The 72,089-nt window shown below is 33.2% G+C and overlaps 2 protein-coding genes across 5 annotated transcripts; one reads left to right on the top strand and one right to left on the bottom strand.

The window, feature by feature from the left end:
• Positions 1-22,646: 22,646 nt before the first annotated feature.
• LOC148299803 (ammonium transporter Rh type A-like) lies at positions 22,647-53,633 on the top strand. Of its 4 annotated transcripts, XM_088275655.1 has the most exons (10): positions 22,647-22,668; positions 24,028-24,138; positions 31,546-31,798; positions 35,915-36,106; positions 36,886-37,028; positions 38,298-38,448; positions 46,862-47,163; positions 47,603-47,776; positions 48,588-48,714; positions 53,352-53,633. In XM_088275655.1, exons 3-10 carry the CDS (start codon positions 31,630-31,632, stop codon positions 53,543-53,545), a joined length of 1,452 nt encoding a protein of 483 aa, XP_088131781.1. In that variant the 5' UTR covers positions 22,647-22,668; positions 24,028-24,138; positions 31,546-31,629; the 3' UTR covers positions 53,546-53,633. The 4 variants fall into 4 exon arrangements, with proteins under 4 accessions (XP_088131781.1, XP_088131780.1, XP_088131783.1 ...); XM_088275654.1 differs by lacking the exon at positions 22,647-22,668 and having other exon boundaries at positions 24,011-24,138; XM_088275657.1 differs by lacking the exons at positions 22,647-22,668; positions 24,028-24,138 and adding an exon at positions 28,225-28,386.
• A 3,059-nt stretch (positions 53,634-56,692) lies between these two features.
• On the bottom strand, positions 56,693-62,609 carry LOC148299802 (insulin-like growth factor 1 receptor; the record flags this gene model as incomplete). Its single annotated transcript, XM_088275659.1, has 5 exons — positions 56,693-59,165; positions 59,611-59,782; positions 60,697-60,834; positions 61,780-61,979; positions 62,536-62,609. Coding segments are annotated over 5 exons (2,678 nt in total), but the record flags the coding sequence as incomplete, so codon positions are not given.
• Positions 62,610-72,089: the final 9,480 nt, after the last annotated feature.

Here is a 72,089-nt window from a genome sequence, read left to right as displayed (position 1 = left end):
AGCAATCAAATGCATTAATCCATAGGTTTTCAAACGAGGTGATACCACCCTCCTGCGAATACTGGAGAGATATTCTACGCAACACTAGACATCCTAGGACACAAATGGAGGGCTGGGAAGTGGGCAATATGCTTGTATTCCTCCCTTCTCTATTTAAGGGAACATTCTGACAATTTTGTTTCCTGAATAGACAAAATTTTTAAGCTGGGGGTGCTTGACTTAAAAAGCTTGACACCTGCAGATTAAAAGAGTGAATAGAATCTCATTTCTGGAAGCCCTAAAGATCAAATAAAGTTCTAAGTATATATTTGAAACAAGACTGCTTACTTGATAGAAGACTCACCATTCACCGTAGAGTCACTGATTATAGATATATAATAGGAGAAATAAGGATTTCATTGATCTAAAACAGTTGTTTTAAATCTTATTAAGGCATTACAATACTATTTAAAGGCAATTCTTTATACAACTACGCTTATGTATGTAATATTTTATTTTACTGATTTTGTAACTGGGATAAACATGAGAAAGAATGCTTTGTTTGTGAACAAATAAATTTTCATAATACACTGTGCCTTCTAGACTTCTATAAGATTTCAAACATTCTATATCTATAGCATAAGCAAAAAATTTCACATAAAATGATGATTAAGTCACATGCTTCCATTAACACATTTCGGACAGGTGTTTTTTACGCCTGTAGACCGCTGGCGACGGGATTTTATAATTGTGTACATATAGTGTAGACTTTTACAAAGAGATTGGTACATAATATTCATATACAAATATTAAATAATTCATTTATTTCTGACTTTAAAATGAAGCCGGCGCAGAAGGTAAAAATACCATTCCCGTTAAGCATCAACTGACCGAACAGGTAGAAATACCTTTCCCGTCCTAGCGTGTTAATATTTCTGAAGCAAATATTTCCACAAGGGAAAATGTAGAAATTCTATAAACAAATTTGTAGACTCGCATTCTTGTTCTTTGAACAGTGTGAGAATACGCTAAATGAATTAAAATAATCATAACATCACAGGTCACACATACCCTGAATAATTATAAGTATGTATATCTCTCAACACCTTGTAAATATTCAATAATCTTGACTAGAATCAAAGAACCATAATAAATAGAATAAAAATGTTATTTTCATAATATATGTATATTTAACTAAAAACTAATCAAGATTCAAAAGCAAAAGCGCTTTAATGCAATAATAATTATTTTCATGTTCATAAATAATAAACATTTATGACAATATTGAAAGAGATTATAAATAAACCAATTTAATTTTGATTTCTGCAAAAAAAAATTAATTATTGCACTAAGGCGTTTTTACTTTGTTACCTCAAAAATTTCATTCATAAAATAACTTTACACCATATTTGGGAATAATCACAGTTAATATATACATACACTTAACAACAGGAAGTATTTCAAATTGAATAATAAATATAGTATAATATGTGGAAAATATTTATAAAAACGTTTTGAAAATTATCAAAATAATATATTATGTATAATTCTATTCCGTCATATAGTACGAAGAGAGATACAATATCTAGAATTTGCAGAGCGATAATTATCCTAAATAATTTGGCACATAAATCTGCTTTCTACATTTTATGAGTATCAGTTCTACAGAGATTAATGATAATAACTACTTATAATCTCATGAACATTTGACTATCACTACCAAACTGTCAGCCTTCGGACAGGTTGACAACGAACGTGATTAATATTTTGTATGACTAGAGTAATGATTGTGGTTGATAGCTCTTGTACAAAGCACCAGGGGTCCTCCACTCAGGACGTCCACTGCTGACTTCGAACTTCGGGACGCAGATGAGAGCATGCAAGGGAGCTAGCAGGTGAAATAAAAGCCTTGAGGCTTGAGGCAGATACGAATAAAAATGAATGAGTGAAGTGATTGTCCTAAAAAGGAGACAGATATGTCTCGAAACAGGTAGATAAAATCCCAGAGAGTGGTAACATACATATATATAAAGGTGGAGACTGACCGGAGCATTTTGTCGTAACATAATGTCGTAACATCGCTCGCGGCGAGCATCACTAAGCATCCGAAACTATGGATGGACTCGGCTCGGTGTACTGACTGCCTGAATGCTGACATCGTAACGTGTTACGTTACAACAAAATGCTCCGGTCAGTCTCCGCCATAATACTTACATAACTAACATTTTGTTATTTATATTTGGTACAACATGAATAAGAAAAATATAAATAAAAATTTCAAATACAGAAGAAAAAAATACTGAAAAAATAACGATGATCACAATGAAAATGAATTAATTTGAAGCACAGAAATAAACATCTTGCCTTCAGTGTCCTATGCACCATTGGGTGCGTATAAGGGTTAGAAGAAGAATAACAATAATAATGATAAAAATTAACATAACAAGCAGATTTAGTGTTCAAGGGTTTACAAAATAAAAGTTATATGTATGTAACAATCCAAATTGTGAAAAAAATCATATCAAATAATGATTTTAAAATGATAGCATCTGTAACTTCATTTACCAACAAATGCCTCAGTTTACCAAATATGGTAACCTTAGCAGTACAAAATATCATAAAAACATAGTATTGTCTAAATTTTTTGATTGTAAATCGTTCCGGAATGACCTAATAACAGCATAAACATTGAATAAATAAAATAACATTAAAAAATATAATATTACATTATACTATACAAATCTTAATCTCAATATCATGTTTGATTAACCTGTCCGGGAGTATGGCCGTACATGTACGGCCATACAAAACTTTTCTCAAAGGAGTTTGGACGTACATGTACGGCCGATATAAAATATGATTTATGACACGATTTATATAAAAACATGTTAAAAACATGATTTATCGATATTTCGATAATTTTGATATAAATCATGTTTACTGGGGTAAATATCTTTGTTTATTCAAGAAAACATGTTGCTTATAGCATCGACTATAATATAAAAATTTAAAAGTAAAAAAAAAAACAAAAACAAATTCACTCCTCAGATACAGTTTTGTCCGGAGAAACTCACACCCAGACAGGTTAATATTGTTTTTAATATAAAAATGGAAGTACATTTTCTTACTACTACACTTTTTTATACTTTATAAGAAAGATATAATCTACTTATAGCAGATACACTATGTGGTAATTATTACAGAAAAGGTAAGAAAAAGGTAAATATTAAGTATTTTTGGAAACAGATATCTTTCAATTTCATTGATACAATTCCTTAACTTTTTGGGGCATACTGCCCCAACCATAATACTGTTGTCTAACCATATGACCCTAGAGGCTAAAATCTACCATATTTATTTATTGTTTGTATAACATTTTATATTGCTCAAAATACATTTATTGTAGTAATTAATAAATCCGTGTTTTCATTTTTTTTTTAAATTCATTCTGCAGAGCACAAAGCACTACGGTTAAAGTTAAATAGACATTTTTATATAAATAATTAAGCAATGCAAAAATAGTATGAAATTAAAGACATCACTGTCTAATAAAGTACATATTTTCATAATACTATAAAACTGACAATAAAATGATGATTTTCACATTTATTATTGTTATTTTATTTATTGTTTCAGCATTAACTTTGTGGTAAGACATGTTACAATGATTAAAGAAAACACTTGTTTTATGTTATTATCCGCCTCCGTAGTGTAATGGTCAGCACGCTCGGCTACCGTTCTGGAGGTCCCGGGTTCGATTCCCAAGGGGTGTAAAATAAATAAAAGTGATTTTTTCACTGTCATATTTATTCAATATTACCCTGGACTGGTACCTGAAGCGGAGGGCTGATCACCTTTCCTTCATGTGTAAACGATCAAGATAACACTGCGTTTATATGACGCAGTGCCCTATGCACCATTGGGGTGCGGATAAGGGTTTTATTTATTTATTTATTTTATGTTATTATACAGACCTGAATGATGGAAGTTTAACTTCCGAAACATGTAGTCTATAATAAAACTCAAGTGGTAAAAAACAAGTGTTTTCTTTAATCATTGTTTATTATTGTTTTTTAGTATACTTGTGATGTTCTCACTGAAAAAGACTCTAATAGAAATTATACAAAATGTTTAACCGCCCTACCTATATGAATGTACGTGATACATCCTCCATATTAAAGCCCAAACGCAACAAGCCGTATCCCATACTTTCGGGTACAAAATAATATACCCGCAACCACAGAAACGTTTGTGATCAAATTGTCCCTACTTGCCCTACGCATACCAATATGTAATATTTCGTTTAGTATTTCGAGGTCAATATTGCTGGGTACCTCATTTATAGAATATGTCAAGATTATGTGATTGATACAAAATATATTTGCTAAAATATTCAATGGAAAATTATTACAAAAAATTATCCGGTGACATCATATGTTAAGAACCAAAGGATATAAAAAGTGTCATTACTGGATTATTTTTTTAATTGCCTGGTACATAGTAAATAAGTTTCGTAATTGAGATGTCTTATGAAAAGAAATACATAATTTTTTACCTACTTTTTCAATTATAACCCAAAGGGCGGTTAATACTTTTAGTAAATAAAACTCCACTGACATTCACAGCAATGTCTGCAATTCTAGTACTGTGTAAGGGAGTAAACTTTATTCTCAATATAAAAAATATGATAAGAATATATTTTCTTATGAATACATTATTATGTTACAATAATTGCTAAACATAATGTAAGGGCGCTTGTCCACTACCTGGAATTTTACCTTCCGGCAGTCCGGTTTTGAAAAATGAAAGCGACTACAACAGTTTAGCGTGATCGAATTTATGCGCAACGTGTTCACGCACCGATCAAGAGCACCGATCCGAAAAAAGATGGACAAAAGCACAAGCCAATCCAAGCCAAACATCGTTTTAAAACGCTAACTGACGTGCCGGATGGTAAAATTCCGTGTAGTGGACAAACGCCCTTACTCTGTAACAAATACTATGTAGCTCAGTAAATTTACTAGAAAAATTAAATGTATATTTAATAATTTTTAACAATACAAGTGACACAAAAATTAGTAAACAACAATATTCATATTTCTGAAATCATTAAAAAACAGAGCTAAGTGAAATATCATCTTCAATATCCATTAATTCATCGAGTCCTAAACAGTTAATCAACTCATTTTCGGTATTCCTGGAATCACATTTCAAACACTCCTCATCGTACATTTCATCCAACTGATCCAATATATTCTCGGGCAAATCTGACTGCGGGTTCATGTTGAGTACTTGGTCGATATCGCTATCAACCGGTAGTTTTAAGTCGTCCAAGATAGTCAGTTCATCCAGATCTTCTAAACTTACCTCATTTTCACTCTTAGGTCCGTCTTCCAATAAATTCTGCTTACAGATAGCGATTTTCTTTTGTTTGTCAGTTTTAAAAGATATATTTACCTTGCAGTTAGAGCTTGCAAAATGAGAAAAGAAATGTTTCTTGAGGGCATTGATGCTGCTGAATTTTCCGCCGCATTTTTGGCAGCTGTAGTTTTTCCTTCTCGCGAGAAACGAAAGGACCGCATGCTTCTTACTGAGATTAGCTCCGGTGTGGAAAAGCATATGCAAGTTCAACTGGCGTTTGTGTTTAGACTGATAAGGACAATACTCGCATTTTAACTTCTCGCCGGCATGTATCTTCTTATGAATTTTCAAGCTGTAGGCATCTGGGAGACACCTACCGCACTTATTGCATTCTATCGGCTTCACAGACGTGTGCAAATTCTCGATATGATTTATCAGATGCGACTTGATACTGAATGTACACTGACAAAGAGCGCAAGAATACATCGGCTTTCCCTTGTGTGTTAATTTATGAACTTGCAGCAAATTCGGCTTTGTAAAATTCACACCACACGTATCGCAGTTAAGAGGTTTATCGATATTATGTTCATTCAAATGCAGCTTGAATTGATGTGTGTCAGGGGATGAAAATGAACACTGTTCGCAATGAAAAGACTGCTCTCCGTTATGGGTGAATATGTGTCGTTTCAACTTGGGAAGTTCCAAACAAGAGTAAGTACACAGATGGCACTTGAATAAAGTATTATGCGCATGCCGATAGCGTATATGTCGCCCTAATTCACTGGACGTAGAAAACGACTTGTCACATTCGGCGCATCTATGCAGTTTGGTTATTTTGTGTATATTTTCGTGCGCACGTAAACGTGACTTGGATTTGAAAGATTTTCCACACGTTGAGCACTCGTTTAGTTTTTTATTGTGGATTTTCATATGCCGGCTCAAGGCAGCTGGCTTCGGGTTAGTATAGTCACAATATTCACACATTTCAGATGAAAGAAGAGATGGATTCAAGTCTAATTCATTGTTTATCATTTCAGAACTATCCTTACCTTCAATATGCTTCAATATTTCTAACGCGTGTGATACATTTTCACACTCGGAGTAAACATCCACTGAACAGTTAGAACTTCCAGTGTCTGGAGCTGGTGGTAATAAGTCAATTGTCTTATCCGTAGAATCTGACAAATCGTCTTCTATTATTGACTCCACTATGATTTCGTAAGATGGTTTAATAACATCCAAATCATTAAAAACTTTAACATCATCAGATTTCAAATCATTAAGATTATTATTTACAAGCTCACAATTTACATTGCGGTCGGAAATCTTCCATGGTTTGAGTATTTCTTTTTGTGGTAACGCAGAAGGAAGACTATATAAGTCGTTGCTATATTTATCAGATGATTCGATATCTTCTTCTGTAAATATTCTCTGTATGCTATTCGTTAATATTGTGTAAACATTCCCTTCTGTGTTCCCGAAGACTTGAGAATCAATCTGTAATACTCGCTCAATAGTTGCAGGGTTGGAAAATGTATCTTTGGATTGTAAGAACGAATTACTGAAGTCATCGTCGTAAAAATAATTTCGTTTTATTGATCTATCATCACATCCATCACGCGAGATTGAAGACATATTAAAGGACGGCCGCTCTACTTTATAGAATATTTTGGCGCCATCATTTAGCGATTTCAGATAATCTATATTATGTTTGTTTACTATTTTATGGTTGTCCAACGTCATTTCAAACTGCACTCATTTTTATAACAACAACTTTAATTCATAAAATTGATTTAAATTCCATTGAAATGGACACAAACTAAAGAACATATTTTATAGTTACATTGTCAAAACAAACCCAGCTGTCAAAATTAACCATAGACAATAAATGACAGATAATCAAATGAGAATGAACAAAAGTAACGATAGGCTGCTAACATTTCGGGGCTTGTTGTTACTAAAATTTTGACAAACATTTTCTGTATCAACGCTGCTGTAATTTTTTCAACAGTCAGGGCTAAATTGTTCCCTTCCAAAGTTTTAAAGTATTTTATTTATTTGTTTCCTTACCAAAAGTATTCTGCAATTTAATTTACGCATACATTTTTTTGCATAAGTTTTTTTAAAATGATAATGGTAGTTTTTTTAATTCAAAATGATTTAAAATCTATTTCTCGCCAATTTTATGTTATGTTGCATAATAATGTGGTTCATAGGCAGATTTTATATATAAGTCCGATTTTATTTCATATTTATAATTTTATGTTACTCTAATTAAAGTCAAGCTTGACGTTATGAGGTATATGTTTTTTGTGACGTCATTCGTCGTTTAACTTTAAAAAATCTTAGCGCCATTAATACAACGCCTAAAGCGAATGTATAAATTAAGCGTGATTTAATGGTTTGTTGACAATTTTCAATGAGACACTGGATTTTTCACCATACGGTGTATATGGTATCTTAGGTATCTCAGTTCAATAATTCCTTTATTTTACGGAGGGTATGGAAGTCTGAACATTTTAGGGTTAGCATATAGCTGGAATAAGTGATTATTTTATACACTTGTGTTATGTTAACCAATCTACTCTATGACATTCATATTGCATTATTTGTCAAAGATTTATATTTGCACTGTTGTATGATTCTGTTCGTATTTATTTGCTTCTTTTGTACTTTCGAATCATTAAAATTTCACATTTTGTAAACCACTAATTTTCAACAACAAAAAATATGCCAGCCAAATGCCAAGTCGTTAACCCTGGAATGCTCAAATTTTCATATCCGTTTACATATCGCCCACTCCTTTCAAGAACGTCATAAATCAAAATTCGTCAATTTTCAGTTGTGCATGTTTTCGGAATGCCCAGAAAATATACTATATCCCAGCAAAAGAGGCATATTTTTAACTTAATATTTACCCGCTACAGGGCAAAAAATGTAGTTTTTGCATTTTTAAGAAAATGTATTGTTTAATTATTTTCTTAAATAAACTTAATATTTTTCAAATGGAGAAAAAAACCTTCAGGTTTTACCTAAAAAATCTGTTGCACAGTAAAACGTTCAATAAGTGGCTTAATATTTATTTTTAATACATTGTGTTATATTTTCATACATTAAAAACGTTCTCCTGAAAAATCAAGTTTTTTGATTTATGACGTTCTTGAAAGGAGTGAGCGATATATAAATAGTAAAAAAAAACGACAAAAGCTTCGTCTCATTTCAGACACCTATAATGTAAACGTTTTACATACAAAGAAATTACTGTGTAATCAGTACCGATCACTACCGCAATTACAATTTTAATCGTCTTTATTATTATGTTTTAATTACCATCCTTGTCTATAAAAAGTCTTAAAAGTTGAGAGCTAATTGTTAAAAGTAATAAATTTTACGAAATAAACTCACGTACCTACTTTTCTTTGTGGTTTATGATCTTTAGAGAGCTACCTTACATTTTCAACTTATTAGAAGGAAATTCAAGGTTGATTTCAGATTACACCGGAATGGGATTCTGACAACAAGGAAATTGAAATACAGTCTGAAATCTCGATTTAAATGCAAAAAAAAAATAATAAAATGACACAAAGTAAGAAGAATATTCATAAAAGAAATGAAATTTCGAGTGTGTTCAAATTTCGAGTGTTTGTCTAGTATAATTTATATTATTAAATGATATATGGTAACTTTATATGAAAAACAATATGGATGTCTAAGTATTTACGAAGTTCACTATCTGTCGTATGCTAGTTATAGTGTTTACTTTATTTACGTGTAACATTCACCATGATTGACAAATTTTAACACATTATTTTGTATATTAAAAGCATTGTTAACTTTGTGGTATGGTAATATAACGTTTATTTTTTATTTGTATTGTATAAGTGTCAGACCGTAACAATTCCATTTTAATCTACATTTGACCTGATGATGTTATGATTATTCCGAAACCGGTAGTCACGAAGTACTGTTTTTTAAGTGGTATTCCACAAAGTAAACGATAAGGACTGTGTCAAATACATAACTCAAATTTCGGAAGTTATATTTATGATTCAATTGACATTTTAATAGCAAGTGCAAGAAGGTGTCAATTGTAGCACAAATATGACTTTGAGTAGAAATTTGTGTAATAGCACATTTTACAATCCTTTTTTCATAAACCATATTCCTCGAATACAAATTTTGTTGTAACTCCTAGAAATATGTATTAATATATACATGTATATATATATATATATATATATATATATATATATATATATATATATAATATATATATATATATATATATATATATATATATATATATATATATATATATATATATATATATACAGTGGGTGGCCAAATTATTAGGGACACTTGTACTTTTTTGTAATTTTCAAGTTTAAATGAATTTTTTGGTCAAATTAATTAGTTATAATTATTTTTTCTTATGTATTTTTGTTGCTGGTATCATAATTATTGTTTTGAAGATGTATCAATATTGTGAAATATCAAATAAGTAAGTTTTTTTTCATTTGGATGTTGATTAGTGAAAAATGATATTGGTGTGAGCTCAGTTGATATTTTTTAAAACCATTTTGGTGTAAGTTTTTTGAGTTCAAGACCATAAAAACATAAGTGTTGTTTAATAATTTATTAGTTTTGCTAATTCAATAAGTTAATTTCATTAATTTTTAAATAAAATTCAGTTTAGTTTGAACTGAACCATAATATTCTCAATTTAAGTATGGGCAAGTCTTCAAACATATCTCCGAGAAAATGTAGGGAAGTTATAACCTTACTACTTCATTCCACATATTTCCAGAGAGAAATAGCAGCACTTACAGATGTTTCAAAGTCAGGAGTCCATCGGATATAAAGAAAAATTGATAAAAACTTGCGTCTAGAATCAGCCCGCGTCGGAAAAAAAGGCAGAAAAAGCATCACAACTCCGCGTGGTGCCCATAAAATCAGGGACATCTATTTCCAAAATCGTAAAAAGTCTGTTGATTGTCTAATTGTTGTTGATTTCTGTTGATAAACGATGAAGGAATCAACGTATCCAAAAGGACAGTTCAGAGACGGTTAGTTGAAGTAAATCTAATGGGTCGACGTCCAACCAAAAAACTACGCCTGACTGAAGCATGAAGAAAAAACGACTCCTATGGGCCAAAGAACACCGGAATGTAAACTGTTTTGGACTGGATTCGAATATTTATGGCTTGTATTCGTATAATAAATTAAGAAGATAAAAAATATGTGTATTTTTGAAATTATGGTAATACATCACAGGTCTGCTTCTTGGACGAGTCAACATTTAAAATTTTGGTGGGAAAAAATTCATTTTTCCGACGTGGCCCAGGAGAAAAATCCCACCCAGACTGCCTTGTGGAGATGGTTAAAAACACCCTGTAAGCATAATGTTGTGGTCTGTAATCTCATTTAAGGGTATGGGATGCCTCTTTATCATGGAAGGGACCATGAGGCAAGACCAGTACCAGCGAGTACTGAAAAGTCGACTCCAGCCGAGGTTCAAGAATGGTTCCCTGGCGATGAAGAGTATGTGTTAATGCATGATTCGGTATTGTGTCACAAAGCCAGGAGTGTTATCACATTCCTGGCTGAAAAAACTTTTGTGTTTTTCCTTACCCGGGGAATTAGCTGGATATGAACCCCATTGAAAACCTTTGGGAACTAACGAAACGTGAGATTGCTAAAGAAGTCATCACCACCAAGCGGCAAATGATAGAAACTCTTATCAGGGTATGGCATAATAACCCTAATCTCTGGCACAATGCAAAAATCTGTATTAAAAAGTATGCCCTGACGTGTGCAGGTTGTAATCGCAGCAAAGGGTATTATTACTAAAAATTAAGATTTTTTCGAAATTGTTGAATAATCACTTTTTATGATAAAAATAAATTGTTATTATTATATCCATGATAATATAGTTTCTGAATTCTAAATAAAGCACCCTAATCAATAAAAAAATATTCAAAAAACCAAATTATTTGTTCATTAAATTCATTTAATAATGAAAATTACAGGAAATTCGAAGTGTCCCTAATAATATGGCCACCCACTGTATATATATAAATATATATATATAAATATATATATATATATATATATATATATATATATATATATATATATATATATATATATATATATATATATATATATATATATATATATATATATAAACATATAGACATATATAAATATATATTAAAAAAAAAAAAAATTTATTATTCCTTAAATGTTAATGAACCTCTCGCCATGAACCTATTTATGAACATTAATAGCTAATTGTATAATAATAATAAAATTAGTTATTAATGTTCATAAATAAATAAAAACTTATGTTATTAGTTACATATTGGTAGGTACTCATATCGTGCTTAAATTCACCATACTATGTACATTACATAAAAAAAAACAGAGACATGGTGTCGTACGAGTACCATAAATCAGTGCGTAAAAAAGAGTTATCGATACATTTCTCTTCCCCACAAAGAGCCCGAATATATAGACACAAATAGAGGAAACCGCCGGGGATTATTTTTAGGGGTTGGACAAAGGCCTCCCCCATGTTTACGATCAACAATAACAGTGGAATATCCCAGACCGGGACTTTAATTAAACAGGGAATCAATAAACAACGAGCACACATGTACCTAAACATAATTAAACATTCATCTACTTTTCCTATCATGTTGTTTCCATTACTACTTTTTAACTCGTGAATTTATTTTATTCAACAGTTGTACCAATTGTGTCTCAAACTATTGATTAAGGGAGGAACTCGCAATCTTTAAATTCAGAAGGCGGATGGCTACGCTAGAGGTCAAACGTGTTTTTACTCGCATTTTTTTTAGAATATGTTTTGGAATTCTTCTTGTTTTTAGAATACACATTGAATTTTTTTTATTTTTAACTCCTCACCCATCAATAACTTTTATTTTATAACCGCATATTTTAATGAAATCTAAGTTGCGATTCATCGTATATGCTCAATAATCAAGCACGCAACTATATTATCTATGGAACGAAAATGTGCTCCAAAAACAACAGCAGGGAGACAGTTGCTGACTGATATCAAATTAGTTAGTCTGTGACTGATATCAAGGTCCGGAAGGTGTCCTATCTGGGGCATGTGCTGAGAGGAGAGAAGTACGAGCTATTGCACCTCATCATAAAAGGCGAAATAGAGGGTTGACAAGGTGTGGGCAGAAGACAGATCTCCTGGCTCCGGAATATACGAGATTGGGTAGGGATCAGAACCGTTGAGGCGCTGTTTAGAGCTCCCCAATACAAGGAAAATTACTCTCAAGTGATAGTCGACGTCAGGGGGGCCAGACATGATACGAACAGAAGAGAAGAAGAACTATACTTTAAACGAAATCTTAAAAATAAATCTACCATTTTTTGTGCGTCGATATTTACTTTAATCAACTAGAATGCACATACTACATTGGTACGTCGTGATGTAATGATATAATGCTGGATATTGTTTGCAGTCAGCATTACCTAAAATATTTGTCTTTTATTATATTTCTGAAACCGTTGTGTTAGATTTATACTGATCCATGTCCATTCAAAAATATAAGCAAATATTGTGAGAATATCCATATTTTGATAACAAAAACAGACACACTCCAAATATTGAATAAGCATTATCATCACAAGAAAACTTGAAACTATTTTTTTTTCACATCCAGCATATTATACAAAATCTGTTATATTTTACATTTTTGACATCTCAACTATGAAGAAGAACTACCCATGATTGACAACCATACCTCAAAAAAATTTGGAACACCTAAATATATTGAGTAGAGTAGTGTGGTTGTCGATCATGGGTAGAATTAGTCAATGTTACACGCGTGTAAAGTGATCACTTAACCAAGCCTATGACGTAGCCCTGTAAATGCCCAGACTTCCATATTCTTCTTATGAGGAGATAATCCAGATTTTTTAACAAGTATTTGGACACACTCAAAATATTGTTATATTTTCCATTTTATAATTAAAATGTAACTGTTAAAACAAAGTTACAATTTTATTATATAATGTGTTTTAATCCATCCAAATTTTGAGCAATACCATATTATGTTAACAAAAGCAGATAATATTCTTAATAATCAAAATATTGAATCAGTATTGATTATCAAAAGAAAATTTTCCTAAAACCCTTTACCAGGTTATAGGAAAATTGTTATGTTTTTGGTTTTACATAATATTCATAATATTTCAGTACATATAGTACTTGGTTTTTTACATACACTTAAAATGGTCTCCCTAGTTAGAAAGCGCGTAAAAAGGGTCACCAACGGGTCGTCTAATTAAAAACCATACATTTAATAAGATGTCAACCAAACACTGTGCGAAAAGAGTCATAAAAAACCAAACGAATCACAGTGGTTCGTGATCCTCTGTTTATTTTTGCGTTGCAAATGATACGATATTATCTGATAACGTGCTAATTTCAGTTTTACTTCTCCGTTTGACCTCACTTTCGTTTTGTTTACTGAACAGTTTACGGTCACGGGTTTATTTAGGTATCTTTTACGACCATTTAGTACGGGAACGCGAATGATGATAATAACAGATAATGGTCTAGTAACGAAATGTATTACATGTTTCATACATCAAACGCTTTCGACTATAAGAAAAAATGAAATGGAGGCTCGTTCGACGCGTATTAAATTACGCAATATTACCACGTCTATATTATGTAGCTTCATACGCACAGATACCCTTTGTACAAGCAGTTAAATAAGATTAACATTGTTATTCTTTAATAAAGACAAATGATAAAGACGTTGTATTTTTTTACAGCCGCAAGATACTGCTCATACATTTTGGGGATTTTTATTTTTTTTATTTATTTAATAAAGTTACTAGAGTTTTTTTATGATTTAATTCATTTTCTAGACATTTCTACTTTACAATCGTAAAATAATAAACGCAGTTCTCTCACATAAAGAGACTAAGCTCTTGTGCTTGGAGAGGGACTTACACGTATTATCTATTGTTTATGTTTATTTTATTTTCACATTTTTGACATCTCAACATTTGATTAAGGGAATATGGAAATCTGGGTATTTACAGAGTTAACGATCCGTCATAGGCTGGTTTAAGTGATCATTTTATACACGTGTAACATTTAACATTCTACCCGTGATTGATAACCACACTGTTCAACTTTTTGTACTCACACTTGAGCTTTCTACAGCATCTTTGGTTGAGTTGAGTAAGTTTTTTACTTAACTGAGTGCCTTATTTTGAACAACGATTTAGAAGTCAAATACAAAGTAACTCCTAAGTGGATTTAACCAGATTTTGAGAGAACAACGATTTATACACACTAAAAATGTTGTGAAAACATTTTTGTGATTTAAAGGAATAACCCGCAAAGCTTATATTTTACATGCTTGTTTACAGGAAAGATAGTAAGGATAGGGAAGGTGAATGTGAAAAATACATCACAAACACCCAAACGAATTGAAAGTAAATATTTATTGAATCAATTTTGCAATCGGCGAATATCGAACCCACAACGCCAGTTTCGCAGACGACCTTACTACGCCTCGGCGCCTGTTGAAACAGTTAACGATTTGAAGTCATAAAAACAAAAAAGGATTTTTTTAAATATTATATTTCAGATTACAAAAAATAGTAAGTAGCTCTTATAATACTAAGGTTATTGAATTAAAATTCATATATGGGGGATTTAAATCCCCCTGTTAGATCCAGCCAAGTTGATCCTTGAATATTTCTCAGCATCTGTAACAATAAGATGGATGGCACCAACAGCATAATATACGAGATCATGGTTTAAAAATCTCATCTCCCTGGATGACTTGTAATCACATCCGTTCATTGTAAATACGAACAATTATGTTCTTTCGCTCTGCGAGAATTATCATTAAATCAATATTTTACATATTCAGAAGGTGCCTACGGTGTCCGTGAGAATATATTGATTCTGGAGATGATTAAATGCAGCAGTGCAATTAAGTATTTAAAACTGCATTTGCAAAGAATATATGAATATTTGAATGTCAATTAGAAGATGTGGTTTCATACCCAAAGGCCCTCGATGTACTGAAGTTCTGTAGGAGAAATTTAGTCAATAATGATCTGTGACCACACATTTTTATATATATATATATATATATATATATATATAATATATATATATATATATATATATATAATATATATATATATATATATATATATATATATATATATATATATATATATATATATATATATATAATATATATATATATATAAATATATATATATATATATATATATATATATATATATTTATATATATATATATATATATATATATATATATATATATATATATATATATATATATATATATAAATATATATATATATATATATATATATATATATATATATATTTATATATATATATATATATATATATATATAATATATATATATATATATATATATATAAATATATATATATATATATATATATATATATATATATATATATATATATATATATATATATATATATATATATATATATATATATATAATATATATATATATATATATATATATATATATATATATATATATATATATATATATATATATTTACATAAATATATATATATATATATATATATATATATATATATATATATATATGTATATATATATATAAATATTTATATAAATATATATATATATATATATATATATATATATATATATATATATATATATATATATATATATATATATATAAATATATACATATATATAAATATATATTTTTACATATATATATATATATATATATATATATATATATATATATATATATAATATATATATATAAATATATATTTATATACAAAACACACTACTACACAAAACACACTACTACTGACCGTTATTCGCACCCAATGGTGCATAGGGCACTGCATTAAATTGATGCAATGTTAATATAATTTGATCGTTTTTTCCACTATATTTACCATATTTGGCTACCATGCTGGAGGTCATGGAGGTCAATGAAAGTACCATATGGAACGTTACAACAGCACACGCAATAATAAACATTGTTCATGGCAGACAGCGTGCTTGTTGACAGCTTCTGTTAAGAAGATTTTTTTTATTTGTTTTCGATTGCAATGTTTTTTCGTTTATTCTCGATATTTTCATTGCTCCACAAGAATCGTGAAATTAAACATTGGAAATGTGCGCTATATATTTTTTTCCTTTTCCATTTATTCATATAAACCATGGCCGGGTACAGTTTGTTGAAAATAAATGTACTAAATTCGTATTTTACCAGTATCTGAGTTTCCTCTGGTAAAAAATATAATGATTTTATATGCGTTCTAAAGCATAGCATGGATAGACAAATAATTATTTATTGAGGAGTCACCTTTTTATCACATTATCCAGTTACAAATAATCTATAGATTTCCAACAATGAGAACCATTTGTTAAAGACTGCGATCAGAGTCGAACTGTAAATAACACTTTTCTAATTTATATATTTTTTAGATGGGAATTGCATTTATTATTTACCTTGCTTATTATGTACAAGCTTATAGATCATTAAGTGGATTTTTATTTCTAATAACTAAATAAATATGTTTTTATTTAAATGTGTGTTGGGAATAGATCGTATCATTAGGCTTATACTATTGCATGACTCATGAACGAAAAATGACTAAAAAAAAATTATGTGTAAAATGACATATTGCTCACTCCTTTCAAGAACGTCATAAATCAAAAATCGTCGACTTTCAGTTGTGCATGTTTTCGGAATGCCCAGAAAATGTACTATATCCCAGCAAAAATGGCATATTTTAAACTTAATATTTACCCGCTACTGGGCAGAAAGTGTTGTTTTTGAATTTTGAGAAAAGGTATTGTTTAATTATTTTTTTAAATATCCTAAATATTTTTCATCATCATCATCAGCCTGTGTCCATCCACTGTTGAACGTAGGCCTCCCGCATGAGTCTCCATTTTCTTCGATCCTCCGCCTTTCGCATCCAGGTCACTCCCGCTATTCTTCTTATATCGTCAGTCCATCTTGTAGGGGGTCGGCCGATGCTTCGTTTGCCAGTTCCATTCCAATACTTTTCTTCCCCATCGACCGTCGTCTCTTCGACAGATATGTCCTGCCCATTGCCACTTGAGTGTGCCTATTCGTTGGGTAGCATCCACTACTTGAGTTCTTCTGCGTATTTCCTCGTTTCGGATTCTATCTTTTAGCGACACTCCGAGCATGGATCTCTCCATAGCACGCTGGGTGACTTTTATTTTTCAGATGGAGAAAAAACCTTCAGGTTTTACCTAAAAAGATCTGTTGCGTAGTAAAAAGTTCAATAAGTGGCTTGATATTTTTTTCTAATACATTGTATTTTATTTTTAAACTTAAAAAACGTTCTCCTGAAAAATCAAGTATTTTGATTTATGACGTTCTTGAAAGGAGTCAGCGTTATAATTGTAAATGTGAAATTGTAAAAATGGATATGAAAAAAAAATATATACAAAATAAAAAATGTAGCATTGTACGTATGGAGATTTTGACAACTACTACTAACACTCTCCTTATCATTCATCAACCACTTTGTATAATACCACTTAAAACACTTCTTCATGACTACCGTTTTCTAAATAACCATCCAATCATCAATCGTAGACTAAGTGAAATTGCAACGGTGACCTATTGATATAAAACGAAAATTTTTACCATTATTTGAAACAGAGAGAATGAAGACAGAGGAATCACAATGGGAACATTTTTTAAAGCAGACTTAAGTAAAATTTTATTGATTGTTTATTATAGGTTAGTCTTTATCAATTAATTTTTAATAAAAGTTTTACTTGGTAATTTTTTACGTGTTTCGTGTTTCGATGCATTACGCATCATTTTCAAACGCCGTATGATAAAATGGTAATGACCTGACGATGGAACGATTTTCCGAAACCGGTAGTCACGAATAAATATTTATTAAAGTGGTATTACACAAAGTAAACAATGGATCATAAGGAGAGTGTTTTATTACCACACCAAGTTTTTAATGTTTTTTTTTTCTTACCCTTATCCGCACCCAACAGTGCAAACGGCACTGCACTGCACTTGATCGTGAAAGGTGATCAGCTCTCCGCGCTAGGTACCAGTCTTGGGTAATATTAAATAAATATTAGAGTGAAAAAAATCACTTATATTGATTTGACTCCCCTCTGGGAATCAAACCCGGGACCTCCAGGCGGACAGGCGGACAGATCAATGCTTTTAATATGCAAAATAAATTGTAGAAAAGTTTAGTTTGGCTCTGTCGTTAGGTTGTCGGTTTGTCAAAACAACAGGACGATATAATTTATTCACGGGGGTCTCTCGGTACTGCTGACATGCCGCAAATTGGGTTCTCGACAGCACGCCAACAGAATCGGTAACAAAACGGAAGAGTTTAATAATTTCATTTCATTCAGACTTGATACTAAGTCAAGGGTGGCCAACCCGCGGCCAGCCATTTTTTTAAATTTTTTTTCTAAATCACACATTTTTCCTTTAGTGTACACAAAATCACCAAAAGAACATTGTGCGTACTTCGTATCATATCCCGTATATGGGAGTATTTCACTATCGTGACAATTTCAAGACCCATAATGGCGTCAAGTAGTAAAGACGTTGGACTAAAGAAAAGAAGAGTAACAGAAGAACTGAAAAGTTTTTAAGACAGATGGACTTTAAACTATTTTATCGTGGAATTTAAAACAAAGAAAACATGCCTGATATGCAAAAATTATGTTTCTATCTTGAAAAAGTATAACATTAAACGGCATTGCGAGGCTAAACATGCAAATAAGTTTGAAAACTACCTATTAAATATGTATATATAAATAAATATAAACATACTGATTTTATTAAATACCTACATATAGTACTGTCTTTCAATATTGTAACAGTCGGTAAAACAGATCGCGCAAATCTACCACCAGATATCGCCATGCGTCGCACTGGGAAAAACAAGAGAATCAGATAGATAGAAAAATATTGTGTTTGTTGAACTAACATTATATATGTAATTTATAAAAGATTAATTAAGAATAAACTTTTACCTTCGTTACTTTAGTTACAAAGCAACACACTGTTTATTTTATTATTATACACCCACTAACTTACAAAGAAAAATATTACATCTTGTTTACTTTGAATAATTAAATAAATTTGGTTTTACGGCCCGGTAGGAAATCTCATTTCTAAAATCTGGCCCGGCTACTGAAAATGTTGACCACCCATGTACTAAGTCATTCTCAACCGTAGCAGTGCTGATCTCCTGTTACCCGCTTTTGAGAATCGGCGTTTATTTTTAATTATCTAACGTCCAAGTGACCCTGAAATCTAGCTACGGCTTATGCAACACCGCTTAACGTAATTTGAACGTTTGTGAAAATTAAATTAATCAAAAATTGTCTAATGAAAAAAATAATTCATGAAAAATTTCGTTACGTGTGCTTAATTTATACTACATTATTCTTTTATAATGATCTTCCAACTTTTTTATATTTCTAGCACCTGTCTACACCAAAGTTTAGCATTTTTAGGCACCATCTATTATTAATTAATATGAAAGTATTCCTTGGCTTAAATCTTAAATCTCTTACAGTTATTCACATGTCAACTAACCAAAATCGACCTAACAACACGCCACTTTCTGCACGGGTAGGCAGAGAGAATAGAATGTCACATTTTTGTCACACTTTTCAAAAATCAACGACATCCACATTCATCTTCTCATACATGTTTTTTTTTATTTAAACCCTTGTCCGCACCCTAATGGTGCATAGGGCACTGCGTCATATAAACGCAGTGTTATATTGATCGTTGACAAATAAAGGAAAGATGATCAGCCCTCCTCTTCCGGTACCAGTCTAAGGTAATATTGAATAAATATTAGTGCAAAAATCACTTATACGAAGCATTGCATTCTTTCCTTATATCACCATTCAAACATCTATCATACGTTCTTCACATATTGCTTTTAAATTTTGAAACATCATTATAATCAAATCATTTTTGACCTCAAAGACAGCGCCATCTATTGAAGGTAACAACAATACGTGAAATATTAATCATTGCTCATGGAGGACAGAATGCTTCTTGATATATTCTAAAATGTATTGTGTCCAAGAATTTAGAAATTGAACATTACAAATGTGTGCTATCTCTTTTTTTTTCATTTAAACAGACTGCGCCACAGCGACGCGTGTACGGGTACAGATATTTTCTAATAAACTTTGGTTTGTGCGAAACAGCATGCAATTTTTCAAGCATACACCGTGGTCGCGTTTTTAATGACTTAAAGCTCGCATTAAAAATAATCGGGAAGAGCGATAAACTTGTTATAAGTTATCGTGCTTAAAGCTAAAATACACTAAGTCAGAAATACAAAATTTCACAAATTTGATTATATATATTTTTCATTATACCTGCATATATGAAATATGTTACTATTATAAAACAAATAAAACAATAACATAAGCCTGGTGTATGGATATAAATTTTATTTCAAGTTTCATTAATAGCTTCTAGAAAAATAAAAATATGTTGAAAAATACTTAGTAAGTGATAATGTAAAATGAAGATAAGAAATGCACTGGGTGTGTTCAAATCCTTGCTCATAAATCTTTGTTTGTTTACTTGGAAGTTACTTTTATTTTTTTTAAATTTGAACATAGATGAAGAAGAATATGAAAATCTGGGTATTTACAGCGCCAACGACCTGTCATGGGCTGAAAATTTGAGTAGTGTGGTTGTTCTTTGGTAGAATGGTGAATGTTTCAAGTGAATAAAGTGATCATTAAACCAGCCTATGAGATGTCTTAATCCATGTAAATACACAGACTTCCATATTTTTCTTCATGAATGTTGAGATGTCTTTAATATTGGTTTATAAAAATAAATAAATACATTTGTACTTTTTATTAAAAAGTAGCGATAAAAATATGCTTTATTTTATCCATAATTTTAGCAAAAAATTAAATCGAATAAAATTCAAATAATTCATTTTGATTGTATTATCCTTATGCATTGAAAAGTTCTAAAGCTAAGAAAAGTAAGTCCTTGATTTACAATTAGGGTTCTCTAGTATACTGTGCAATCAATAGCTAGATATATTGAAATGCTTTATTTTAAGCAACAATCGAGTAAACACCTTATTCCGAAGCCGTGTTCAATATACCACATGAATAAGGATAAGAGAAGAAGTATTAAGTATAATAAGTAATATACTATAAGAATGATAGGAAAACTAACGAAAAGGAAATAGTTTTTCACTACTTATCTCATTTTTATAACCAAGCCCAATTCACTTTTTAATATCACGTCTCGGATTTATTATCTTTTATTGATTTATTATCTTATTGAATAATTTATTATTCAATAAGATGATAAAAAAGAAAGCAATTCAATAAATAAGATAAATAATTACGTAAGTGTGTTAGCAAAATAAACATCTCCCAAGATAGATTCTACAAGACGGGTTTCTCGAAAACGGGTATGTGTGAACAACACAATTTTCAACATAATATAGAAATACCAGAATCCTCTATCGAGTAGGTGAATTTCAAAATTTACCTAATTTTCTATAAAAGTGTTTTATTTTTTTGTTAAAAAGTTGTTGAAACCAGCAACACACCATATGAAAACATACATAGAACCACAAGATCAAAAACGCATCAAACATATACCTCGTTTGGTCAAGGAACTGTGAATATTACGTAATAAAGCTGTTTAACCTATTCGCACTGTCCTATAAATAAAGTCATTAAATAAAAATAATAAAAAAACCTTTTTATAATTGGATAATGGAAGTGGGTAGATTTGAAATACTCGTAGATTTTATCATTCGGCGATGTCATATATGCGTTTTCAATATAATAGTTAGTCGGCCAAAATCTCACGTGATCAACGATCGAGTTAACACCTCATTCTGAAGCCGTGCACAATATACCACACGAATATGGGCAAGAGAAGTAATTTACTATAACTATAAGAAAACTATCGAAAAGGAAATAGTTTTTCACTACTTAGCTCATTTTATAACTAAGCCCAGTTCACTTTTTAATCTCACGCCTCGGATTTTATGACTTCTTCAATCTATTGGTATTAGTATTTTTATGTTATAAAACAATTTTATTTTTCAATAAGATAATAAAAAATAAAGCAATTCAATAAAATAAGATAAATAATTACTTCAGTGTGTTAGCAAAATAAACATCTCCCAAGATAGATTCTTCGTCTCGCAAACGGGTATGTATGAACAACACAAATTTTAACATAATATAGATATACCAGAAACCTCTATTGAGTAGGTGAATTTCAAAACATTTCTAATATTTCATATACGTGTTTTAATTTTAAATAATAAATTGGTGAGACTAATATCACACACATACATATACCCACAAGATCAAAAATTGTTTAATTCATTCCATGAAGACTATATGTTAGACATTAATTATCGTTTTTTCTTAAGTAAGTTTTTTCGATTAAATCTTTTGCTTATATTATTAATTTAAAAAAACATATCTCAGTAATTTCTTCTTTTAAACGTATAACACACAGAGTGTAATTTTTTTTTTATTATCTTTTGTTTTTAATTTTTTGTTTTCTGTTAAAATCAAATATTTGTAGTTTACATTAGCACTTTTAATCTATTTTTATTCCTGATATATATTGTATTATTGCCAGTGCCCCTTATTATAACCTTAAATAAAATGTATACCCACACAGGCCATGCCTTTGTGGAATCTTTTTTATATGAATTTTTTTTTTTGTATTTGTAATTATAAAGTTTTGTGAATTGCAAAAAAAATTAAAACAACGAAAGCATGTAACAAAATCAAACATATACTTTATTTGGTCAAGAAACTGTGAATATTACTGTATAAAGGCGTATAATCTGGTTCCATTGTCCATAAAGTCATTAAATAACGAAACCATGTATTGAAAAGCTATTCATAATTATAATAGATAAAGGTTGTGGGTAGATTTAAAATGCTGAGTATTTTTTTATCATTTGGCCATCTCATATATGCGTTTTCATTATAATAGTTAGTCGACCAAAAATGGATGTGATCAACATTTTGTGCAGTTGTAAGTATGTAAATAGTGCTGTGGTGGTGACGTGTAGTATTGTTTGTATGCTGTTGTAGTAATTGTCCTGATGAAGAGACGGGTACGTCTCAAAACCAGTAGATAAAAAAATCATGGTGAGTGGTTTATACTAATATTACTAACATTTTTGTAAATAAATATTATATAAATGTAATACTTTTCGGATATTAATCTCAGTAGATATTCTACAGTAAATATTTAAATCATTTACTTTGTAAGTTGGTTAGTCATTTTAACATAAATATTTCTTTACAAAAATATAAGTAATGTAAGTATTTAACAACTCAACGAGAGTTTTTGTCTACCGGTTTCGATATATACTAACATTACTAAAAAATATATATATATATATATATATATAAAGGTTTTCAGGCATGTTTTGATACTCTAGAACTGAGTTCGACTATAAAAGTTAACAATAGATTAAAAACTAGAGTGTTCTACCAACGTAAGCAATTATAGCAGTAATAAAATTGAAATATTCTGGATTAGTCTTCTCAGGAATCATCGGGGTGCGCGCCTGTCCATCTTTCAGGCTGCATCAACGCTCCTCGCTGAAAACTGAAAACTATCCTTTCGTAAACTTCGTGATCGCCATTTTCGGTAATATTTTGTTTTCTTTATGAAATTATTATGAGTATAAAACTGTATAAAATAATTTTATTATTTAATACCAAGTGGAAAAAATACGTTAAGGTTTTTTTTAAATTGTGATCCAATTGGATAAATAATACGAATCGGTACCAACCGAAAAAAAAGTTATTTATTTATTTTATTGATACATTCATACGTTATTCTCTTACGTAAAGTATTTTCATCCAGCCGTAGTCCTTTACTAAGCTACAAATATGGTCTACCATAGTTGTCTGAAATAACTTTTACGTTATTTATAATATAATATAAAAATTAAAAATACATATATATTTTATAAAATATTTTATAATATAAAATTGACATATCTACTGTTTTGTCTGTGTTTATTTCTCTACAAGGGTTAAAGTCAATACGTATGTAAGATTTTTTACTGCACTATTTATTATTTATAATATATAGTGGAGTAAAAATTTGTATTTATGTGTATTTATGTATATGTGTGTAAAACAATGAAAATAATTCATTTTGTTTAATTATATTTATATTTCTGTTTAAAAAGGATTAATCTATTATATGAAAACAATTTAAACTTGTCAAACAAAAAATGTACTCTTATTTTCTACATCGTTAAATATAAATTAAATCCTACCCTAGAAATTCAATTAAGTAACGATAAAATTATGAATTTAATATCCTTTACATACGTTATATGAAATTTCTGTATTCAAATGAAATCATACTTTGATTTCCCACGGAAACCGGCATAAGATGAAATATAGAAGGCATAATTATTTTTCCTGTGAAATAAGTTCCGTACCTCAAAAAAGATTCTTTGAGGTAATAAATTGATTTCCCCGGTGCACGGTGATGGAAAATTGAAATGCATACATACATATATCGATGCCTTAGCGCACAAACGTTAAAATTAGTTTTATTTTTATGGAAAAAAAAATCCAGTTTAGTAGAATATTACAATAACATAGATAATAATATTATTTGTTGATTTGGTATTAACTTTGTGGAATGATATGTTGATTATAAAAAATGAAACATTTGTTTTAGACCACTAATTATAATTTATTTAAGTTTTATTTCATTTCACACGATTAGTGCAAAATGAAATAAAAAATTAGTGGTCTAATACAAGTGTGTAAATACTTATTAGACATATTACTTTCACTGACGCAATTATAAAAATTTTAAAAAATACCCACAAATAAAAAATATAAATACGCTTTAATTTTAAGAACATTTGAAATAATGAATTTTCAGCTCACGATTTCAAAAATATCACTTAAAATAAAACTCGTCTCGTATTGAAAAAATTAAAACCAAAAAAAAAGGAAAACCGTTGGAAAAATTATGGCAAGTAAAACTGAGAAATTATGTGAAATAAAAAATATCATACATTTATGACATCTCCATATAGATGAATATAGAGGTCTGGATATTTACTGATCTTATGACCTGTCGAAGGCTGGTAAAATAATCACTTTGCATCCATCAAAAATGTATAATTAACTTCCATGTGGATAAATCCGGATTAGTGGAAAAAGTATTTGGAACACTCAAAATATTGTGAAAAAATATCATCGCTGTGATTTTTAGGACGTAAAAAAAGGTTTTCGGTTGAAGATTTTTAATTTTCTAGTATACCCATACTAGCTCTTACTCGTGTAAATTATACGCTATCAATACGTGAAAATTATCATGTATGCGTTATTCTTCAAACTCTTATCCGCATCCAATGGTTCATAGGGCACTGCATCCCATCGACTCAATGTAATCTTAATCGTTAATTACATGGAGGTAGAGTGATCAGCCTTCATGTACCAGTCCAAGGTTAAATTAAATAAGTACGAGAGTGAAAGGCACTTATATTTATATTGACCCCACTTCGGGAATCGAATTCAGGACTTCCAGCACGATAGATGAACGCACTAACCGTTCTACTACGGAGGTGAACAAAACATACGTATACCTAATATAATCGGATATACAATACGCAATCAAATAATTGTATAGACATTTATCTTCCTATATTTATAAGAGGTGACTAATGTTTTCCCAACTATTTATATCATCGATTTTAAGTAATACAACAACAAAAATTATTACGAGAATGACGATAAGTAAACATATTATGTATTCTGAATTATAACTATCATTTTACTTCTCTGTGGAACAATCCTTGTGTACCAGATTTCATTGTTTCTTTTGAACGTGATAAAATAAGTAATTATGTACATAAATTAGTCATTTGTTTAAAATTGTCATTGAAGTTTTTACGATGAGAATCTTTAAACAGAGCATCTCAATTTATCTAAATATTTAAGCTCTCATCATGGTTATCTATTAAGTAAATTTAAAAAAAAATTAAATAAACATATACATATATATATATATATATATATATATATATATATATATATATATATATATATATATATATATATATATATATATATATATATATATATATATATATATATATATATATATATATATATATATATATATATATATATATATATATATATATATATATATATATATATATATATATATATATATATATATATGTATATATATATATATATATATATATATATATATATATATATATATATATATATATATAATATATATATATATATATATATATATATATATATATATATATATATATATATATATATATATATATATATATATATATATATATATATATATATATATATATATATATATATAAATACACATATATATATATATAAATATATATATATATATATATATATATATATATATATATATATATATATATATATATATATATATATAAATATATATATATATATATTTATATATATATATATATATATATATATATATATATATATATATATGTATATATGTATATATATATATATATATATATATATATATATATATATATATATATATGTATATATGTATATATATATATACATAAATATATATATATATTTATATATATATATATATATATATATATATTTATATGTATATATATATATATATATATATATATATATATATATATATATATATATATATATATATATATATATATATATATATATATATATATATAAATATATATATATATATATATATATATATATATATATATATATATATATATATATATATATATATATATATATATATATATATATATATATATATATATATATATATATATATATATATATATATATATATATATATATATATATATATATATATATATATATATATATATATATATATATATATATATATATATATATATATATATATATATATATATATATATAAATATATATGTATATATATATATATATATATATATATATATATATATATATATATATATATATATTTATCTTATATATATATATATATATATATATATATATATATATATATATATATATATATATATATATATATATATATATATATATATATATTTCCAAGAAATTGAGTGCGGTTGTCAATCATAGTAGAATTGGTGAATATTACACGTGTATAAAGTGTTCACTTAAACCAGCCTAAGACGGTCGTAAGCCCTGTAAATACCCAGACTTCCATATTCTTCTTTATGTTATAAGAATTTATGGTATTTACGAGTACCAAGTAAAACAATTTATTAATTTTTAAAGGGTAATATTTGTGTCTTATTATTTAAACAAATATTTCAACTTCACGCTATTTCTGTGAGCCTAAGCGGCTCATTATTAGAAAAAGGTATCAAATTGTGGTAGAGTGGACCACAACCCGACACGAATTCATATTTATGACACAGGTCACACGAGTACCTCTATTTTATTTTGCCTTATAACTGATTTTCCCTGTGACTGATAAATTACGTTAACTAACGCTAAATCCCTGGCTATGATTCCAATCTCTTGATGCGAAATGACCGTAATCCGGTGGTATTAATTTAGCTCCAAACATTGGGAATCATTGTTCGTGTCCAAGTAGTAAACCAATCACTGCATCGTTATCAGAAGGGTCAACAAAGCAGGATGTCGGATCGGCAAACACGACAGTGTACATTGAAGCCTCTTACATTACGGTACGTGAAGAGGTTATACGTACTGCCAACCTACGTACCTTCATTCTACGTGCATCCGTACATCTACGTAGCGTACACGCTATACGTCGGCGTCTCGCTTTCGATAACTAAACATGTTTACATAGTGTCTTGTAAGTGTTTCAAAGTGAGCATATATCATATTTTAAATTATTATTATATTTAAAAATTAATATACAGATGTTTAGAACATTTTGAGTGTGTCCAAATACTTGTTCACAAATCTGGATTATCTCCAATTATAGGAGTTAATTTTCATATTATTTTTTGACATCTCATAAAAGATGAAAAAGAATATGGAAGTCTGGGCATACCTATTATTGTAAGAGTTAATTTTCATATTATTTTTTGACATCTAATCAAAGATGAAGAAGAATAATGGGTAGAATTGGTGAATGTTACACGTGTGTAAAGTGATCACTTAATCCAGCCTATGACGGTAGTCAGCCCAGACTTTCATATTCTTCTTCATCTTTTATGACATGTCAAAAAATAATTAAAAAAAATAATATGCAGGTGTTGTTGATATTTGGCTTATTTTTGGTATTAGTAGAACTTAGTGGACATGCATTTGACTACATTTATTTTTTTTTAGTTTCTCTACAACTCCCCCTAGAAAAAAATATACCAACTCAATAAGTGGAGATATTTTTTTTAATAAATTTGCATTTTACTTTACCTTAACTTGTGTTTTTTTTTATTAAAATAAAAATGATTACTTCTATGATATGAAAAAATTAACTTTCGTTTGGTCGATCTGAAAATTTTAAAATTATTTTAAAACCTTATTAAGTTTTACTTGCAAGTACCTGGTCGGGCTAGAGTCACAAGGTAGTGGATCTTTTCTATACAAAAAAAAAACGTTACCACACATATAACACATTTATATATGTACATATATGACAATATATGTCCAGTAGGATCGCACAAATTACACATATTACATACAGTAGAGCATTTTTGTTCGCAGTTATTTTCATAAATTTAATCTAAAATTTATGCAATGCGCTCAAGATATGAAAAAGGTTAATTTCGGAAGGATTGCATTTTTATTGATTTATTCACAAAAATTATTAAATACTTGTAACCCGTTAAACGGTGAATAGTACAAGTATAAAACTCAGCGAGCATATGCACGCTTACAAAATAGAAATAAAACTGTCCCAAACTGTAATCCCATGTAAATGCCAGTTACGACAGTTTTTGTGCAGAGCAAAGTTTACACATGGTAAAATAAAGTAGTTTAGTGATGGTGAGTTGGGCGACCGTGCTAGCGGTCCCTGGTTCGATTCCCAGAGGGGTTTTAATAAATTTTAGTATTTTTCACTTTATTATTTTTACAAAATCACCTTGAACTATATGAAGAGGCGAGCGTTTTTGCCTAGAATTTTCACTCATTAATTACATGAAATTATAGTAACTTTAAACATAAAGAGTAAATCCAATCACGAGTAGACATAGTCTATGTATCTTAAAAAGTTGAAGCCTGAGTAGGGTCATGATAAGCGGTGTTGCATAAGCCGTAGCTAGATTTCAGAGTCATTTAGACGTCAGGGAATTAAAAATAAAACTATATGAAGAGCGGGTCTGATGACTTTGCCTTAATATAACTAATGATCAAAATAATACTGCTTTCCTGTATCATCGTGTGGGGATAGTAAACAATGCAGGGGTGGGCTGCCAATTTTTTTACAAGGGTTGGGGGAGGGGGAGGAGGGAGGGGGAGGAGGGGGGGGGAGGTGTGTCATTTTGTTTTTACCATCTAAAATACGTAAAAATAAAAAATACGTAATATGCACATCAATCGACAAATTATAGAACAATAAAGAAAATTTGCACGACAAGGCAACAAAGTTAATGTTTCATAATACATTTAAACTAACCACTAAAATTTCATTTATCTAGGTACTGAAAATTTATTTCTCTTAATTTAACTATGGGCTCGCTGGTCCGAGTCGAACTTAACAAGGGACTCGCGCGAGCCCCTCCGAGCCCCCTGCAGCCCACCGCTGAAACAATGTGTGATAAATATTTCAACAAAAATAAATCATTTGATTACGCAACATTTTCAGTTTTTCCAAACATTTGTTCACAATTCTGGGAATCCTCCATTTAGGAGTTATTTTTACATTTCTTTGACATCTCAATAGAGAGGTAGAAGAATATGGGTGTCTGGATATTTACACGGCTTATAGCCTGTCATGGGCTTGTTAAGTGATCACTTTATACACGTTTGATATGGGTAAAATGGTGAATGTTGCATTGTGTAAAGTAATCACTTAACCAGCCCACGACATGTCATAAACGCTGTAAATAATCAGACTTCTATATTCTTATTCATCTTCGATGAAATGCCAATAAAATATTTAATTACATTTTATTTTTGAAGTATCTAACTAAAATGGGAGAAAACCACTTTTAGCGAGATGTTATAAAAATATGTTCAATCTCTAGTTATGTTTATTTGCAAATCCATTCGTAAATTAAATTATTTTCTTTGAACAAAATATTGAAAACACCAAATAAATAAGCTATTTAATTCTAATAGGTTTTAACCTGCGCTTTTAAGCCTTTATTTAGGTGAAAGAAATAATTTCTTTGAATCCAAGATAACTATGTGAAATTTCACACCAAATGAACAAAAAATCATTTTCGTACGATAAGTCGACAACTCATGACCAAATAAATTAAAAGCTTTTTAAAATCAAAAGTAATGAAAAATAACTTTAAATAAATATTATTTTTTATTTCATATTTTTTTCCACAAATATATCAAATTGCCTTTCGAAGCAAATCCTCCAGCCAAAACTAGGTTACACAATAAAACGTACTTAAGAATTTTAACTATCCTTATAGTTTATGTAATATACACAGAAAAAGTTCAAAGTAAACACCCGTTAAGCCCTTTCTATCCAGAAAGCTGTTCGGACCGAAATTGATCCACTTACAATATTCTGATTGTGCTCAAAACTTCGAAAAAATCTCTATAGAGACAAAGAAGCTATCAAGATACTGTATGAAAATAATAATGAATATGGGGCATTCGCGGGTTCCATTCCCGCTTATTGTGGTTTGAATTCAATAAATAATTCTTTCCAATTAATCTATATTTCAAGTAATTTCCGGTAATTTATATTTCAAATTAAAATTTTCTATCCTTACTACCTTACCTACTGACAAGCCTCTAAATATAAAATAATGATATTACGGGTTATTGCTTTTATAACTTTTATGAGAAATCTGTATCATCTTACTTTTATTTATTTTTGCAGGTGACATCTGTTGAGCACTAGCCACGAAATTCATCTGAGACACGAACCGATTTAAACTACATTACTTCTGAGGGGTACCGCTAGATGGGATCACTGTCAAAAATGGTTTCCTGCGTGAAATTTGATTTATTTATCATTATGATATTCCAAATTCTTCTAATAATTACATATGGATTCCTAACGGACTACGACAAGGCTGCAGATGCCTCCATCAAAAGGACGAAACAGAGTGAAATGAATTCAAGTTATGCTAGTAAGTATAAAAATAAATATATATTTTAACCCAGTGGTTCCAAATCTTTTTATCGCTACGTACCGACCAACGTTTGGTAATTTTACACTTTTTTTATGAAGGGAGAGTGTTCATTATTTATTATTTATATTTAAGATTGTTTCAATTGATTCATTTTTATTTTATTTTATTTAAACGTGGCTTTAAAATAAAACACAGTTTCAATAAAAATATTTAAAAAGTGATTTAACATTTAAACTCACTAGCTCGCTAAATGAATGAGTACCCTTAGCTTGTTTCTTTGCAACAGAACTGTTTCATCTGGGGTTAATAGGAGACAATGAAAGTGTTGGTTATGTCCTGTTTATTCCGTTTTTTATTTTGGTTTCTGTCACTGCATAAAAGCTTATTTCACACATATTGGATGATGGGATTGGCAAAAGGGATTTAAGTGGTGTTGTGGGAATCTCAGGATTCTGACTTTAATCCAGAACACCGGGTGAATTGTCGTCTCAATCGTAGTTTTTATAACTCAACGCCATTTGACTCACGGACCGGTTCTAGTCCGCGAACTGAGGGTTGTAGATCACTGTTTTGACTGATTAATACCCTCAAATATAAGGTTTCTCTTCGTTGAGATACGTTCGGATGTGCCACCGTTATCGAATGAGGTGTCCCAAGGGGTTTCTTTATATCTCCCGATATTCGAAAAAAAAACAAAACGAAGGATACTGAGAATCTGAACAAAGAAGAGTGTGAATTCCCCTTAAATCCCAACGAGAACTGAAAATATCCTGAAACTTCGTTAAAAACTTAAATGAATTTCTTTCCCTAAAAAAATAGGGCCCTGAAAACCTGAATAAAATCGACCCTTGTTTTGTACTGACTCTTTTATATAAAATAAAATTCACCTCAAACATAATATCAAGGATGTCTTTAAATAATATTTACAGCAAAATTTTTACGATGACTAATTAAATCATATAAATGTAATGAATTACTTTTTTTTACGATTCCATTTCATTCACTCCTTTCAACAACGTCATATATAAAAAATCGTCAATTTTCAGTTGTGAATGTTTTCGGAATGCTCAGAAAATGTACTATATCCCAGCAAAAGCGGCATATTTTAAACTTGATATTTACCCGCTACAGGGCAGAAAGTGTTGTATTTGCATTTTGAAGAAAAGGTATTGTTTTATTATTTATTTAAATGTACTTAATATTTTTCAAATGGATAAAAAACTTCAGGTTCTACCTAAAAACATCTGTTGCACAGTAAAAAGTTCAATAAGTGGCTTGATATTTATTTTTAATACATTTTATTGTGTTATTAAACTTTAAAAACGATCTCCTGAAAAATCCAGTTTTTTTATAAATGACTTTGTTGTAAGGAGTGAGCGATTTAATTCAGAAGCATATTGAAATGAGAATTTAAAAGTCTGAACATGTGATTTTTTAATACCTAACGTTAAAATGACTCTGAAATCTAGCTACGTCTTATGCAACACTGCGTATCATGGCCCTACTTAGTCACTTTGGCCCTACAAATCTGGGTTCTCCACATAGGAGCTATAATATTTAACATTTTTTTGGAGACGAGATTGATCATATGTGGTATATATGTACTTCCATAGACTTCCAAAATTTAAGTAGTGTGGTTGTAAATCAATGCTACACGTGTGTAAAGTAATCACTTAACTAGCCTATGACAGGATATTTTCCGTTATCTATAATTGTCAACAATAATATTTTATTTATTTATATAGATATCTCGAGTGAGTCCTAATGTTTGTTCACAAATTCTGTCTTGTACCCTACTTAAAAATTATTTTTTATAAAAAGATATTCAACCCAAAATTTGTTGTTTTTTTTTGCAAACCAAAAGTGAACGAAATTAAAATATTGTGAATATTTTTAAATTGAATTTCACAATTACGTATGATTCATTTATTGAACATATATTTTATTCTCGAATTTTAATACAGCAGAGATGTAAATACACCAACAGGGTATATCCGGTTATCCGGAAATAAGAAAATAAAATGCGCCCACAATTCTGAACCTGTACAACTGTTCTTATGGAGCGCATAAATTTAACGAGACAATGTTTGCGGCGAGATTTCCCTAGCGCCGGCCCTACCTTCAAAACTTCCGCTTATTTGTTCGAAGAGGAACAAAGATTATAAGATATATGTAAAAATAGATAAATAAAAATAGTTTCTTTTGTTCCTTCCCTATATATACAGCAAACCCCCCTACTACGTTGAGATAGGTACCGCGTTATCGGAGGAATTTTTTTAAATATTTTTTTATTATTATTATTTACACAAATATTTCAATTTCACACTCTCGGTTATTAGTCTGACTTAAGAGTCCGCGGTACTAACCGCGGGACCACAGCCCGATTTCATTCATTCAAACCCTAATCCGCACCCGATGATGCATAGGGCTCTGCATCATATAAACGCAGTCTTATCTTGATCATTAACATATGAAGGAAAGGTGATCAGCCCTCCGCTTCAGGTACTAGTCCAGGGTGGTATTGAATAAACATTAGAGTGAAAAATCACTTTTTTATTTGACCACCCTGGGAACTGAACCTGGGACCTCCGGTACGGTAGCTGAGCGTGCTGACCATTTATAAACAGAGGCGGATAGGGGTTTTAAGGGGTTGATATTTGGAATTGTATTTTTACATTTTAAGTAGGGGAAATGACTGAAATGAGTCATTTAAAATTAAAATACAGATTTAATTCATTAAACCTTTATTAAGTTCCCTCCGATAACGCGGTACCTATTTCTGCGTTATAGGGGGGTTTACAGTAATGTATTCGAGAAAACGAAGATACAGAATATCGTTTTGCTTACTTGGGACTTCGTTCAGTTGCAGACGCGTTTGTCAAGCACAATATTACAATAAAATATAATAATTCAAGTCGTGATAACATTGTGTTGAATAATTCGACTAAATTAAAATAATCATAAATTAGTTATGAAATTTTATTTTAATTTTGACAAATTCATTTTTCGTCGTTTTGTCATTTTTCATTTTACGCAAAATCATTTGGAATTTAATATATTTTATTGAAAAAAAATCGCGAGTGTAATTTTATAATTTTTTAATAAATAAACAACGTTTTTCGCAGTTATTTTATAAAATTACTACTTGCTTACTTCAGCCTTATTCGTGTGCCCAGTATTGAACAAAGGCCTCCCTCTTGGACTTCCACAGTTCTCTATTGGAAGCGACTCTCTTCCAGTGCAGGCCCTACACTTTTGTAAAACTAAGGGTTTTATATTTTTTGAATTTATACTCTATAATAATGGAGTCGACAAATGTACGCGCACGCACGTTTCACCAAAATAACAGGGCTACATGGAACCGAATACAAATGTTGAAAATGACGATCTGCTGTGGATTTATTCAAGCTGCCATGTTAGTGATATTTGTGGGGCTCGTGGAATACACACCTTCAACTAGAGGGGAGCCTAGACAATATGAAATTCTAGAAAACACTACCAATTTGATGGGTAAAATTATTTGAATGTTTTGATTATAGTTTTAATATTATTTCAATATTATATTTTAACCCTATTCGTGAATCACGTCGTTCTTTCTTGGTTCCCCCTTCAACGCCTTTCCTTTTTTTCCTTTTAAACATAAATGTACATAAACATACATATAAATTCATCTGTAAATTCATATACGTACTTTTGAAAAAATGGCATAAGTCTCTCTATTCATATTGCAATTAATAATAAATTATTTTTTTCTTGATACTTATACACAAGCATTACCTGCCCTCTATCACCAGTATCACTATTCTGTTTTGGTTGGTTGGAAGATATTGCTTCTTAGCAATAAGCCCACATATATATTTATAATCTAAACAAGAAGATTTTAATAAATAAATTATAATTGTGTAGGGTTATAGCAACGCATATTACAATTTCATAAAAGTTTCTGCTTAAAAAAACCTACTAACAAAACAAATTGATGTCGTTGAAGAAATAATATACAGTAGATTTTTTGAATTGTACATAATATAAATAAAACTTTGAATAGAGATTTTAAAATAAATCACAAAAAACGTATTGACTTTTATAATAAACGCTATCCGTTTTATTTTTCAGTGTTTCAGGATATCCATGTCATGATTTTCATTGGTTTTGGTTTTCTTATGACTTTTCTCAAACGATATGGATACAGCGCTGTTGGGTTCAACCTCCTTTTGGCAGCCCTCATGATTCAGTGGGCCATCATCTGCAGAGGGTTTTTCACGATGGACGATGGGAAGATTCTTGTTAGCCTTAAAACCCTAATAGGTGAGTTTTGCAAAAGCAAACATGCAGTGCATATATTCCTTATTAATTTTCCCCGAAAAATCAATTTAACTATAGAGTATATATTTATTGTAGATATCATAAACAAAAAGTTGATATCGATATTGTAGATGTCGCAAAACATCTAAAATCATTGTACGTAAACGAGTGGTAGCTTAATAAAAATAATAAAAAAATATCGGGATGTAGGATTTCATTTGCTTTAACTGAATTTGACGCACCATTCACACTTTTTTAAATTTATTTATCAATTTTTCTGTCCCTGGAAAACACTATCTGTTCCGTAATTTTTCCATTTACTAATATTTTACACCCATATATTCATTATTCTTCTCATTAAAAAACCACGACTTCAAAAAGCCAGATTTTTACTATTCCTTTCATTCAAAAACCATCTCAGTTTCTTTCAAAACTAGATTATACATCTTTAGGGCTTTTTTTACCAAAAAGTCCCGGAACTCACTACATGTCAAGCTTTTTACTTTTTTTTCTAATCTGATATATACTATAATACCTTAGTTTATTATTTTGTTTAATTGTATAAATAAAGATTGTAATAACGTAGTGCAAACATTGTTTCGTCTAATTGTTTATTAAAATAAAATAAAATATCCGTGATAATAGGTGGCGGAACGTCGTTCCACCGCGTTACATGGAAAAAAAGCCTTGTTCATCTTTACCAAAAACCTTAACTTTATATTTGTCAACATTCCTCAGCATGTACTTGTCTTTTTCTAATGTATTTATATAAATGTTATCAGGAGCCGATATCGCTGCAGCTAGTGTGCTGATATCCATGGGAGCAGTCTTGGGTCAGACAACTTTTTTCCAACTTATTGTAATGGGTATTGTGGAGATCGTAATCTTCGCTGCCAATGAATATTTACTGATTGACGTATTGAAGGTACAAACTTAAACATATTATACTATGCTAAACATTGTGAACATGTCAATCCAAAAGATTCAACTCTATTTAAAATTAATAATGCACCTATGTTTTAAGGTACAATACAGCATGTATCAATGAAAACTGAACTAAGACCTTTTCTTTGAACGTTTTAAATATATAATAAAATAACAACAATGTAATTTTTTCCAAATGAATTTTATTTGACCAGCAACCGGGTTTTGTCGTAACCGACATCGTCAGACTGGTGTGATGCTGGACCAAATTCTATATATAAAAATGTTATATACACAATAAGGCAGGAGTTGAAAACCATGATTTTATATAATTTTCTGATAAAATGAATTTAAATTGAAAGGGTTTAATTATTGTATTACAATAATAATTACATGTAAGTTATGGTAAAGGTTTTGGGCATGATTTGATATAATTATGTTAGAAATGGATTTTGTATGTGAATTTAAATATTATATGAATATTTAATTCTGGAAACGTTTTAAATATGTTTTACGAAGGTTACCGAAATATTTAAATTTTGTAGTGTTAGGTGTGGATACGTAGGTATTCTAAATTACTTTTGAGGACACGTTTTCATATTTTTTATGAGTATTTTCTATACTAATGAATTGTAATTTGATATACAAAATACATTAAAGTATAAATAATTTCAGCAGTTTCTATTAATTTTTTTAAGCATATAACACATCACTAAGTAATTTCATGGGATTACTGATATTACTTCTTCATTTCGGTTGTTTTTTGCTACAATTTCTTCCTTCAATCGCACAAATAACGCCATTTAATATTAAGAGCATTTTTTTTTTATTTAATAATGATTACAACTTAACGTACAAAATACATAAAATATATTGAAGTCCAGATAAACTGCTTTTAAGCTATTTCTAATCAGGTTTTCTTCAACATATGATACATCACTGAGCGAGTTCATGGGATGACAAAACTTCTTTATTAGGGGTCGTTTTTGCAAATGCGTAAAAATTGCCTTGTAATAATAATCTTCTTATATATTTTTGTCATTCTATAAACTCATAGAGTGATGGATTATGTTAGTATCAAAGGTAAAATTTTTCTACGAAAAACACTTTTTCAAATTAGTAATAAAAGTTTAAACAAAAAAGAGAAAATAGTTTAAATAAACTATCTTAAAATGTTTGGCAATTTTTTTTATGTACATATTGTCTGTACATCTTTTACATGCAAATCCCCATATAAAAATATTTCGCATAAATAATTTTTATTCCTTAGATAACGGATGTAGGCGGGTCCATCGTTGTGCACACCTTTGGAGCATATTTCGGCCTTGCCGTGAGTTTTATGCTTAGACCCAAGGAGAACGACCCTTCATCCAATGAATTGGAAGGAGCAAGCTATTCTTCCGACTTATTCGCCATGATTGGTAATTTATAATAATTTTAAACAAGCAGATCTGGGTATCCTTGAACTGCTGGAGAAGAATTTTCTTCGGCATATTTCAATAATACTAATACATAATAACTGGTGCTTACTTCTTGCGAAAATATTCCAATTAATTCATGATTTAATATTTACTATCTTTGATCCTAGTAGATATTAAATGGGGTTTTTTGCCAATATGTCTTTTTTTAAATCAGTTAAGATCTTAATTCCAATTTTATTTTTACAAGCTCTTGATTTTAAAATATTAGTGTTCTTTTACATTAAAAGGAAACTGAATAGAAATTTAAATTGATTTGTTATCTTTAAAACAAATATTTGTTTTTTTTTTTAATAAAAAGGGGACTGAATAGAAAATTAAATGGATTTGTTATCAAAACTCAAACATATGTTTTATTTTTATTATTTTTATTTTTATTTTATTTAATCAACACTAAAATTTAAAATATGTAAAATAATTCGAGTAACAGATACGAATTTATTGTAACTGCAGATAGTTGGTAGAATTTCATATTGAATTGTTGGGTAATATATTCAAAATTAAACAAGGTTTATTTGGTTGAGTTCTACATTTATTTATGTTTATGTTAATACGTGACGCGTTTCGTCTTCTTAGGACATTATCAAACACTGACTAAAAATATTTACAAAATTTCCTTATATACTAACAATAATTGCTATTATTAGGTCTAGGAGTACATATAATGGTGGGTATTTCGGTGGGTAATGTGGATTTCATACGATACATAGATACGAATGGTTTTGTAGCCGACGTAAAGAAAACGTAGATTTAGAAATAGAATTAATTAGCTTAGGGACCTCGGTATGTGTTAGCAATGTACTACCCCCTCAATAAAGACTGAAATGTGTCGCTTTCGGGGGTGGTCTTTGCCCATACCGAGGAGAGAAATAGCTCTAGGTTAGATTAAGCTATTTTTAAGATATCTATAAGACTGAATATATTGTAATGTGTATACTGCTCTGCGGTGCGCGCTCGACTGCGCCGAAGTAGCGGAGTGGGGATGTCCTTATACGTGCTAGAGGGAGACGGTACGCGAATGCCCTCGCTCCCTCTACGCCGTGATTGGCGGACATACCCCCCTCCGCGATTGGTCAGGCACGGCCGGGCGGCGCTACGGCGAGGCACCCAGAGCGGGTATATATAGGGGTGTATTCAAGTTAATAAATCAGATTTCGACCGACTACCGCTGCGTTTTCTTCTCTCCGCCCCGCTTCTTCCCGACTTCGCTGCCCGCCCGGACTCATCGCCCCTCAGGAACATTCGACCGCCGCTACCCCCTGGACTTGGACTCGGATTTACTTTGGAGCTGACTGCACCCGGACTGGACGACGACGGAGCCGCCGCGACGACCCGACGGAGCGATACCGGACTTACGACCCGGTTGCCTGCTGCGTGCAGGTTGCGACTGCCGGTGCTACATACCGCCTTCGCCGGCGATCGCAAGGGATCTCTGGGCTTTCGGTGGATCTCTACGCGGGTAGATTCACCGTCGAGCGCGGCCGCGGACTGAGACTTGCCCGGCCGCTCTGCGCTGACGCCAGCACCTGCGGCATCTACAGTACTTTGTGCTGCGGCGCGATTGCCTAGTCGCCGCGTCGCGTACAAGTTGGTCCTTCGAGCCGGATCTTCACCGCAGAGCGCCTAGAGATGACTTCGAGAACCCCATCGCTTCGCTCAGGGAGAGGAGGCACACCACCCAGAGAAGAACCGCCAATGGAAGGAGACTCTGTCGAATCGGATTCGTCAGAGGACACCGTCCAAAGGCTAAGAACGCAAGTTCGAAATCTCCGCGCTACACTACGAGACGTCGAGAGCAGCCGCGGACGCGCGGACGCGAATCCCGAGCCCGCGGCGCGTACAACAGACATGGACAACATCATGACAGTATTATCGAGGATGGCGGTACTATTAGAGGCTTCGCAAGGAAGGAGCCCGGCTTCAGTCCCAGAAGACGTCAGCAGGGTCGGCGCTTTGATCGCGCGCCAGTCCACTGCCAAGGACTTACCCGTCTTCGCCGGAGAGCCGCAGGAATGGGCCACGTTCAAATCGCAGTACACTCAGTCGACGGAGATGTGCTGCCTTTCGGATCCGGAGAACCTCCTGCGTCTACAACGCGCATTGAAGGGACGAGCTAGAGAATCGGTATCATCATTACTCGTGGACCCGAGCCAAGTAGGCGTCATAATGAAGACGTTAGAACTTCACTACGGTCAGCCAGACATCGTTGTGTCATCACTATTGGAAAAGGTGAGAAGACTCCGCTGCATACAGAACGACGGATCGACGCAGGCATTAGTGGACCTATCGAGTGCAGTTCGGAACGCGATAGCGACCTTGGAAAGCTTCGGCGGGGACTACATGTCGACGCCTCAGCTGCTAAGCGAGCTAGTGAGCAAGTTGCCGCTGTGTATGAAGTTTCTATGGTGGTATAGCAGAAGGGGAGACCCCACAAGGCCCACCGCGAAGGATTTCGCGCTGTTTTTGGAAGACATGACGGAATCGGCAATGATAGGCGGCGGTATAGAGCCGCACGTATATAGCGGAAAAGACAGACAGCGCGAGAGGCCTCACAAGCGGGAGCAGGTGCATACAGTGATTTCTGTGGAGAAAAATGTGAATAGTGTCGTGTCATGTGTTTTGTGCGGACAGAGCCACTGGTTGCAATCTTGCCAGGAGTATCTAGAGTGTAGTGTCACAGAGAGATGGAACATAGTGCGACGGAAAAATCTGTGCTACGCGTGTCTAGCGAATACTCACCGGTATGTGAGTTGCAAAAATACGAGGAAGTGCGGCGTCGATGGGTGCCGCCGAACGCACCACAAAACACTTCATACGAGGGATCGAGCCGAAGTGCGCGAAGCTCGATCCGACTCAGACATAAGAGCGCCAGATAGCAGCGCCCGCCGGGATTCGCCCGCTGCTGCCGGCACCGGGGGCGCTAGACCACTCGCGGACGAGAGACAAGCCGCGAGTACGAGCGAAAGGAACATCGACTCCGGACACAGTTCCCGAGTCTACAACTTGGTTACGAGCACGCACGCTCGTGAGGAGCCAGTGCTCCTGAAGGTGATCCCCGTCACCCTAAGCGGTCCGCGCGGAGAAGCGGACGTCTATGCATTGCTCGACGAGGGATCAACCATAACACTGCTGGACTCGAAGATTGCCAACGACATTGCGGAACCAGGGGGTGCCCGAGGATTGAGGATTCACGGTGCTGGCGGGATGTGCGTTACCGATGCAACTTCGAGGAAGGTGACACTGGAGGTGCGCGGGACTGCGAAGGGACAATTCTCGCTCCGTGCAAACACGATTCGGAAGCTGCATCTACCGCCACAACCGGTGGCTAGTATAGATGGTAGGGTGCAGCATGTGCGCCCGCAATTACTGATCGGCCAGGACAACGCCTCACTTATTGTGTCAAGAGAGGCGCGTAATTGCGGGAACTACATCGCCTCCGAGACGGCCCTGGGAACGGTCGTTCATGGGGGGCGATTCCGCCAGACTTGCGTCAATACACTGATGGCGTTAAGTGCGGACCAGAGGCTGGAAGAGCTAGTCCAGCGGAACTATGCTGTGGATGCGCTGGGAATATGCGCTGCAGCGAAAATATCGCGCCAGGAGGCGCAAGCCATAGAGGTCATGAAGGCTACGACCCGTTTCCTACCTGAAGGGCGGTACGAGACGGGGCTTCTATGGAAGGAAGGCGGGCCTTGTTTGGAAAACAATCGCCGTATCGCGCTGAACCGCTTCTCAAGCTTGGAGAAAAAGTTCAGAAAGGATAGTCAATTCGCCGGGGCCTACCGAAGGAAGATTGAAGAATATCTCGCCAAGGGGTACGCGCGGGAATTGGCAACGGCCGAAATAGAGGACACTTCGAGTGGGCGATGGTACCTCCCCCACTTCGCAGTAACAAACGTAAACAAGCCCGACAAATTACGTATTGTGTTCGACGCCGCCAGCCTTTGTAACGGGGCCTCATTGAATGGCATGTTGGCCAATGGACCGGATCTCCTCTCATCGCTTGTGGGGAATATCATGCGATTTCGCGAGGGGAAGGTCGCGCTGGCGGCGGACATAAGGGAGATGTTTCTCCAAATAAAGATAAGGAAGGAGGACCAGCGGGCGCAGCTGTTCCTCTGGCGAAATAATCCCGACGAGGAAATTCGGGAGATGGTTATGACGTCTATGACGTTTGGCGCTGCATGTTCCCCGAGCAGCGCCCAATATGTGCGGAACCGGGTCGCGGAAGACCACGGGCAGGACATGCCCGCCGCCAGAGATGCCGTGCTTCGAAAGTTCTACATGGACGACTACATGGATGCTGTGGATCGCACGACAGATGCGATTCGATTGCGCAGAGAGGTCTGCGAACTTCTACAGCGGGGCGGGTTTACCCTCGCGAACTGGGCGAGTAACGATCCCGCAGTCCTAGAAACAATCCCCGAGGAATTGAGGGGCAAGTGCGCGCGAGACATTATCAGCGGAACCTCGACGACTGAGAGAGTTCTGGGGATAAAATGGGACCCGGTGACTGACGAGTTCCGCTTCAAGTTTGCGGCGTCACGGGAGGTCCCGGCCGGGAGGCCAACGAAAAGGAAAATCCTGAGCGAGGTCATGAGCATATTCGACCCGCTCGGGTTCGTCGGGTGTTTGACGATACGCCCACGGATTCTACTGCAAGATATCTGGCGATCCCACATAGGGTGGGACGAGGAGATAAGCATAGAACAGGCAGATAAGTGGCGCACTTGGATAAACATACTGCGCGAGACCGAGTGCGCCATCCCGCGGCGCGTGGCGAGCAAGGGCCAGCAGGTAGAGCTGCACGTGTTTTCCGACGCATCGGAACAAGCTAGCTGCGCCGTTGCGTATATCGTAGAGGACACCGCCGCCGGGAAAAGGGCGACATTTGTGGCCAGCAAGTGTCGGGTGAGCCCGTTACGGGCGCTGTCAATTCCACGCCTGGAATTGCAGGCCGCGCTTATAGCTGCGCGGCTAGCAGCAACCATCAAGAAGGAATGCGGCGTACAACTGCGGGAAACATTCTATTGGACGGACTCCATGACGGTGCTGTGCTGGGTCCGGAGCGATTCCCGCATCTACACGCCGTTTGTGGCCCACCGCCTGGGGGAGATAGATGAGCTCACGAAGGCTCGTGAGTGGCGGTGGGTTCCAGGGAAACAGAACCCGGCTGATCTCGGGACACGAGACGGCGAGATACCGGACATATCGCCGACCGGTGTATGGTTCAGCGGGCCAGAATTTATTAGAAGAGGAAGGGATGAATGGCCGCCGCTCAAGGTGACGACGGCAGCATCTCAATCAGAAGTGGAGCTTAAGTGCGCGGACAGCGCTATCGTTATGACAATGCTCCCCGACGAATTACGGTTTTCGTCGTGGAGACGTCTAATCCGGACTACGGCGTGGGTACTGCGGTTTGTAAATCGGTGCCGAAAAAGGAGTCCGGGGAGCGCTACGCTCACGGTCCAGGAGCTCGAGGAATCAGAAAGGGCATGGATAAGGATATGCCAAGAAGACAGCTACCAAGCCGAGATAGCTGCAATCAGACGGGGGGAGTGCCTCCCGCGGGGGAGCCGCTTGATAGGGCTGACCCCGTTCCTAGATAACGAAAGCGTCCTGCGAATGGGGACGCGCATAACCAAAGCGCCCGCTGTGAGCGAGCCCATGAAGGCGCCAGTAATATTAGACGGCGCACACGCATACACCCGATTGATGATCCGGCACTACCATGAGTCGCGACTGCACGCAAGCACGGAGCGAACACTCGGCGAGATTAGACAACAGTTTTTCATCACCCGACTGCGGACAAATGTGAGGAAAGTAATCTACGAGTGTCGCTTCTGTAGGATGCAGAAAGCGCGACCGCAGCCGCCGCTCATGGGACAATTGCCAGTCGGCCGCCTGGATCATCACGTCAGGCCGTTCACCCATTGCGGGGTGGACATGTTCGGGCCCGTACACGTCACGATCGGAAGGCGACGTGAGAAACGGTACGGGGCCCTGTTTACGTGTATGGTGACGCGGGCGGTGCACATAGAAGTCACACCGTCACTGAGCACCGACTCGACGATACAGGCGCTGAGAAGGATGGCCGCTCGCAGGGGGCACCCTAGTACCATATACTCGGACAACGGCACTAACTTCAGGGGAGCTGACAAGGAGCTCGCGGACGCCATGAGAGGACTGGCTGATGATCCCGAGCTCCAAAACGAGGCCACGAAGAGGGGAATCGAGTGGGTGTTCAATCCGCCATCGGCACCTCATATGGGGGGAGCCTGGGAACGGCTCGTCCGGTCAGTAAAAAGGGCGCTGATGGCAATACTTAAAGAACAGTACCCTCGGGAGGAGACGCTAATGACGGCGATAGCGGAGGCCGAGTATACAGTTAATACTCGCCCCCTGACACATGTTTCGCTGGATAGCCGAGACGCCGCCCCTCTGACACCGATGCACTTCCTCATCGGGTCGAGCGGGGCCCAACCACATTTGGCGGACTACAGAGGCGTACCGCCGGGAATATGCCTGAAGAAGCAATGGCGCGTGGCACAGAAGCTAGCGGATGCTTTCTGGAAGAGATGGATGCGGGAGTATCTTCCGACGCTACAACAGAGGCGAAAGTGGCAACAGGCTGCCGCACCTATTAGGGTCGGCGACATCGTGGTGATCACGGACGCAGCCCTGCCGCGGAACGAATGGCCGCGGGGGCGCGTCATAGCAGTCACCCCGGGGAAGAACGGACAAGTGAGGAGCGCCAGGGTCCAGACAGCCGCCGGAACATACACGAGACCCGCCATCAAGCTCGCCGTATTGCTGCTGGGAGACGACGTCGGCGCAAGGATGCCTCCTCGGCAGGGGGGAGTGTAGCCGACGTAAAGAAAACGTAGATTTAGAAATAGAATTAATTAGCTTAGGGACCTCGGTATGTGTTAGCAATGTACTACCCCCTCAATAAAGACTGAAATGTGTCGCTTTCGGGGGTGGTCTTTGCCCATACCGAGGAGAGAAATAGCTCTAGGTTAGATTAAGCTATTTTTAAGATATCTATAAGACTGAATATATTGTAATGTGTATACTGCTCTGCGGTGCGCGCTCGACTGCGCCGAAGTAGCGGAGTGGGGATGTCCTTATACGTGCTAGAGGGAGACGGTACGCGAATGCCCTCGCTCCCTCTACGCCGTGATTGGCGGACATACCCCCCTCCGCGATTGGTCAGGCACGGCCGGGCGGCGCTACGGCGAGGCACCCAGAGCGGGTATATATAGGGGTGTATTCAAGTTAATAAATCAGATTTCGACCGACTACCGCTGCGTTTTCTTCTCTCCGCCCCGCTTCTTCCCGACTTCGCTGCCCGCCCGGACTCATCGCCCCTCAGGAACATTCGACCGCCGCTACCCCCTGGACTTGGACTCGGATTTACTTTGGAGCTGACTGCACCCGGACTGGACGACGACGGAGCCGCCGCGACGACCCGACGGAGCGATACCGGACTTACGACCCGGTTGCCTGCTGCGTGCAGGTTGCGACTGCCGGTGCTACATACCGCCTTCGCCGGCGATCGCAAGGGATCTCTGGGCTTTCGGTGGATCTCTACGCGGGTAGATTCACCGTCGAGCGCGGCCGCGGACTGAGACTTGCCCGGCCGCTCTGCGCTGACGCCAGCACCTGCGGCATCTACAGTACTTTGTGCTGCGGCGCGATTGCCTAGTCGCCGCGTCGCGTACAGGTTTTATCAAAATAAATATAACAATGCCATATGTTGTTAATTTTTTTAGCTACGTAATTAGATATTACACTTTTTTGTATGATTCTTCCTAATAGCATATAAAAAACTAACGAGCAAAAAAATATTCAGTTATATATACAGGTGGATGGCGTAGTAAATAGGGGGGGGGTAAAGGGGCTAAACTTTATTTAATGGAAACATAGACAATATTGCTGCTGATTTCTTTAATGCGTGTAATATAAGTGTTTAATTTTTTAAAATAATCAACATGTCAATAATTAAATCGAGCCTGTGAAATGTGCAATGAAATGCTTAATGAAATAGACATCAATAATGTTTCTTTTAATACGTTTAAAAGAAATATTGTTGATGTCTATTTGACCAGTTGATAAATAAATGTTCTATGTAGTTATACTTTTATGACAGTTTATTTAAATTGTTTTATTTTTAGATTACTTAGGTGGAAGCCTATAGTTGGAATTGTTATTTTTTTGTATTTTATCATATTATGCTATTTTTGTCGAGATATTCTGTCGGTTTTCCAATAATAATAAATAAATAAATAAAAAATTCTAAATTCAAAATAAAATAAAAAATGTCATTCTAAATAAATTTACGGATGTCTTATAGGCACGCTTTTCCTCTGGGTCTTCTGGCCTTCGTTCAACGGTGGTCTGGTAGTCGGAGACGAACAGTACCGCGCCGTGATCAACACCTATCTGTCCCTGGCCTCCTGCACTGCCACGGCGTTCGTCGTGTCGTCCCTCACCAGCTCGGAGAAGAAGTTTGACATGGTCCACGTCCAGAACTCCACGCTGGCGGGAGGCGTAGCTGTGGGATCCGTGTGCAATCTGATGCTGCACCCGTTCGGCGCGTTATTAGTCGGAATGATCGCAGGATGCCTGTCGGTTCTTGGATACAAGTACTTAACTGTAAGCCTAATTCTCTACTTATTTTTTTTTAATAATTATTCTTCGCAAAAGCACAAACTTTGTTTTTATCCACTTTTTTTTATTTTTGGTGCTATCCATAAAGAAGATAAGGTGCTTGTCGTATCGGATTGGAAAACAAGTACCAAAAAAGTTTTTATTTTATTTTATTTAATATGTTATTTTTTTTATTTTATCATACGTTTATTTGAATATCATATAAGGAATACAATATTATTATCTACGTTCTAAGACAATATAAGGTATTGTCTCTATACATATTTAATACTGCAACTTTTTTGCTTAATTTTTAAGCACAAATAAGTTTTTTCTTCAGAGATGTCCTTTCCCGTTACATGGGATTTCTTTCATACTTTGTAAACAGATTTTTGAAATGTTGAATTTTTATAACTTTTATCAATCCTGTGTATTACTCCTTCAGCCTAAGATAACCTCAGTCCTTCGTCTGCACGACACATGCGGAGTTCACAATCTGCACGGAATGCCCGGAGTTTTATCTGGATTAATCGCAATGATATTGGCTCTTTTTGCCAACGAAAGCAACTACAATAGTTCACTCTACACCATATTCCCAGCAATGGGAATGGATGTCCAAGTACGTATATTTCTACAATTTGTCTTCACAGAATATTAATTTTTCCTATATTCAGAAACCTTTATCGTTAGATACTAAGTTATAAATGAGTTAATATTCAAATAAAAAAATTATATCTCATCAAAGATGAAGAAGAATACGGAAGTCTGGGCATTTACATTTTTTCCATATTTGATCAGAAAATATTTTTCCCGTTTAAAGTTTAAATTGTCAAAGGGTCCAATGAGCAACATTCAAAGTATAAAAAAACACAAGATATTATTTTACTATGCATCATCAGTGCTTTACTTTAAATTATTAAGAAAACTAAACAAAAAAGCTTGTATTTTATTTTTTGACATCTCATCAAAGATGAAGAAGAGTATGGAGTCTGGGCATTTACGGGGCTGACGACCGTCATAGGCTGGTTTAAGTGATCATTTTACACACGTGTAACATTCACCAATTCTACCCATTATTGACAACCACACTACTCATTTTTTTGGTTCTATCTCAAGTTCTATATACATGAACCAATTTTGAAATATATGAAAGACTTCCATATTCTTCTTCATCTTTGATGAGATGTCAAAAATAATATGAAAATAACTCCTGTAATTAGAGATAACCCAGATTTTGTAAACAAGTATTTGGACACACTCAAAATGTTGTGAGTTAATATTCATTTTTAGATCCTCATCCCAGCGTACCTGTGGACGTTCCCTATTTCTCGTTCCTAACCGTCTCCCATATTATAGGAAGCATTAGTTCTATTATTAAGCTTTTATTGATTTTTTTTTTCAATATTTGATTTTGTAATTGTTCATTTTAGCAACAAATAGCAGCCATTGACAACGGAACCGATTCAACAGGAAGAACGAGTGGAAAACAAGCCTTGTTCCAATTTGCGGGTGTATTGATTACTCTAGCTCTTGCAATTGTTACTGGCGCATTAACTGGTGAGTTTAATTGAATATACAAAATATTATATAAGGGTATATTTCATGTCAAATTCTGGTCGTGTCGACAATCACTTGAGAGTAATTATCCTTGTCTTGGGCAGCTCTAAACAGCGCCTCGACGATTCTGATCCTCATCCAATCTCGTATATTCCGAAGCCAGGGGATCTGTCCTTAACCCACATGCTTTTTTTCTTTATTATTATATTAAATAGAGTGTCGATGAATAATGGTTGAGGGGAAATGCGATGACTGACCATTCTCTGTAAATGTCTTTGCACTGTTCCATGTCTGTCTGCTGTACTGGTCAGGGTTGTGGGCGTCTGTGTATCGGCCAACGTCGAGTCGGAATCGGATCTAGCTGACTAATAACTAACTAAATACTAATCCCTTTTACTGCCTACACCGGGGTGCTTCTAGTAAATTTGGTGATGGACTTACAATCTTGTATTTATTTAGATTGGCAGTGCCAGTTATATTGAACGCTTTTAAATGTAAATTCACAGTAAAATCGGGATACAATTTTATATTGTGTCACATTTTCAATTTAGTTTTTAAAAAAATTGCTTCGTAAGTGCAGATCTGTCAGGAAGCCTAGATGCTTCCTTATCAGATCTGCGCATGCGGTGGGACAGCTTTCAATATTATTAGGTACATTAGATACATAGGATATGATACCAATACTCTTATCATATTAATTCGAATAGGTAAGTAAAAAAATATGCAAAAATAAAGGACAGACTCTAAGTGTGTATCTGTATGGAGTGAGTGGATAAAGGTATATTTTCTTCATCCAAACCTAGTCCGAAAATTCTACACCCTACAAAATGAATGAGTAAAACAGGGCTGTGGCGTAATTGGATGGATGCTAGACTATGAATCGATCACCACCAATTGAAAAATGAATTCAATAAATTTAATTTGGGATGTTTTGATATTTTTCTTATATCCCATTCCTACCCTTTCCATCTAAATGTCTGTAATTAAAATTCGTCTGTGCTCTGGGATTGGCATTAGAAATATTTATTTTAACAATAACTTAATAATCATAATATGTTTATAAAACATATAAAAAAAATCCTCACTTGTTAATGACAGAGTACTCAAAGTTTTATTTATTTTATTATTTATTATTAAAGGAATAACCCGCAAAGCGTCTATTTTAGATGCTAGTCTGCTGGTAGGATAGTAAGGATGGGAAGGTATATGTGAAAAATACATCACAAACACCCAGAACAATTGAAAATAAATCTGAAATTATTTGTATTATTACCTGATAAAAAAATATCTTTACAATTTTGAATCAAGATAAAACATGATTTAAGACACGGATTTATAGATAAGTGTGGAGAATTTATAAAAATAATTTTTCAAATAGGCATAGTTTCTAAATAAGGATGAAAGAGCGTTTAATCATTTTCCAAAAACCTTATAGCTAAAAGCTTATCTGTTTGAAGGCGATCCATGCTTTTGATAACACCACAATTAAAGTCACTGTTCGAATAAAGAAGTGGTTTTTAAACAGTATTGTGTTCAAAAAGGATACTGTAATATTTACCACTGCAATAAAATTTCAGGATTGAATTTAAATTTTACTTGGTAATTTCAATTTTAATTTCTAATATATTTTCATGATACATAAGGTAAGCTTCTACGTCATCCATTGGCAGGCTTTTTGGATTCAAGAGATCATTTGTATCGAGACGATCCTTTCTGGGATGTTCCAGAGGATAATGACCCAGTATTTCTTCTTTCAACTATAGCTAAAAATTATCAGAATCAACAAATGTTTGTATCTGCTAGTTTTAATGCATGCAAACATTTAGAAAATTAGTGTAGAATGTAGCATTCACATATATTTTCTCAAATACACGAGTATTTAAATCAACATGATGTGAGCTTTCGGTTATTATTTCACTGTCATTACACGTTCACAGTAAAACACCTCACTTCACAACTAAAAATAAAAATAAAGTATTTTAATAACCATAAAATAAATTTAAATTAAAAAATATATATTTACACTCGATTTTTAACAACACATTTTAGATTTTAATAATATAAAAAAATTGAAACCCTTTAATGGTAATTTAATTGCGTAATCAAACGAAGAAAAACAAATCAATTATGTTGCAATAAATACAATGATTAAAGAAAACACTTGTTTTATACCACTTGAGTTTTATTAAAGACTACATGTTTCAGAAGTTAAGCTTCCATCATTCAGGTCTGTATAATAATGATGGAAGTTTAACTTCTGAAACATGTAGTCTTTAATAAAACTCAAGTGGTATAAAATAAAACAAGTGTTTTCTTTAATCATTGTAACATGTCTTACCACAAAGTTAATGCCAAAACAATAAATAAATTGCAATAAAAATGTTAGGTAGAAGGCTTTAACATGACTATTTAAAAACCTACAGTGATAAAATAACATTTATTGGTTAATAATAATTAATTAATGAAATAAAATTTATAATAATCTTCCCATCAAATATTTTAAAAGAATCGCTGTTTTTTTAATTATCTTAACTTAATTAAGTAACTCTAAAATCTAGCTACGTCTTATGCAACACCGCTTATAAGGGCCATGGTTCTGCTTAGGCTTTAACTTTACAAGTTTTATAGGCAATATCTACTTGTGAGTGAATTTACTATTTATGTTTAAAGTTACTATAATTTTACATCGTATGATTCATGAAAAATTTAGCCAAAAAACAGTCGTTAGAATTGCTATAAAGTGTATACTGGTACGTAATAAATATTAATTTATAATAAAGGCCAAAAAAATTACCTTTATTTTAACCGTTTTGATATACCGATTAATTTTGTAAACAAAATAATTTTCCAGTTAATTTTAATAATAACTTTATTGTTTTATATATTAAATTTTGAAAATCAAACACTGATTTTTTGAGTCTACTAAATTGTATTTTACTATAAAAACAAATAAATAAAAAAATCACAGTTGTTTTGCCTTGTTATATAATTTTAAACTACTGTCGCAGTAGTTGAAAATGCCATAACATGGAAACAATTGTCACAAATTTTAATTTTATGTATTTTTAATAAAAAAATACATTAACGTAAGTAGACTCTTAAAATCAGTGTTTGATTTTAATATTCAATATAAGTATGTATAAATTATAAAGGAGTTTTACAAATTAAACGCCAATTCTATGTAAAAACTTTTTTGTTATTAATTCGTTCAGACTTAATTTCTGCGGACTTTAGGTGTGTTTACTTTTAAGCATATCTTTGTCGGCGTCTGAGTTTAAAAATAAATCTTGTTATCCGTGCGGATTATTAATATTGATAAATTGAAAAAGGCTCTCGGGCAGAGACCGGGGGAGGTGCAACTATTAATCTCTCCGACATTTCGCTTATTAATTCAATAATAAGTTTTTGCCAAACGGACCGCAACTTATTTTTTTAAGCCTTCACTCGATTTAAGTGAAAATTACTAACCATGTATCTTTACAATAAATAAAAAATAATAATAAAACCCTTACCGTACCCCAATGGTGCATAGGGCACTGCTTCATATAAACGCAGTGTTATCTCGATCGATTACACATGAAGGAAAGGTGATCAGCCCTCCACTTCAGGTACCAGTCCAGTGTAATATTGAATAAATATTAGAGTGAAAAAATCACTTATATTTATTAAACCCCTTTGGGAATTAAACCCGGGACCTCCAGAACGGTAGGCGAGCATGCTGACCATTACACTACGGAGGCGGACTTAATCTTTATAATACGTCGGTAAAACACATACCTTAGTAAAACACATACATCTGTGGTGCTATATACTACATATACATGATTAAACTCATATATCGCTCACTCCTTTCAACAACATCATATATCAAAAATCGTCAATTTTTAGTTGTGCACGTTTTCGGAATGCCCAGAAAATATACTATATCCCAGCAAAAGCGGCATATTTTTAACAAAATATTTACCCGCTATAGGGCAGAAAGTGTTGTTTTTGCATTTTGAAGAAAAGGTAATGTTTAATTATTTTCTTAAATATACTTAATATTTTTCAAATGGAGAAAAACAATCAAGTTTTACATAAAAAGATCTGCTGCACAGTAAAAAGTTAAATAAGTGGCTTGATATTTATTTTTAATACATTTTATTATATTCTTAATCTTTAAAAACGATCTCCAGAAAAATTCAGTTTTTTTGATATTTGACGTTGTTGAAAGGAATGAGCGATATATCACACCATAAACGTAGAAACTAACTGACTGTCACCCTGCTTCTACAGGGGTAGGCAGAGAGATTAGAACGCCACAACAATATATCTTTGCAAACAATCTTCGCCTCATCCACTTTCACGCATCTACTTATACATACCCACCGATTATTCCTACTCCTGGCCTGACCGATTTCAAGTAGATGACATACTTAGTCTTCCTTTTCTCCTATTTCCAATTATATAGTCTCATAAATATGTTTTACACTTCTTTTCTCACTTATATGTTCTACAAGTCAAAACCATTTCAACACTTTCTTAGTTTTATCGATAATGCTTGTCTCAGCCTTGCATTTTTCCTTATTTATCACCATTCTAACATCTATCATACATCTTTTTGCCCCAAATTGATAGAAAATATGCGTTTTTTCCAGGTTTCTTCATCAGGACGCCATTAGTAGGGTCTCTTCCAGAAAATAAAAAATACGACGATGAGTACGGTTGGGAACTACCACACACATCCGAATCGTCTCATTCGGATATCCGAAAACCTTCTACTGAAATACCCAAAGACCTCAGTCATACAAACCCAACTTTTGAACAAGAAATACCTATGGATAATTTTTAGAACAGCGGATGTATTCTTGTATTTCATATTTTAATTATGTTAATTTTGATTGATCATGTTTATTAAATATTATTTAATTTTTACAAAAGCTTGTTTTATTTAACATACTAATTAAATTCATGATAAAATACATTGGGAACCTTGATGCATAGAAGAAAATAATGCTTAGCTCCAGTATTCAAAACCATGGGTGAGACTCCATTTTTTTTATTAAAATTTAACTTTATATTATTTAAATTTAAGTTTTTAATATTAATTGATTTGATCTCAGCTTTGTGATTTTTTTTAGTTAAGTGGCTAGACATTTATACTTCTTACTTCGACAATCTTACTGCAATTACAATTACTTACACTGTTCTCTCCAATAAAGAGACTACTCTGTTGTTCTTAAAGAGGAACTTATATGAATTATTTATTGTTTATGCTTGAGAGTTGTATAATTATTTTTTATTATTAATAATAATAATAATAACTCTTTATTCCAGCTTGACTAAGTGGTGGGTGCAATACTTAGTCAGCCATATATGTTTTACAACATTTGTTTTTATTAAATGAAATTAAAATTCCAACAATAAAGAAATAAAAAATAAATAAAAGAAACCGCGAAAGAAAAACAATTAAAAATAAAGTAATTTTTTTGGAGAGATGTAGTAGTTGAATATCAATCAGCTCGCTGGCAAAATTATTGTATTTATTTTGTGTGTGTGTTTTTTATTAGTAATTAGATGATGATTTAAAAAAAAACAAATATAACAGGTAACTCGTACTTGTGCTTAAGAAATAAAAATAAATAAATATCATTTGGAAAATAAAAAATATAAAAAAAAGTTTATTTTATTTTTTGTCAGAACTTTTCATCTGATCATTTTATTTATACGAAAGACTATTTAATGATATGGTAACTAAAAAATTAAAAATAAATAAATCATGATTTACATTGCGGTTAGTGTTAGTTTTTAAAACTGTTTATTATTATGTACATTGTTTATTAGTAAAACGTAAAATAACAGTATTAATAATCAAGGCATATATAATCAAATCACTCAACGAAATTTTATGGAGTCCATTTGCAATTTTTACATGAATTTTAATAATTAATTTAGATTTTTAAAAGAGTTGACACCAACAAAAAATCGGCCATATTCAAATGATTTAATGTGAAACCCTTAGTTCTTCTTTGGTATAATACGAGTTTTGTATGAAAAAGTATGCACGGTGACTGAATTAAACATGATGATTTTCTCATTAATTGATTCGGCAGTCACTTTGTGGTAAAATCTATCCATTTTTAATTAATGTTTTACTTAGTAAATACCACTATTTCGTAAAATCTACTGTGACACGTGTTTCGATGCATTCCGCATCATCGAATGCATCGAAACAAGTGTCACAGTAGATTTTACGAAATAGTGGTATTTAGTAAGTAAAACATTGATTAAAAATGATGATTTTCTTTAAAAATTACGACAGCTTATTTTTCTCTTATATTTCCATTTAAACGTCCATATCGAAAATCTGAAGTATACTTAACAGCAAAAAACAATGAAAATGGATTCTTTACAATATCATACATACATAAAAAAAATAATCTATGTTTAAAAATATGACGTTTTAAGATAAGTATATATTTAACATTTTTGCAATTAAAACACATTTAAGAAATTATAAACCAGCGCTTTGTTACAAATAATAAAATGTGAAATAAGTATATGTTAATTTTTGTGGAGAATATTTTGGAACCTGTTTATGTGCCAATCGATACAGCTTTGGTTAGAAAATTTTTAAATTTTAAGTCAAATAAAAAATTTTAATATTTAAAAAATAATATGAAAGTTAGCAATCTACATTTTCGTTTTATATACTTAGTATAACTTTATAAAAAAAAATTGTTGAGTTAAATATTTTTTTACTATTTTTTTAATCTTCTATGATGTATTAAAAAGTCAAATTCTCTTTGAATAAGTCGTTAAATTATTTACTTTTGTCATTGAAAATATCAAAGGAATAAAATTGCGAACCCATTACAGTAAAACCTCGTTATGACGAACCTCTTTTTAACGAATTTCGGATAAAATCGACAAAAAATCCGGTACAATTATTGAATATTCGTCAGATGACGGAGTTCAATTATATTTTACGCATTCTCGTTATTTTAGAGAATTGATTATAAGACGGAAGACATCGTGAGGTAGGGATAAAAACGACGGCGATACTGGAATGAGCATGTAAACAAAATGTCAGAGGACAGACTTCCACGTATCTCCCTTCAAGGAAACCCTGAAGGACGTAGACCCCCAGGCAGACCTCCAAAAAGGTGGAGAGATAGCTGGCAGTCAACATCCCAAAAGCGACAGATGACGGCATAGACAGATCCCGAGGATCTATAAAAAGAAGAAGAAGATTTAAAAAAACACCAAACTTCAAAAGTGCAAAAAAACTTCCTTTCCGAAAGCAAGCGCGTCGAAATCAAATAGCAAAGTCACTTCACGACGAGTGTCCGAAGACAATAAATACAATTTTGTTTGTGTTTTGTATTGTTTACTTATTTTAAAATTAAGTTTTCATGTATTCAAAAAAAAAATTTTTTTTATATAACGGACATTCGACTTTAACAAACACCCCCTTCCTCCAATCAGTTCGTTATATCGAGGTTTTACTGTATTTCTAAATTAGCAGTAAAATGTATCATGGAGTATTTTACATCGACCATGGAGTGTGATAAAATATTATAAAAACAGCAAAAAATATTATTATGGTATATCGATCCTATTCTACTCGCATCACATCTGACTGCGAGAATATTTGAATTCACATTTTTGAGAAAAATGGTAGCAAAAAGCATGAAAACACTTCAACACTTTAAACTTTTTTGCGACAGCACACAAGATTTTGACGATATTAAAATGAAAAAAATAGTCAAAATTACGAATTTTCAGATTATACATTTTTGACAAATTATTTAGCTTATTGACACGCCTACAGGACAATATTGCGAAATTGCTTATTGACAAACCGACATAAAAAATTGTCAAATTTAGACAATCATAATATGTTTTCCGATTTGTTCCCGGACTTTTTTTAATTTTGAAAAATTTTACGATTTTAAGTACAATCGCTTCCGAAATCAAAAAAAAAATGTATTCGATGTAAAAACTTTTTTTTTTCAAATAATTTAAAAAAAAATAAAACAATTGCTTAATGTTAAAAAAATAATCCTAAAACTCAAACACAGGAACAATAAATATATCAAGTCATTAGGCTATCTTAAAATATTAAAATTACTCAGTCTCCATGAAAAAAATACAACTACGGGCTTTCAAAATATTGCCCTATTTCTATATTTCTTACATTATTTTCTAAAAATACTTGATTGAATAACTCGAAAATAAATATAGATTATACATATTTATTTACACTTATTTACGAATATATTGATTTATTCGGTTTTGGTTTATTTTGTACTATTTTTTGGTATATCTCAACTATTGAATCAAGTATGTTTAGCATAAGTCAAATTTGTTTAGGATCAGGTTAATTCTATCAATTCTGTTTCTTCTCCGCCTTCTAGGCCAGTCATGCTACTTCTTTCGTCGAAATAATCGTTTTCCATTAGCTCTCTCTCGTCCGACCTGCACGGATACTTCTTTCTGTGGTAGAAATATATCGTGGCTATAATACCGATTGCGACTCCTGCCCCGATGCCTAGGAAAAGGCCAACGTTGAAGATGAGATCAGAAATCGGGACATAGAAATAATGGAGCTTCGTGAACTGTCCATCTCCCGCTAAGGACGTAGCTCTAACTTTAACGCTATAGTTCCCGTGGTGAAGATAATTCAACGCGTAACTTCCCCCGTTCTTCTCGTGATCCAACCGCGTCACGCATTCCTGAATAGGCTTAAAGTTGGGAATGTCCATTCTGGTGTATTCGATCGTAAATGAGAGTATGGCGCCGTTCGGATTCTTAGGCTCTTCCCAATACAGCACCACTGCCGAGTACTTCAGCACTATGGAAGAGATATCCACCACGTCATCGGCCGTGTCGTTTTTCAGCGTTCTCTGGGCGGTGATGGAAATCGGTCCGCAGTCTGATGTTTGGTTACCCATGCAAGCGGAAATATAGATGATGTACTTGGTGTGGTGTAACAGGTTGAAGAGAGTATAGTTCTTGTGTTGGGGTTCGAATTCGGCGGAAAAGAAGTGGTATTTATCGTTTTTGGTCACGTTCCGAATGGCGGGTCTGAGTGTGGGTTCGTTCACGAAATCTTTCGGGACTTCGAAAACTGAGCGTCTCACTTGCCTTTGGTGGATTTCTGTTTCGTTCACTTCTATATCGTAACGTTTGTAATCCACCGCGCCGCATTTGATTTCGTTTAAAATATCGAAAGATCGTTCGCTCGGCTCCTCGTCTACTTCGTTTTTGCAAAGCATAGCGGATCCCGATTTAGAAAAGATCTCGTGACTTGATACCGCTTGTTTGGCCATAAACCTTTCCCAGTACGCTTTATCGGGAATCTCGTCGCAATCGCACTTTTCTTCTGTATTCGCGTCGATTTCTGACGATTCCTCTTTTTCTTCTATCTGCGACAGCTCCAAAGGACTATGGCAGTAGTTCCTGGTATCCAAATGTTTAACGTCGTCCAGTTGGATGTACATTTCGATCACGTAACGCGTGATCGTACCCTTATAGTTGGGGTCATCCGACCAATTGATCGTAATGGAGCTTTCGGTGACGTTGCTAGTTCTGACATCGAATGGCATGGATGGGATATCCGTTTCCGTGGTGAAGAATTTCACGACGCTTTGGCCGTGCTTTCCTGTCACACCAGTCACATAGTGCCCTTTGATAGAATTATAGGTCTCAACATAAAAAGCGTATTTGGTGGAAGGATTGAGATCCGTCAAGTTGTAGGTCATTATTTTAGGAAGTGGTTTTTCCGGTTCCTTTATGTATACGGAAACCCATTCGTGATCGTAGCAAGAATCTCTTCCAAAATCTGGAGTTATATCATTATCGGGTTCTTCCATATAAAACAATAAATAACCTAAAATACGTTGGTTTTCATTGCTCGGCTTGAAGCGTTCCCAGCTGATGGTGGCGTTTGTCTTACCTAAAACTTTACTCTCCGTTACCAAAACCAATTTTTGACATATAATTTTGTAACCGTTAGATTCGTTAGATACGTCCTGCGTTGTCAACGTCGCGTTGTTAATGTTAGTCAACTTGACCAAATCGTTGATTTCTGACAGGCATAATTTTGCGTTGTTATGGAAGAAGATTGTCCCATTTCCAAAGGTCAAGTTTTTCTTTTTTGACCAATCCCAAGTGGTCTGGAGGTTGCTCATTTCATACACGACCAACGCGTATCTATCGAACACCAGCTCGTCGCCGTGGATTTTGGTCAAGTTTTTGAAGAAATCCAAAGAAGTTAACGATACGGAACGATATATTTTCAGAAAGCCCCTGATTTCTTCTATGCTCCCGAGATGGTCTTCCATTTCTTTCATCATATCGATGCTGTGCTCTTCGTCCAGACGAATCTCCACAGAACCGTTCACTATATGACACCCGCCGCTTTGCTGGGCATCTGCGAGGGAGTTAATATTCATACCGTAGCAGTACTGCAAACAAAAAATAAATAAATAAATAAACAGCTGACCAAAATCACGTTTTTTTAGTAATTATACAACTAACACAATAAAAATAAAAAAATAAACTTTTTCATTGATTTCTAATTACTTACGTTTATTATCATACACTTATATTATTTTAGACATAGAAACATTTTAGGCATTAATAACTAATAAAAAAAGAGTGTTTTATGCATTGTTCACTCATTGCCCCAGGAAAGCATAGCTGGATAGAGTGGAACATTCAATAACTCCGTCAACTCCGTCAGAATAATACAGAAAATATTTTTTAAAAAAATTTAAGATTTTTTTTTCAACGAAAACATATTTTTCATAATTTCAAGTCTCCAATGTAGAAACCGTTTCTCAAAAGCATAATTATTTCAGATATATGAAACAATTTATGTATTTTTTTATCAATCAAATGAAGCCTCACCGTGATGCACTTTTCGCAATACTCGCAGGTCTTTTTGCCATTCTTGATCTTCAGTTCGTACCCGGCCGGGCATCTCTTTACACATTTCCCATCCCAAGTCCAGCCCTCCTTGTTGTACATTTTGCGGCACAGTTCTTCGCTGATGCATTGGAAAGCAGGCGCGTACTCGTACCTAAAATATAATTGATTTATTTATTCATCTATATTCCAAACCTTGATGTGATATGCGCAAGGCCCTAAGGTTCATATGGTAAGTAAAGCATCCATTTAAAAAAAAAGCAACATAACATAAATACGCACATTCACACAGGGCCACTTATACCATAATTCGAACACTGCTGCAATGAATGTTATCTATACATTTTTTTACATCTCAACATAGATGAAGACGAATATGGAAATCTGGGTATTAACAGGGTTTATGGCCCGTAATAATAAATTTGGAAAATATACATTTTTGTAAAATACCACCTCAAGGGTCAATCACTGTACACACGTGCAACATTTCCAATCTACCCATCATTGATAACCACACTATTAAAATTTTTGGGACTCCTAGATATACTTACTTTATTACTTATAACCCTTATCCGCACCCAATGGTGCATAGGGCACTGCATCGAATTGACGCAGTGTTATCTTGATCATTACTTACATGAAGGCAAGGTGATCACTCTTGCGCTTCAGGAACCAGTCCAGGGTAATATTAAATAAATATTACAGTGCAAAATACCTAATATTTATTATCACCCCCCTGGGAATCGAACCCGGGACCTTCAGCACGGTAGCTAAACACGCTGACCATTGCACCACGGAGGCGGACAAACATATCATTAATCTCATGACACAGTGCATATGAGTTATCTCATACAACAGCCATCTATGTTGGATTGAAAAAGCTTTTATTTAGCAAAGACCCTTTTATTTAGATGTATGCAACATCTGAACCTCAGATTATTTTTACATTTTGGGAAACGCCTCAAAACATGATTATCATTTGTTTAATGCAGCTTATAATTTGAACACTTATTTTTATTCACAAAACAAGTATTTGGAACATTTTGAAAGTCATCAATACAAACTTACTTATTTGGAGGGCAAGTTTCCACACATATGTTATCATTTATCAGGTGTTTGCAACGGTAGCACAGTGACCCTATACTGGTGCAACCTCCCAGACATTCAGGGTGACACTTCATAGAAGAAAGGGATCGTTGACAATTCCTGAAACAAAATAAATTAACATAATAAAGTTGGTTTTCATTAATTGATTCGGCCCTGCGTCAAAATCCATCGATTTTCAATTCAAATTTTACTCAGTTAAACTACAATTTTTAAAATTGTTACGTGTACACCATAATTATCAAACAACGTATGCAAAATTTATTTAATACTTAGTCTTTCACGTAAATATTTTGAAACATTAGGAATCCTTTAAAGGGTATAGAGTTAATAATTAGCGTTTCGCCATTCGAAAAAGAAATTAATTACAAATCGCCAAGCTAAGTATTGGAATAGGAAATTTTAAGAGTCAACTTTTACCCATCTAGTAGGATGTATGTATAAATATACCATGGATATAAAAAAAGTAAATATGTACACACGCACACACACACACACACATATTTATATATATATTTATATATATATATATATATATATATATATATATATATATATATATATATATATATATATATGTGTGTGTGTGTGTGTGTGTATGTACGAGAGAAAGAGAGAGGGGGAGAGAGCGAGTGTTTTTGCCTAAATTTTTCACTGAAGAAATACATTTAACCAGTCACTTTAATCATAAAGAGTAAACCCATTCAAACTCATGATAGCCTATAAAATGTGGAGCCTAAGTAGGACTATGATAAATAGTGTTGCATAAACCGTAGCTGGTGTCACTTGGAAGTCAGATGTTTGTGTGTGAGCGTGTGTGTGTATATACATAAGTGAGTTTGCGCGCGTGAACGTGCGCGTGCATTAAGGTGGAGACTGACCGGAGCATTTCGTCGTAACATAACGTCGTAACATCGCTCGCGGCGAGCATCACCGAGCATCCGAAACTATGGATGGAGCGCTCGGCTCGGTGTACTGACTGCCTGAATGCTCGCGTCGTAACGTGTTACGTTACGACGAAATGCTCCGGTCAGTCTCCGCCTTTACATCGCGTTCCAGCAGCCGTCGTCGCAGCCGCGGCACGACTCGGGCCCCGGGCACATGGCGGGCCCGTTCCCGCCGAAGTAGTGCCCCCTCCTGCGGCCGGTGATCTTCTCCCAGCTGACGGTCTCCGCGAAGCACAGCTGGGGGTTCTTCTCCACGCGCACGGACCCCCGCTGGATGATCGTCAGCGACTTGAGCCCTATCTGCAACGGACACATTACCACTCAGAACGTGCGCGATACGAGCACTCGGCATTAACCTTTCCAGGAGTATGATCGTATATACCAGTGCTCTGCAACCTTTTCTCTACGACACACTAAAATTATTCCTAGTATTCCGCGGCACACCAAAAGTACCTACATAGACCATTGAAAAATTATTTAATTGTAGTAATTATTACCCTCCGTAGTGTAATGGTCAGCACGCTCAGCTACCGTTATGGAGGTCCCGGGCTCGATTTCCAGGGGGGGGTTCAAAAAATATATATGATTTTTTCAGTCTAATATTTATTCAATGCTACGCGAAGCGGAGGGGTAATCACCTTTCGTTCATTTGTTAACCATCAAGATAACACTGCGTTAATGTGATGCAGTGCCCTATGCACCATTGGGGTTCGGAAAAGGATTGAGAGTGAGAGAATTATTATATCTTACATTTTGAAAAACAGACAATATTATGAAAAATTATTTTTCATCGTGTATTAAATACATGATGAAAAATTGTAAAATGTCATATACATTGAATTTGATCGCGGCACACCTGTGTCTGGCTCACGGCACACCAGTGTGCCAAGGCACACCGGTTGCGGAGCACTGGTATATACGACCATTCTCCTGTTTACGGTTTAACCTTATGTATGCAGTCATTCAACACACATAAATAACATTTTCATTTGAAAGACAAGCCAAACATTGTGAAGTCGTCTCACATCTCCACAAAACGCTCTGAATTCACGTTAACTGATCACTAATCAAACACAGAAACTTATTATAAAAGATGGGTAAACCTTACATATAAAGTCTTTCAACAAATATAAATAGCATTTCAATGGCAAGACAAGCCAAACAGTAATAAGTAAATATTGGCAAATGTCGCGTAACTCCATTAAATGCGCACAATGTGCAAATAATGTCATCCATAAGACCGTACAAATAATGCACTTTATCAATATGTGCAATCATTTACCTATTTTGTACTCTATAAGCACGTTTTATTACTGCAGTATTAGGTAATTATCGTAAATATTTTAGTAAATTCGATGCACGTGTCTTGAATCGATAATGAAAAACATAAAGGATGTTGCATAGTAATGTATAGAATAATCAGCTATATTACTTTTTATTTCGACATCTCAACATAGATGAAGAAAAACATGGGTCTGGGAATTTATGAGGCAAAACACATTTACGAGGCAAATGAAGTTATAAATAATAATAGAGGAAAACTGCAGTGGTCGGCACGCTAGACAGTATTAGGGGTCTCGGGTTCGATTCCCATGGAGAGGTTAAATAAATATAAGTTATATTTATTCAATATTACCCTGTACCTGAAGCGGGGGTCTGGTCACCTTTCCTTCAAAGGTTGACGATCAAGATAACAATGCGTTCATATGATGCAGTGCCCTATGCACCATCGGGTGCGTATAAGGGTTTGAAAATACATGTTAATATTAAATACCACAAAATTCTCAACTGATGGCGCCATAATCAGCCATATTTCCAAATCTATTGAAAATGCAACTAATATAATATGGATTCAATAATGGGCAGAATGGTGAACGCAACAATAGTTCAAACCATTCTATGTCATATGCCAGGTCGCAAGCCCTGGGATGCTCAGACTTCCGTATTATTTGATATTTAAAAAAAGTAGAGACACCCATATATATTTTTTTCAAAACGATGTTTTGTATAGATGAAAAACTATAAATATTACCACTGTTAGATATGTATACGCAAGTGTTCAATTTATACCAAAATTTGTTTGGCTTTATTTTATTAATACTAATATATGTATCGCCTACTTTCAAAATCCGCCAGATCCATGTAAGTCGATTTTACAAAAACGCAAAATTCTCCGGGTAACATTCATGTTTCAAAGATTTGTCTATCTTAGATAAAATATTATGAAATAGAGAATTTTCCAATTTTTTTTTTCAGCATAAAAAAAACACGAGAAACAAACCGATAATGACGTCATCTTAATTTTTGACCTATCCCGCTCTCTAATTGGCTGATATGGGTCAGAAGGCAAGTTTCATGAATATAGCGGAATTTGAAATACAACGCTGATTTTAAGTATTTTTAGTAGGGTTTTCAAGTATATAAATATTTAATACAATAAAACCTACAATTGGCATTCCGATGGAGCATTTATTTTTAAATCTTATAAAATTGGATCTGGCGGATTTCGAAATTAGGCGACACACATATACATATTACGTAACATACAACTACAACTTACTTGGATACATACAGAGAAAATGTGTTTTGGTCACGTAACAGTCAACTACGCCTCTACATCCGTCGTGTAGTAATTAATTAGTACATTCGGCGACTGTGCTAGAGGTACCCGGTTCAATTCCCAGGGAAAAATATTAAAATAATATATGTGATTTTTTACTCTAATATACATATACACAAAATTACGGTGGACATACACTTAAGCGAAAGACTGATCACCTTTTGACGTAATCAACGATCAAGATAACACTGAATCAATGATATGACGTATTTATCATTGGGTGGAGATGAAGGTTCTTCAAACCCTCATCCGCACCTGATGATGCATAGGGCACTCCATCACATAAACGCAGTGTTATCTTGATCATAGACTGGTTTATTGATCACTTTTGTGATATTATAAGTGATATACACGTGTGTAAAGTGATCAATTAAACCAGCTAATGACGGTCGTAAGCCTCGTAAATGCCCAGTCTTACATATGCATCTTCGTCTATGTTGAGGTGTCAAAAAAATACCAACATTGTGTCAAAATTTCATAATAATCCGTGCATAACTTGAGATGATTTGAGATTTTGAACAAACTTTTATTTTATATTATTTTTTTGACATCTCATCAAAGATGAAGGAGAAAATGGAAGTCTGGGCATTTACGGGGCTGATGACCGTCATGGGCTGGTTTAAGTGATCACTTTTAACACGTGTAACATTTTGCATGTATCACAAGAAATTTCACTAGTGACATCTATTGGTGAGACGAAGAAGCTTCTCACTCACTCTTCTTGAAAGTTCTATACATATATATGAACCAATTTTGAAACGCTGTTCTTGAATCACTAGAACTTCACCAGAGAAATCTATTGGTGAGATGAAAAGCAGCTTTTTATTGAGCAAAAACTCTTTTATTGGTATGTGAGGTCCGAATCCTGGATTATAATCACATATAATTTATCTACAATGCAGATTTTTGTGAACAAGTATTTGAACACACTCGAAATTTTGTAAAAAAACATTTATTTTTGTAGATTTATCACTTCGGTACAATGTGCCAAATCGGCTGTCCAAATTCAAAACACAGTAAGGGACATTTTTTGTGGTACGTTTTTTTTGCATTTTTGGATTAAGTAGAATCTACTTAGTTCAAAAATGCAAAACATCGTATAGAAAAAAAAAATGTCCCCTACTGTGTTTTGAGTTTGGACAGCCGAAATGATGCGTTGATCTCTTTTCCCAAGTGCCTTCTCGGTTGCTTTATTCTTACACGTGTTTTAGAAAGTATATGAGCTGATAAAAGTGTGCATTTTTTACGAACGATGAAGTTAAGGTCAAGGTCTCGACATTGAAATTGTACATATCATCGTTAGGTTTATCAGTGTTTATAAACGTTAACCCTTTGGTTACCGGGACTTTAGGGGTTACCATGCCAAGAAAAAAAAAATCGATTTCAACATAAATAACACATTTCTTGAATGTTTTTCGCAAATACTTAGTGGCACATTTTATAAACTTTATAAGATAAAACAACTTTGTTTTAACCACTTTTTATCGGTACATTTTTTCCAACTGGTTTTGACAGGAACCTTGTCATCATCAGGGTTTATGTACTAATTCTAAAACATTGAAATACTCATACTTAGGTTATAGTTAATTACCCTTCCCTTACGATGCCAAAAACTCTAAAAACAAGTTGTCGCCACGAAAAACGTATTCGCTGCGCAATGCTCCATAAAAGCAACATTTAGGAGTTTTTCCCGTTTTTTAAATCACATTTTCAGAATTGGTGAAAAATTATAAACATATTATAATTTATTTTTAACATTATTTGCTTTAAGTTTTGATTTGAACATTGGCACCAGGATAAAAATGCAATAGTAATGCAATAGACGTCTGATTTTTAGTCTGAGAGATTAGTTAGACAGGTTAATATAAAAACGCAGACAATATAAGTACAGATTCAGGGTGAAGGAACATTTAAACAAAATATTTTTTTATTATTTTATAAATATATAAATATAAATATTTTTAGAAATATAAATAAATTATGAATATCTCAATATGCAAATGTTTAGCTTAAAAAAATAATAATATTTGAAAAATATTTGAATTAATCAAAATACGTATTTAAAAATGTATTTTTTCTTCGTTAATTGAATAAATATTAACATTAATATTACCTCCATCAACGCTTTACGTTTATTCTAAATGTTTTTTACAAACATTTAACACGATTTCTTTGTATTATTTATTGATTCGGCATTAACTTTGTGGAATGACATGATTATTTTATTAAAATTAAACACTTGAACATACCACTTTAATGAGTTTTATTTTATTTACGACTAGTTTCGAAAACGACATATTTTCATCTTCTGGTACAAATTAAAACAAATTGGTTTTAATTTGTACCAGATGAAACCATCTGTCGTTTTCGAAACTAGTCGTAAATAAAATAAAACTCATTAAAGTGGTATATTCAAGTATTTAATCTTTGGTTTATCCACACAAAGCCCTTCCTTGTCCCAACTTCGAAACATCAGACATGGTTACTGTATACAAACAGACGTGCAGCCAATCGAAACTCGTGATTTAACTACTACTACATGCTTGCATATAACACAAATGATTTCTTAAGGGTAATTTTACCGTTTCACTCGACTAGTGGCGTTCGGCGGGAAGGGTAATTTTACCTTTTCACTCGACTCATCATAAATTGCGTGTAAGTTATTTTTACGCATGACTTTTGCAGCATTTTTTGATCTCATATCGATGTATACAGTATGGTTAAATGTTATCACTTCTTTCCAGAGATGTTTATCTCTATTATGAGCGCGAATCCGCCCGCAGATAGTATGTTGAGTGTTAGGTTGGCATTCTTATGTGGTGACCAGTAAACCGAAAGCTGATATATCGACCAGTGGTAACCAAAGGGTTAACTATGTCACACGTCACAGCTGACATTGGCGGGTTCATCAGTCGGTAATTTAACTAATCAGCTTCACACGCGTAGGTTGCGTACCAATTCATCGCACAATGTCATATCTGCAAATCCTCTGTTTACAAAGGGGGGTTTATTCAACTCTCTACACAACAAAAAAATGTTTCATACAGACGCACCATATGAATTTGATGAATTGATATCACATTCCCTCAGACAAATGTATGGAAAATCGTTTTATGACATGTTTTAACCAAGTTGACATTTTTAATTGCGGAAAATCCGTGTTGAAAAGTCGAATGGTGAGCATATGGTCCTCTCAGGATCTTAAAAATTTATGCTTCTTTGCATTGTATGTATGTGCCTACTAGAATCAACATCACACACACACACACACACGCGCGCGCCCGCACGCACGCACTAACGCACACACACACACACACACACCCTCTTACACACTTCACACATGCACATTTTCTCTATACACTACATTTTCTCTTCACACGTGCACTATAATAGGCTTGTTTAAATTATATCTTTTATTTGTTTTACATATGTTGCTTTTGTTAACCAAAATAAATAAATAATAAATTAAAAAAATAAATAAATAAAAAAATAAAGATATCAGAATCATTAATAAAATACTTGGTTTTTACTACTTGAGTGCTATATTGTTACGGCTACTTTTGGAAGCTACACATGCTTCCATCTACGGGTTTTAATGTAAAAAGTTTATATTTAAAAACGCAGACGGAAGCATCTGTAGCTACCAAAACTAGTCATTATAAAATAATACTCATCTGGAAAAAATGAGTGTTTTTATTTATAATTTAACCATGTCTTACCACAAAATGAATGCCGAAACAATAAATTATATAATATATATGAATTACGGATAGATGAAATGATCAAGAAAAGTTCTTTCAGGTAGTATGGATATGTGGAGAGAATGGATAACGAGAGTTTGATCAAAAAAAGTATTTTTGGCAAATGTTAACTGGATAACAGAACGAGGAAGGCCAAAAAAGACGTGACACGACCAGATCAATCAGAACCTAAAATTTGGGCGTGTCAAAATTCTTCGTAATCGGAGTTTCTCGGTTCGAACCCTCTATACCACAATTCGATACCTATTTCTAATAATGAGCGGCTTAGGCTCACAAAAATAGCATAAAATTGAAGTATTTTTGTTAATAATGAAAACACAAATATTTCTCTTTTTCTTTAAAAAAAATATATATTCTCTTCCCTTAAATTGATTTCTCTCGGTGACATCTTTAATGTATTTTAATAATTCTGTTTTAATATAAATATTTTTTAATTCTCTTTAAAGTTTGTATATGTACATACATATATATTTGTTTCTGCAATCGCTTTTAATGAACCGTGTAATATGAATATCACATATTTTTTTATAAATACTCGTGTAAGAATAACTAATATTTTAATCACTAACCATATTTAAAATAAATTAATTGACAACCAAATATATCAAGATAAGCTTAAACTTCCAGTTTTATAAAAAAAATCTCACGAAAAACAAACAGAAATTAACTATTGTAGAGATAGTTACTACCTGCATCCAGATAAAATTGTCATATCCTCTGTTAATTAAAAAAAATCCAAAGTTGATTTTAGCCGGATGGGGCTAGGAAGTACAGAGATCCAAGGGTATATAGTATAATATATATAGGTACAGAAATTGAGGACCAGCCTAGTTTAAAGCGAGTGTTTTGGCCTAGAATTTTCACTCATGAATTACATGAAATTATATATATTTTAATCATAAAGAATAAATCCACTCACGAGTAGGTATAGGCCATAAAACTTAAAAAGATGAAGCCTAAGTAGAATCACGATAGGCGGTATTGCATAAGCCGTAGATAGATTTCAGATTCGCTTGGACGTTAGGTAATTTAAAATAAACTAGCCTAGTATATTTTTTTACGTAATTTTTGTTACCTGGTAAGAAAAAAATAACAACATTTCTAAATACAATTGACAAAAAAAAAAACAATTGATGCACATGATAATTATGGTTAAAAATGGCACATGCCATTGCTTAGCTCCTGTTACAAAGAGATTTAATACAATAAAATAACAACTATAAAGCTTTTTCCACATTTTTATTTTTTTAGACAAATTTTATTTGTCCAGTGACCGGGTTTCAACATCAGACTGGTCGGTTACGACGAAACCCGATCACTGTCAAAATCAAATTTATGTAAAAAAGAACTATATAAGTAGTGATTATTTTATTTTAAATAACGCAGTTCCAACAAGAGAAGTCAATATAAAGTTTAAATTAAATAAAGAGATCAAACGTAACATCATAGAAAAAATCTAATTCGATTGATAATACGTACGATTGTGGCATCCCATTCATATTTGCTCGACAATAAATAACGCGGTTTCATAATTTGTCAACGTTACATCAGCAATATGACAAGTAGCCTCATCCTGACGTAACTACATCTTTCAATTTCAAATTGACGAAATTCGAGTTTAATTAACGAAAACTAGATAAAATAATCTTGCGATTTCCGTTGATCGAAACTGCCTGACCATATTTAAAGAATACAATGAGCTCCCTTATAAAATATTTTCCTGACAAATTATAAAATGATAATTTACCAAAATATTTTCGGGATAAAATAGTTTTAAACAAAAATTGTCATGAACATAATACTAGAAATAAGGATAAAATAAAACTGCCATTGTTGAAAAAAACCGAGTCGCAAAATTGTTTGATCGGACATTCTCCGATTAAACAATTTTGCGAATCATATTATAACATAAATTTGGTTGATAATATCGCTCACTCCTTTCAACAACGTCATATATATAAAAAAACTTGATTTTTCAGGAGATCGTTTTTAATGTTTAAAAATATAATTAAACGTTTTAAAAATAAATATCAAGCCACCTGTTGAACTTTTCACTGTGCAACAGATCTTTTTACGTATAACCTGACTTTTTTCTCCATTTGAAAAATATTTTGTATATTTAAAAAAAAACTTAAACAATACCTTTTCTTCAAAACGCAAAAACAATACTTTCTGCCCTGTAGCGGGTAAATATTAAGTTAAAAATATGCCGCTTTTGCTGGGATATAGTACATTTTCTGGGCATCCCAAAAACATGCGCAATTGAAAATTGACAATTTTAAAAATATTTTTAAAAGGAGTGAGCGATATGTCGAGAATCCAAAAACCATCGATGTCCTCAAATTCCACGCCACTCATATAATTCCAGATACATGTAGGTGCGTATCATCTTATGTGAAGCAATTACTCAAAATTTAGTTCGAGGAATCGTTTTCAGTAACAGGAACTGAGCTGGTCAGGAACAGCTGATATCACATTCCACACATGATTCCCAAGTGCTCTAATTACATTGACAGAAAAAAGTCTTACATAAATCCCTACATGTGTTCGATCTACAATCTACAATCGCAATTCAACTTCTACTGCTTACCCTCATCCGCACCCAATGGTGCAAAGGACAGTGCATCGTTTTAATGCAGTGTATTCTTTATCTATACTTACACAAAGGCGAGGTGATCAATTCTGCGTTTCATGTATCAGTCCAAAGCAATATTAAATAATTACACTAGTCAATAATGATTATGAAACTTGAATTTTGATGACTGATTTGTACTTAGTTAATCGTTCTTATTCCAAGTCTATATGGTGACAAGCTTTATCACGTCATGTTTTCATGTTACAGCCATATTATTGTTTGCATGTATATACTTTAAAAAATGTAATTGAGGTTGGTATCTAAACATGTTTCAGTCTAAGGGATTTTAAAAAGTTTTGATAATAATGGAGTAAAAATGGAAACATATTTACTTCAATTACATTATATGTTTAATTATATTTTTACATAAATAATAACATAAACTTTAGTAATGATCAGAATTTAAAATGGTTCATAATTTTTTTTTTCTCTTAACAACAAATCTGCCATCATACTGGCATTCCATTTTCCTTGGAAACTTAAAAATACATTAAAATCCAGGACCGTTCTTGTGTAATGTTTTCACGAAATTGTTTATTAGACCAAACTATATGTGTATTGGTGGTAAAAAAAACATATCCTCAGTCAACAAGTGGATTTCATTCAATATTTTCATTCCCAGGCGTTAACTCTATCCTCTGTGGCCATTCCTTCCTTCAACCCTAGATAACTTAACACTCGTCCACACGACGACTAATTGGCGACACAAGTTGACATTTAATTATCGAATTTATTTTATGATTTAATTATTGGTACGATATTAATATTGGAAACGTCTGGTTGTCAAGTCATTATGAAGGTTCAAACGAGCCGTACCTAGCTACGCGTTGCTGTGGCACAATACAATCTGGTTAAATGGAATGTATGTATGTATATATATATATATATATATATATATATATATATATATATATATATATATATATATATATATATATATATATATATATATATATATATATATATATATATATATATATATATATATATATATATATATATATATATATATATATATATATATATATATATATATATATATATATATATATATATATATATATATATATATATATAAATATAAATATATATATATATATATATATATATATATATATATATATATATATATATATATATATATATATATATATATATATATATATATATATATATATATATATATATATATATATATATATATATATATATATATATATATATATATATATATATATATATATATATATATATATATATATATATATATATATATATATATATATATATATATATATATATATATAAATATAAATATATATATATATATATATATATATATATATATATATATATATATATATATATATATATATATATATACAACACTTTCT

The sequence above is a fragment of the Brachycentrus maculatus genome, unplaced genomic scaffold (assembly GCF_059751285.1).
Source record: "Brachycentrus maculatus isolate JH-2025_06_01 unplaced genomic scaffold, ASM5975128v1 h1tg000937l, whole genome shotgun sequence".
NCBI lineage: Eukaryota > Metazoa > Arthropoda > Insecta > Trichoptera > Brachycentridae > Brachycentrus > Brachycentrus maculatus.
This window is presented reverse-complemented; position numbering and strand designations above follow the sequence as displayed.

What these genes read in the sequence shown, in the direction of transcription:
- LOC148299803 (XM_088275655.1), top strand. Translation starts at nt 31,630, where the DNA reads ATGGGATCACTGTCAAAAATGGTTTCCTGCGTGAAATTTGATTTATTT. An exon ending in TAGCCTTAAAACCCTAATAG is followed by an intron (nt 36,107 to 36,885) that starts GTGAGTTTTGCA and finishes AAATGTTATCAG; the next exon opens with GAGCCGATATCGCTGCAGCT. An exon ending in CGACTTATTCGCCATGATTG is followed by an intron (nt 38,449 to 46,861) that starts GTAATTTATAAT and finishes GATGTCTTATAG; the next exon opens with GCACGCTTTTCCTCTGGGTC.